This window comes from Chiloscyllium punctatum, chromosome 26 (genome assembly GCF_047496795.1).
Source record: "Chiloscyllium punctatum isolate Juve2018m chromosome 26, sChiPun1.3, whole genome shotgun sequence".
Lineage (NCBI taxonomy): Eukaryota > Metazoa > Chordata > Chondrichthyes > Orectolobiformes > Hemiscylliidae > Chiloscyllium > Chiloscyllium punctatum.
In genome coordinates this window covers 51,778,106-51,850,194 of record NC_092764.1, presented here as the reverse complement: position 1 = coordinate 51,850,194, position 72,089 = coordinate 51,778,106, and the positions used below count along the sequence as shown (strand labels likewise).

The following is a 72,089-nucleotide window of genomic DNA, read 5'->3' as shown; positions in this document are numbered from 1 at the left end:
CAAAATGAGATGATGAGAGTCCAGGGACAGCATGATCCTCCTAGCATGAAGGGTCAGGCTGGTATGTGCAGGAACATGCTGGATGACTGGAGAAATTGAGGTAGACAGCAGGGATCAAGTGAATCCCTACAAAAGTATAAAGGCAGTAGAAGTAGAGTGAAGAGGAAAGACAAGAGGGCAAAGAAGGGGACATGAGATTCTTTGGCAAATAGTGTTTAGGAGAATGCAAAGGGATTCGACAAGTACTTTAAAGACAAAAGGGTAACTAGGGAGAGAATAGGGCTACTTAAAGATCAGCAAGGCTGCATATGTGTGGAACCACAGGAAATGGGGGAGTATTTTGCATTAGTGTTTACTGTGGAGAAAGATATGGGAGCTAGAGGACTTGAGGAAATAAATAGTGAAATCTTTAAAAATGTTCATATTACAGAGGAGGAAGTGCTGGACGTCTTAAAACAAATTAAGGTGGATAACCCCAGGACTTGGTCAAGTGTACCCTAGAACTTTGTGGGAAGCTAGGATAGCCACAGGTGAGATGTCGGAAGACTGGATGTTGGCTAACATGGTGCCGCTATTTAAGAAAGGTGATAAGGAAAAGTCAGGGCTCTCCTGGTAAACCTGACACTGGTGGTGGGCAAGTTGTTGGAGGGAATCCTGAGGGACAGGATTTACAGGAAGGGCAAGGACTGATTAGGGGTAGTCAACATGACTTTGAGTGTGAGAAATCGTGTCTCACTAATCTAATTGGGGTTTTTTTTAAGAAATAACAGAGGATTGATGAAGGCAGAGCAAGATATGATCTATATGGACTTCAGTAAGACATTCAACAAGATTCCTCATGGTAGACTGGTGAGCAAGGTAAGATCACATGGGATGCAGGGAGAACAAGCCATTTGGACACAGAATTGGCTTGAAGGTAGGAGACAGAGGGTAGAGGTTGAGGGTTGCTTTTCAGACTGGAGGCCTGTGACACAAGGATCAGTGCTGGGTCCACTGCTTTTTGTCATTTATATGAATGATTTGGATATGAACATAGGAGATATATTTAGTAAGTTTGTAGATGATATCAAAATTGGTATTGTAGTGGACAGCGAAGAAGGTTACCTCAGATTACAATAAACCTTGATCAGAGGGGCAGGTGGGCTGAGGAGTGGCAGATGGAGTTTAATTTCGATAAATATGAGGTGCTGCATTTTGGAAAGGCAAATCAGGGCAGGACTTATATACTTATTGATAAGGTCCTGAGGAGTGTTGCTGAACAAAGAGACCTTTGAATATGGGTTAATAGTTCCTTGAAAGTAGAGTTGGAGGTAGATAGGTTAGTGGAGAAGGCAGTTGGTATGCTTGCCTTTATTGGTAAGTGGATTGAGTATAGGAGTTGGGTGGTCATGTTGCGGCTGTACAGGACAATGATTAGACCATTTTTGGAATTCTGCATTCAATTCTGGTCTCCCTGCTATAGGACGAATGTTGTGAAACTTGAAAGGGTTCAGAAAAGATATACAAGACATTGCCAGGATTGGAGGGTTTGAGTTATAAGGAGAGGCTGAAAAGGCTGGAGTTATTTTCCCTGGAGCATCAGAGGCTGAGGGGTGAACTTATAGAAGTTTTAAAAATAGTCAACATCTTTTACCCAGGGTAGCAGATTCCAAAACTAGAGGGCATAGGTTTAAGGTGAGAGGGGAAAGAATTAAAAGCGATCTATGGGCAACTTTTTCACACAGAGGGTAGTGTGTGTATGGAATGAGCTGCCAGAGGAAGTGGTGGAGGCTGTTATAATTAAAACATTTAAAAGGTATCTGGATGGGTATATGTATCACAAGGGTTTAGAGGGATGTGGGCAAAATGCTGGTGAATTGGACTAGATCAATTTAGGATATCTGTTTGACATGGGTGAGTTGGACCGAAGGGTCTGTTTCTGTGCTGTACATCTTTATGACTCTATGCTGCCAGAATTGCTGAGTTTCTCCAGCACTGACTGCTTATTTTTCTGATTTTCAGCATTCTCTAAACTTTGTTTTAATTCCTCAGAAGTAATCTTTCACTGTAGTTATAGTATTATTATAGTACTTCAACACTGAGAATTAGTTTTACACTTCCTGTTGTTTCTCATCATGATGATCCGATTTCCCTGTGCAGCTGTCACATCTTCCTTTACTTTTAGTATATTAATTGTATTCTTCTCAAAGAACAATTGAAAAGATATTTGTTATTTCTCCCCTTAAAAGTGACAAAGCATTATCTTTGTTCTGGGAAATTAGATTAGATTAGATTAGATTACTTACAGTGCGGAAACAGGCCCTTCGGCCCAACAAGTCCACACCGCCCCACCGAAGCGTAACTCACCCATACCCCTACATCTACACCTACCCCTTACCTAACACTACGGGCAATTTAGCATGGCCAATTCACCTGACCTGCACATCTTTGGACTGTGGGAGGAAACCGGAGCACCCGGAGGAAACCCACGCAGACACGGGGAGAACGTGCAAACTCCACACAGTCAGTTGCCTGAGGCGGGAATTGAACCCAGGTCTCTGGCGCTGTGAGGCAGTTAGGAGTTAGATGTTTGATCGATTATTTATGGATGAGTGGTGAAATAGTCCTAGTTTGTTAGGCTAGAAGGTGCTTGCAGTCAAGTATAAATAAGCGTGTTATTGTTTACTTTTAGGAATTTCTGGTCAGAATGAGCGAAGCAGCCAAATGATATGTTAACTTCGGTTGTATTAGAGTTGAGATTTGTTCAAAATGATTATTTAATTTGATCAGCCACACCAGGGAGTTATAAGGCATTTCAGTGTTAGTTTAATAATTATTCTCAAAAGCTTATGCACATTTTGGTAATCTGCAACTATTTTGGATCTTATTGATTTATAGTTACTCAATTTCTGATTTTTTTTCTTTATAAGCAATGTGTGAATTAGTCTTTTTCTATCTACTGCGTAGTTTGCATCTTGTGAGGGTCTCTCAAGTGCAGCAGTCCTATTTTTAGCTGTGTACCAATTTTCTGGGATATTCAAAATGTGTGCACTTTTGATGTACTAGACCTCAATACAGAGCAAGAAAGTCTTACCTTAATCAATGAAAATTAAAACAACACTTTCTTGCCTTGTAGTTGAGACTGTTTTCCAAACATGCTATTATTGGTGGCCCATAGCATTCTCAGGGTAAATATGAACATTACGTTTTGCTGGTGGCTTCAGTTGAGTGTCCTCAACTATGTCACTCTGAGCCAACCGTCTAAGGATGACTGAATTTTGGATTATTTAGCAGCATGTAATGATTTTACAATAATGCCTCTGATCAGTTCATGCAAATATACAAATATTGCAGCAGGAGGAGGCTGTCAAGCTTACTTCGTCATCAATAAGATCATTGCTGACCTGATTGTAAAGTCAAATTCACATTCCCATTTAAACCTGACTACCTTTCACCCCCTTGTTAACAAGAATCTATTCACCCCTGTCTTAACAAAATACTAAAAGACTCTGCTTCCACCACCTTTTCAAGAAGAGAGTTCCGACAAACCATGACCCTCTGGGAGAAAATGTTTTGCCTCCATTCTGTTTGAAATGGGAAGTCCCTGAGATTTAAACAGTGATTGCTAATTCTGTATTCCCACATAAGAGGAAACATCCTCTCCATGTTTACCTTGTTAAATCCCCCTCAAGATCTTATCAATTAGACAAGTGAAACAATGTTTCGAGATGTTTATAATGCACTATGTTGTCACTCAGAAAAAGTGTCACTGTGATTGTATTCACTTCTCAACTGCAGGTTGCATCAGAGAAAAATGCATTGTTACGTTTTTATGCAGCATCTTGTACAATTAAGACTGTCACAAAGAAAAACAACAAGTGCTGGAGAAACCTGGCAGGCCTGGCAACATCTCTAGAGAGAAACAGTTATTTTCCAAGCCTAATGAGCCTTCTTAAAAACATTTCTCTCACATCACCAATCTTGCCAGACCTGCTAAGTTCTTCGAGAATTTATTTGAGATTTCCAACAAGCACATTATTTTGCTTTTATAAGAATATCACAATGTGGTTGAAAGCAAATGAAACAGTTTCATACAGCAGCAAAGGCTATAATATGGAAGTGCAGCAGCTCATTTGAGTTTCTCTATATGTTACTAGTTTAGGTATGTATTTCTTTAGGCTGTATAGATCCGATTTCCTGGTGTATGATCAAACAAGCACCAATATATTCGAAGACGACCCTTTGTCTGTGAGAAGCAATTCCTCATATCCAGCTTTGAACATAAATGAATCATGTTTGTTTCAACACTGACCTATCTGATCCTGTTTAACTGGCTATCTGCACCCTGGTTTTAGACATAATGGAACTCATAAAGAATTATGAATCCTTTAACATCTCACTTCGAAACCTGAGTAAGTGCTTTTAGCATTCAATATATATTTTGGGAATTCTGAAAATGTTGAGTTGTACGGGTGAAGATGTTTTGCCTGACGATAAAAGCTTCTGGTTGAATCTGTGCACACTTGATTGAAAGAGATTGCAAATATGTTCTCTGCAGGACCCTGGAAGGACAGTTGGGGTTGATTGCAATTTTACTGCAGTTCCCTTTGCTTTGACGTTTTGCACGTCTGTTTGGTGAATCATAACCTACAAGAACTATTTTTTTTTGCTCAAACATTACTTTGCGAGTAATAGCTGGAAGAGCATTTCTTGCTTTTGTGGTGATTTCCCTGTTGACCTTTCATCGTCAGCATGCAATAGGTTCAAGAACTGAAGGACACTGAATGTTTTACGCCTCATTCTATAATCAACATTCCCAGTGAGAAGCAGCTCTCACAGGACCAGCAAGTCTGAAACGTTTGCCCTTTGATTATTCCATCAATGTTAACAGGCCAAATACACTCTGCATCAATTCTGACCCACACTCATAGGGAAGATTGTGGAAGGCAAGGAATAAGTTACACTCATTATTATCTGGCATATAAATAATTGCATTAATTTTATGCTATTTTGAGAGTGTTAATAAATTTATATGTAGTTAATGAAAAAGTAGAGAATCACAAACATTGACAACTGTGATGCAGTAGATGGGGCTCACTGCATTGTATTTCTTTGCTTCTTGCAATTTTGTCATTTGTTTCTGTGAGTGGAGATTGTTAGAACATTTTATGAATGACCCCATTGGGAGAAGCACCTTTGTTAAGACTTATCTCTGTACAAAATCCTCAGAGCAGCACATTCTTTGTGGAATAGAGGTGCTAGAGTTTGAACAATAAATGTTTTGTACATACTGTGGAGTTGTTCTGCCACCTTGTGGGCATAAACAGTTTAATCACAGAAACTGTTTGATTTTATTTTCTCCCCCTGTTGGAGCAATATTATATTTGCAGTATGCCCTGGTTATTATTGTTATTGCAGTGTTTTAAATAGAACATGTGCAATTTAATGGTGGACTTAGAAAATGAATCTTAAAATAGTCAATGGAATATTGCCAGTTGGAAACTTTAGGTCACTGTCTTGCAAAAAGACTTCATAATCCAGAATGTCCCAGTTTTAAGACTAAAAGATTGGCTATTCGGCTAATCAAGTCTGCTGCGCCATTCAATCATGGCGGATAAGTTTCTCAACTCCATTCTCCTGCCTTCTCCTGAACCCTCCAACCCCTTACTAATCAAGAACCTATCTGTCTCTGTCTTAAATACAGTCAATGACTTTGGTCTCCACAGCCGTCTGTGTCAGGTGTTCCACAGAGTGACTACACTCTAGTTGAAGAAATTCCTCCTCATCTCAATTCTAAAGGGTCATTCCATCACCCTGAGGCTGTGCCCCAGGCCCTTGTCTCTTCTACTGGTTGAAACATCTTCTCCACATCCTCTCTATGCAGGCCTGTCAGTATTCTGTTAGTTTAAATCAGATTCCTCCTTATAGAGTCATTGAATCGTACAGCATGGAAACAGACCCTTTGGTCCAGCCAGTCCATGCTCAACATAATCCCAAGCTAAACTAGTCCCACCTGCCTTCTCCTGGTCCATACCCCTCCAAACCGTTCTTATCTATGTATCAATCCAAATGTCTCTTAAATGTTGTAATTGTACTCACATCCACCACTTCCTCAGGAAGTTCATTCCACACATGAACCATCCTCTGTGTAAATATTTGCTTATCATGTTTTTTAAATCTGTCTCCTCTCATCTTAAAAATATGCCCTCTAGTGTTGAAATTTCCCATCCTAGGGAAAAGACAACTACCATTAACTCTGTCTCTACCTCTCATTATTTCATAAACTTCTATCATGTTGCCTTGCAGCCTCCCACGCTCCAATGAAAAAAGTCCTAGCCTATCCAGTCTTTCTTTATACTCAAACCTTATATACCCAGCAACATGCTGATAAATCTCTTCTGAATACTCTCCAGCTTGATAATATCCTTCCTATCACTGGGCGACCAGAACTAGGCACAGGACTGCAAAAGAGGCCTCACCAATGTTCTGTACAACCTCAACATGACTTCCCAACTCCTGTCCACAAAGGGCTGAACAATGAAGGCAAGTGTGCCAAATGCCTTTTAAACTACCATGTCAACAAGTAGTGCAAACTTCAAAGAATCATGTACCTGCACCCCTCAGTGCCTCTGTTCTACAATACTACCCAAGGCCCTACCATTAGTTGTATAAGCCCTACGCTTGTTATCCTTCTAAACTCCATAGAGTACAGACCCAGAGTCCTCAACCACTTTTCCTATGACAAGCTCTTTATCCCCAGGATTATTCTTGTAAACCTCCTCTGGAATCCCTCCAATGCCTAAGAAAGCATATCCTTTCATAGTTAAAAATCACACAACACCAGGTTATAGTCCAACAGGTTTAATTGGAAGCACACTAGCTTTCAGAGCGACACTCCTTTTGTAGAAATTGAAATCACAACATTCCAAATTCGGTCTGAAAAGATTTACAAGTGTTGTGGTAGTGCAAACAATGAACTTATTTTCAGCTTCTATTTCTTGAGCAACTGGAGTTCAAAGAGTTAATTTTTCTGTAATTATTATGTTTAGAGTTAATGATGTGTTAGCCTTTAACTTCAATTTAACAGAAGTTTCAGTGGAGCAATGTATAAAAGCTTGTCAGTTTTATTAACAAACTTATCATGATGCAATACCTCATAATTATGGAGTAAACATCAATATTGTCTAACTGTAAGGTAAAAAAGTCAGAGTAGTCATCTTATTGTGATTGCCAGGATCTATGGATTCCTATTGAGTACAGCACTCAAGAAGATTCATAAAACCATTTCAATGCAAATTTTGAGATTTTTATTCAGAAAATAAGTGTTTGCAATTGTCAAGAGTTTTCATGTTACTCGAATAGTAGTATCTGAGCAATTCAAGGAGAGAACATTACATGCTAAATTTCTATTTAGGTTCATTTTGAGAACACTGCAATTGTTTCCACATACCATTGGGTGGAATTGTTAAAGGTATAAAAGATTTGCTCACTACCTTGTACTGTCCAAAGTGTGAAAGTGACTCTACTGTGATGAATAAGTTATCTGTCTTCCTTTGAGATATTAAATGAAAACCCATCTACGTCAACATGGCTTTGTGCGTGGGAAATCATGTCTCATAAACCTGATTGAGTTTTTTTGAAGAAGTAACAAAGAAGATTGATAAGGGCAGAGTGGTAGATGTGATCTATATGGACTTCAGTAAGGTGTTCGACAAGGTTCCCCATGAGAGACTGGTAAGCAAGGTTAGATCTCACGGAATACAGGGAGAACTAGCCATTTGGATACAGAACTGGCTCAAAGGTAGAAGACAGAGGGTGGTGGTGGAGGGTTGTTTTTCAGACTGGAGGCCTGTGACCAGTGGAGTGCCACAAGGATCGGTACTGGGTCCTCTACTTTTTGTCATTTATATAAATGATTTGGATGCGAGTATAAGAGGTACAGTTAGTAAGTTTGCAGATGACACTAAAATTGGATGTGTAGTGGACAGCAAAGAAGGTTAGGCAAACGTGAGGACTGCAGATGTTGGAAATCAGAGTCTAGATTAGAGTGATGCTGGAAAAGCTTAGCAGGCCAGGCAACATCCAAGGAGCAGGAAAATCGACGTTTTGGGCAAAAGCCCTTTATCAGGACTGAAGGCAGGGTGCTTCCAGGTTGGAGGGACAAATGGGAGGGATTGGGGGTGGGAGAAGGTAGCAGCGAGAAAGGTTACCTCAGATTACAACAGGATCTTCATCAGATGGGCCAATGGGCTGAGATGAAGTGGCAGATGGAGTTTAATTCAGATAAGTGCAAGGTACTGCATTTTGCACTTAATGTTAAGGTCCTAGGGAGTGTTGCCAAACAAAGAGACCTTAGAGTGCGGGTTCATAGTTCCTTGGAAGTGGAGTCGCAGATAGATAGGATAGTGAAGAAGGCGTTTGGTATGCTTTCCTTTATTGGTCAGAGTATTGAATACAGGAGTTGGAAGGTCATGTTGCGGCTGTACAGGACATTAGTTAGGCCACTGTTGGAATATTGTGTGCATTTCTGGTCTCCTTCCTTTTGGAAAAATGTTGTGAAACTTGAAAGGGTTCAGAAAAGATTTACAAGGATGTTGCCAGGGTAGAAGGATTTGAGTTATAGGGAGAGGCTGAATAGGCTGGGATGTTTTATCTGGAGCATTGAGGCTGAGGGGTGACATTATAGAGGTTTACAAAATCATGAAGGGCATGGATAGGGTAAATAGACAAGGTCTTTTCCCTGGGGTGGTGGAGTCCAGAACTAGAGGGCATAGCTTTAGAGTGAGAGAGGAAAGATACCAAACAGACCTAAGGGGTAACGTTTTCACACAGAGAGTGGTGTGTATATGGAATGAGCTGCCAGAGGAAGCAGTGGAGGCTGGTACAATTACAACATTTAGAAGGCATCTGGATGGGAATATCAATAGGAAGGGTTTAGAGTGATATGGGCCAAGTGCCAGCAAATGGGACCAAATTAGGTTAGGATATCTGGTTGGCATGGATGAGTTGGACTGAAGGGTTTGTTTCTGTGCTGTATATCTCTATGACTCTAATATGACAGAGACTGTTTTAAATGCAAGGTTTCTCTTTTGCATTACCAAGGTATCGCTTGCAAACTCCGAAAAATTGTCAATGCTCTTTGATTTTAATAAGATAACAGTTAAACTGTGGTGTCAGCTGTAACTAAAAATAATCTCTCTTGAACTTTGTTGTATAACATTTGGAGAGAACTAAGAAAAGTTCTGAAGCAGACATCAGGAAAGATGATCATGTTGATAGCACTGTCCTGGTAATAGAATAATGTACAAATCATTCTTCTACCATTTGTTATATTTTAACAATTAATCTATGAATCAAATCTGCTTTCCAAAATAATGGCTAGAAAATAAAACAAACAAATATTGGATTAAAAAGAGACAAAATTGCGTCAAACTTATCTATCTATCTAATCTATCGTATCTAATTCATCTATCTATTCTATCTGTATAATCTGTCTCCTACTAACTATTCAGCCTGGCTGCTTTTCCTGCTTAGGTTGTGGCTGGGCCCAGGGAGGAGAACTTCCTTTAAGGTCTCCCTCTGCCCATAGCAAGTCTTCCCAAAAACTTCCCACTTCTGTGATTCACCTCCCACATCATTCATCCTCATCCTCCACTTTCTTCATCCTGCTTCTCGCCTGACCCCAGGAAAACCTCCTGGCTTCTCCCACCCACTTACTTTCACATCCAACTCCTGTAGAATGCCTTCTTCAGGACTGAATGCAGTCCCAGAAGTGGCCACTGTTCTGGGTGGTGCCACTAAGACAGAGAGCTGCTAAACTATTTAGATTAGATTACTTACAGTGTGGATACAGGCCCTTCGGCCCAACAAATCCACACCGACCCTCCGAAGAGCAACCCACCCAGACCCGTTCCCTACATTTACCCCTTCACCAAACACTACAGGCAATTTAGCATGGCCAATTCACCTAATCTGCACATCTTTGGACTGTGGGAGGAAACTGGAGCACCACGCAGACACAGGGTGAATGTGCAAACTTCACACAGACAGTTGCCCGAGACGGGAATTGAACCTGGGTCTCTGGCGCTGTGAGGCATCAGTACTAACCACTGTGCCACCGTGGTAGGTTTTGGACTCCTTCAGAGTAGAGTTGAAAGGCCTGGCTGAAGCCAATAATGAATTAACAGGTTCTGTGATAAATCCCAATTGAAATTTTCTAATTTTAGCTTTATACATTCTTATGATCACATTTGTAATGGCTGGGATTTTCTGATTGGTGACAAATCAAAGGTGCAGCCTGCAGTGAGAGTGAGAATGAAACTGAGGTATCTGTATAGGAAATTGAGATTTGAGTAGCACTTTATATGGCTCACTTTTACCTGAAATTTTCAGGTTGCAAAATAAGTATATTGCCTTATTAAAGTTGACGTGAAAATAAAGATAATATATCAACTTGTCCAAGTATTTTTACATTGAAGCTTGACTTACTGGCAAAAATATTCTGGATTTCTGCAGTAACCTGAGCATTTTTGAGCTCCTGAAATTTCTGTCAGTTTTGATTGAATAATGAAAGTGAACGCTAACAGTTTTGCCATCACCAAAAAACAAACAAAAGATTTCCACTCATCAAAACTAGTCCTATGTAATTATGCAACTATGCCACCAGGTGGCAGACAGAACAATATTTTTTTTGCCCACTGATAATATTGCCACCTCTTCCTCAGTGGTTTCTCATAACATTTGTGGTCTTTGACCTTATGGTCCTGTTTAAATACAGTGCTATTTTCAATTTATTTGAGTTGAAAATATCTTCTCGGTCTGTCACCCAGTATTAAGGATATACAATCTGCAGGCACTACCATGTGGGCAGCTGGTGCTTGAATTGGAAAAAAGTTTTGTACTTCCTCCAGCTGCATATTTCCAGTGAAGCTTTTTGATGCATTTTGTGTACTCTTGAATGATACTTGTCCATTTTGGTCAGTCCCGAGTCACCCATGAGCAGCAGAGTATGTTTGACCTTATCAGGGATGCATTGATTTGATTTTTGGTTTGATTTATTATTGTAAAGTGTACCTAGGTACAATGAAAAGTTTTTGTTTTGCGAGCAGTACAAGCAGGTCAAGCAGGAGGTTGTTGATGCTTTAGAGAGGGTACAGAAAAGGTTTACCAGGCTGGGGGATTTTAGCATTCAAGAAAGGTTGGCTAGACTGGGTTTGTTTTCACTGGAACACTGGAGGTTGAGGGGCAACCCAGTAGCAGTTTGTGAGATTGTGAATGGCATGGATAGAGTGGGAAGTATGTGGCCTTTTCCCAGAGTAGAGGGGTCAATTACTAGCGGACTCAAGTTCAAGGTGTGAGGAGGGGAAATTTAAAAGAGATGTGACAGGCAAGTTTTTCACACAAAGGGTGTTGAGTGCCTGGAGGAGGTGATGGAAGCAGACACAATAGCAGCATTACACTACACCTGAACAAATACCTGAGTAGGATGGGAATAGAGGGATACGAATCCTGTAAGTGAAGATAGTTTTAGTATGGAAGGGCAAAATGTGGCAGCACAGACTTGGAGGGCCGGAGGGCATGTTCCTGTGCTGCACTCTTCTTTGTTCCTCAAGGGCTGTCAGTGGTTGCTGCAATGAACGCTTCGAAGAACTCTTCAACTGAGACTTCACCTTCAATATCTTCAGTGCCATTCTTCAGTATTCCATTTGGTCAGCCTCAATACTGTCCCCATCAGGAGCAAAATGGAAAAAAAAAGCCCATCTCCAGCTAAGAAACCAAAAAGTCTCTGGAGCAGGTTGAATCCCAGATGAGATTTTGAAACACAGCAGAGATACAATTCCAGCAAGGCAGTACAGCCATACATCGTTCATCTTGGAAGAACAGCAAATGTCTGCACATCTCAGGAATTCTCCAATTGTAATTACATTCAAAAAGCAAACAAATCCTATTGCAATAACTCCAAAGGTGTCTTCTTGCTTTCTGCCACAGGGAAGGCCATTGCAACATTCATTCTGAACTGCCTCCTTCATGTATCTGAGTAACTTTCTCCAGAGTAGCAATGTTGTTTTTATTCATTGAGAGGCACCACAAACATTATCTTCATGGTGCAGAAAATACACGAAAGGGCGAGAAAGTCACCGATTGCTGTACATGGCCTTTTTTGACCTCACAAAAGCCATTAACTCTGCCAACCATAAAGGATTATGGAGTACTGTCCTCAAATATTGCTGCCTTCGGAGCTTTGATCATCAGCATGATGAGTCAGTGGTTAGCACTGTTGCCTCACAGTGCCAGGGACCAGGATTCAATTCCACCACAGCTGACTGCCTTTGGAGTTTGCACGTTCTCCTTTGTCTGCATGGGTTTCGTCTGGGTGCTCAGGTTTCCTCCCACAGTCAAAAGATGTGCAAGTTAAATGGATTCGCCATGTTAACTTGCCATAGAGTCCAGGAATGTATAGGTTAGGTGGATTAACCATGGAAAATGCAGGGTCAGGGATAGCATAGGGGGATGAGTCTGGGTGGGCTGCTGTTCAGAGAATTGGTGTGGACTCAATGAGCCAAAAGGCTTGCTTCCACACTCTCGGGGTTCTATGAACTCTATGATGACTTGCAGATGGTCGTCCTCACTAAGAAAATCACTGAAAAAAATTATGTCAGTGAAAGCTGGAGTCAACCAATCCTCTTCACCGTTCTTCTTTATGTAAAATTGCACCTTACCTCCAGCAAATTGCCCTTAGGATCTGCAGAACAGACACTAAACTGTTCAATCAACAAAGCCTTCAAACAAAATCCAAAATCAGTCCAGTCTCAGTCATAGACCTTCAGTATGTAGTAGATACTTGTGTTGAAAATGTATTTTGAATTCAGTTTTAGAGTTTGCCACTAACTGTTCTAAGAGCACAAATGACACAGACGTGTACATAAGTATAAGAATTTTAGTCATAGAGTCAGACAGCACAGAAATAGACCCTTGGGTCCAACCAGTCCATGCTGACCAGGTTTCCCAAACTAAACTTGTCCCACTTGCCTGCATTTGGCCCATATCCCTCTTAACCTTTCAAATTCCTACTATTCCAAATTTCTTTTAAATGTTGTAACTACAACTGCATCTACCACTTCCTCCAGCAATTCATTCCATATATGCACAACTTTGTGTGTGAAAACGTTGCACCTCAGATCCATTTTAAATCTTTCCCATTTCACCTTAAACCCGTGCCCTCTAATTTTGATAGATTCAAATTAATAATATCAGCAAAATTTTAAACAAATGTATGGAAAGCATGTATGACGTTAAAATGGGAAATGAACTATTTCTGGTTCCTGCTGCAATGTCCCTATTTTTTTATACCTGCTTTACCATAAAGTTATATCTGATCTGGATTTTCCACTTGTAATGTGAACACTGATGAGCAGTATTGTTTTAAAAAATTACATATTTCTTTTGTATCACAGTTCTTCTTCACTTCTCCTTCATGTCAAATTCAAAGGTCAAGGTTTTTGAATGGACCTCTTCAATGTTAATGTTGGTTGCCCTCTCTGCACCTTCTCTGTGGCTGTAACACTGTACTCTCCACTCTGTTCTGCTACCCTGATGCACTTTGTCTGGTACGAACTGTCTGTATAGCACACAAGACAACAGTTTTCACTGTATCTCAATATCAAAGTTGATCAATCCAAAACTCAAAGAAATCTATAAGGAAACCTATATTTATTTATCTGTTTAAAGTCTCAACAATTTTATCAATTTATGATTCATAAACAAATGCAGTCATTTAAAACAGGATTGATACATTTGTAACCTTTGAATGAATTTACAAGATATGTTCAAAGAAGAGAGCCAGGTTTGTCATCTTAAACTTCGTCACCTGTTGATCTCTGGCCTTATTCAGCCTTATCTCCAATTAGTTCTTATGTTCTCAAAAGCACACAATGCAATCTTCACAGCACATTGTCTGGTGTATCTACAAGTTATTCAATTACAATTCCAAGATCTGTAGATATTTGATAATGTTCGTGTAGCTTATTCAGAAAATTAACAATTTACAACTTGTACCTGGGTATAAAAACAGTAAGGTGTCTATCAGCAAGTCAAGGTAGTGTTCTTCTGGGACAAGGTCAGGTTATCTATGGGAATGCCATATCTTCAGGCCAGCAGTGCAGAAAGACAGGTAAGACCTTCTGTGCTAGATCGCCAAAGTAGCAATCTTCTGTCACACATGCTTCAACTATGTTACTGCACACACTTCCCACCAAGGGTTTCGACCACAATGACTCTCTGACATCTGATAGGGGTTGATGCTGGGCCTGGGCTTGAGTATGCATATGTTTCTCAACCATTCAATTAATAGCCATTAGTGCAGTCACAGGGTTGACCATGTAACTTCTGTGCCTTCGGGTGATTCCATTGAGTGTATGTGGACAATATCAGAAACAAAGCAGTTCCTCAGTAATATGATCAGTCAGCAGTTGCAGCACCACAAATAACCTTCAAACATTGTCATTGAGTCATAGAGGCCTCCTACAAGGTCAGTGGGATGCCTCTATATGGACATGGAACACAATTTCCCTGATTCAAACAAATATTTGCTGCTCAAACATTTAATGTGCGTACCATAGGAGATTGGTCCTCATTATTGCTGCACCTTGTACAATCTCCCACACCCAACAGCATCTATTATAAATGGAGAGGTTGTGAGTGAGTGCGTACTTGTGTTTGTGAGTGAGTGACTCTGTGTGTGTGTGTGTGTGTGTATGTATGTGTGTGTCTTTAGCAATGCCTTATGGCTTGGAAAGATTCCCCATAGTTGCCAAATTAGCAATCAGCTTCCACGTTCCCATAACCTGCACAGGGAGATTGGCAGCATTAATGTGAACCCATTCCCATACAAAACCTATATAGTATCTATATAAATGGATGGGTTCTGAGTGAATATGTGCTTGTTTGTGCATGTGTGGATGGGTGGGTGGCATTTTATTTTTTTGGTGGATCAGCACAACTTGCGTCCAACGTTGCAATTGGCCAACTAGTCCAGGAAAAGCAGCATTGCAGATAGGAGAATGGTGTGGATCTTTTATCATCCAAGGTGTGAAGTGAGCAGCTCCTGTAAGCTATGGGAACTTGGAAGGTGATTATCATTTTAGCAACAAGAGGGCATATTACCAGGCCATAAGATATTACTTAAGACAAACACACATTCTCACTCAAACTCACTTACTTACAACCCATCCATTTATAATAGATACTGTGCAGTTTGGGTATAGCAGATTGGTCCTCATTATTGCTGCCACTTATAAAATCTCCTACTATGTGTGCACCAAAGGGCTTCTGTCTGAATCAGTGTACAATGTCCATGTAGAAACATCCACTGATCCCCCTATAGGAGGCCTCAATGACTCAATGTTTGGATGACAATGTTTAAAGGTTACTGTCCTTTGAAGGACCTCACATCACATAAAAGTGGACACCCCTCCCTCAGAGAAAAAGCACTAACTCCACCCGCTCTGGATTTGTGGTCATCCTCTGCATTTCTATTGTGCATTTGTAATTCAGATTAAGATAAAAAGTCATGATTCGTGGACTGAGTCATATGCTCAGCCTGTTAGTCTCCTCAAACCTTCATATTTTTGTCTTCTTTGCCTATTGGCTTCATTTTCACCACATTTCCATCCAACCCATTTAGTAAACTGCTTATCTCCCCACTTTATTCCCTGAACCCTAGGCATCCAATGTAATCAGTCACGTACTGCCTTCCTGTCGAAGCCTGAGCAGTAGTGAATTTGATGAATTTGATGACATCTCCCATAATAACCCCTTGTTCTCCCATGCCCCATTGTCTTCAACAGACAACTGCTGCCCTATCAGAAATTAGGGACATGCTTTCAGAATTGCACCTATTTACCCAACAAAAACGATATGCCCTCGATTACATACTTGCAAAGGAAGGTGGCATTTGTGCCATAGCTAAGGGTAAATGCATCATGGGGGTCACTGACCTCATGGAAAACATTACTAGGCATATAGATAACTTCCGTACCTTTGCCATTCAAATGAATGAAGGTGCAGGATGGGGAGACTGGGGTTTTGGCTCATGGTACAACTGGTTAATCAACATGACTATATATGCTGCTATTATTTTAGTTGGTATTTTTGTTGGTATTGTATTTGTTAAGTGTATTATTGCTAAGATATTAGCTTCTATTGACAACATTGACTCAACCCAGAAAATGCTTGCTTAATACAGACCACATTCCGTTGATTCTGTTGACCGATCGTGAAACCGAGAGGTCCCTCATGGAATCTTAATCTTCATGTTGACCTACTTCCCTTTATAATTAGTATCCCCTCTGCATCCCAGCATATTGTCTCCAATCCCCACAATGGTTTCCTCAACCTCCCTACCACAACATTGGTCACTGATAGTCTCCCTTGACCTTCAATGAACACACTGACTGGAATGACAGTGGTTCAACCAACAGACCAACTGGGAGAAACAGCCCAACTGTTGTGTGACCAGACCCCTGACTGATCTCTGTGCAGCTCCCCCACTGATCTACTGTGAAACCCAGAATGGTTCAGTTGAACCTGCAGGACCAATCATAGCAATCTTCATTTCTCAAACAACATCAACATGTATTGACTGGTTATATATCTCATTACTGTTTGTTGGTGCTAGCTTTGCATTGAGTTGGCTGTCACATTTACTTGAATTCAAGACCTTAAGAATTGTTTAATTAACTGAACTGCTTTTGAATATCCTGGGCATTTGAAAAACCCTAAATGAACCATGTTGTGCTGTACTGTTCTATGTTCTATTTCTTTACAGAATTGTTACAGTGCAGAAGGACACTCTGTAAAGATCCCTCATCATTTTGAATATCTGTATTAAATGTCCTCTCAACCTTTGTTTTTCCACTGAAAACAATCTTAACTTATTCTATCTGTCCCCATAACTGAGGTTCCTCACCCCTAGAACTGTTCTTGTGAATATTTTATGTAACTTTGCCAATGTCTTCACAGCCTTCCTAAAGTGTGGCTTCCAGAACTGGGCACAAACTTCCACCTCAGTCTGAATTAGTGTACTGTATGGGTTTAAAATAACCTCCTTGTTCTTGTACCCTGTGTCCTTACTAGTAAACTAGAGAAATTGAGTGTCAGTCACCCTGCCACCTCTAATAACAAAAACACCTATGTACATAGGTCCCTCTACTCCTGCAGCCCCTGTAGAATTTTGCCGTGTACTTGAAAATGTTTCTTAATTTTCTTCCTACCAAAACGAAACACTTCACACTGAAGTCTATCTGCCACTTGTTCACTCATTCTACCAACTTATCTATGTCCTTTTGAAGTTTCAATCTTGTAATTTGCACTTTTTTATTCATTCATGAGAAGTGGGCATTGATGTCAAGGCCAGTATTTATTGCCCTCAAAATGAGTGGTTCGTTGGGCCATTTTGGAGAGTAATTAAGAGTCAACCACACTGCTGCGGGTCTTGAGTCACATATTATCCAGGAAAGGAGGCAAATGTCCTTATCTATAGGGTATCAGTGAACCAGATGGGGTTTCTTTCAGCAATTGACGATGGTTTCATGGTCACCATTATCAAGAATAGCTTTTAATTCCTTTTTTTTATGTTAACATTTGAATTTAAACTAGCTGCTGTGTTGGGATTTGATCGTTTCCCCAGAGAAGTAGTTTCAATCTCTCACCGACCAGATCAGAGACATTACAATGAGACTACCATCTCCTTCCTTTTCCTCCATCCTCCAGATGGCAAGACCAAATTTAGATGAGATGATCCACTTTGCTGAAATCTTCATTCCATCTCCATGAGTAAAAGCCTGATTTTGACTCGCTCGCCACTTTAATTCTCTGTCTTACTTCTACTTTGTCCTTGGCCTTCTACGTTACTCTTCAGTGATGTTAAACCACCAAACCAAGATGCCTTCCAAGTGCTGGAGCTGTTACAGATTTTAAACCCATAATAATGTAATTCTATTATCTGATCGGTATCATTTTTTTGTACTTCTATGTTACCGTTTTACTTACATTGCTTAGTTCAGTGGTTGAATAATTCATGGATTTCAAACACAAAAGGGCTTAATTATTTTGGTCCTGCTAAACTGGTATAAATTTCAATCTTGGCTCAGCACTTTCACTGAATCATGGGGTTGTGGGTTCAAGCTTCATTCCAGAGGCCTGAGCACATCTACTGGCACTCCATTGCAGTGCAAAGGAAGTGCTGAACTCTTGAAGGTTACAGCTTTTCAGTTAAAACTGAGGCTCTTTTTGCCTTCTCGGTTTGGAGGTAAAAGATTCCATCGCATTATTTGATGAATAGGAGGGAAATTCTTGGTGTTCTGGCTGACATTTATTCATCTACCAATGCTACTAAAACAGATAATCTGGTGTTTAAACCCTCGCAAAAAACTGGGGTCAAGGCAATATAATCTACTCCACATTTCTTTGATTGGCACCATGTTAATTATCAGTGTAACTTGGAGGCAATACTGAATGACAAGCCACATCCACTGCAGTTCTGAGGGTCATCTTGTGAGAGAGTCGACTAACAAACATGGCACAGGAATGTTCCAGAATAAGCCAGTGCATGGATTGCCTTAAATTTTGACAAATGCTCAAAGGCACTTTTCAGTGAAAAGTGGCACCAAGTCAAATACAAACAAGAATGAGTGTGACAATAGTAAATTAGCTAGAAAGAAACTAACATTTGAACCTTAAGGCAAAGCCTACTGCAGTCTTTTAAGAGATTCTAAAATCAATGAACCATACACTGCTGCAGCTGTTTTTAATAGGTCAAAAGGAAAATGCTGACAGAGCTACAAGATCCAATAACTGACCCATTTTCATTGGATTCTAAACTGGTCAGGAATCTTATACTATCATAGTGGGATGGAGGGAGGCCTAACTCTTTCTTTCACCTCAAAATATTGTCCACTGTGAATCAAGAGGGAAAAAATTCAGGAAAAGATTCCTGAAAGTCTTATACCCGAACCGTCAATTCTCCTGTTCCTTTGATGCTGCTTGACCTGCTGCGCTTTTCCAGCAACACATTTTTAAGCTGTGAATCAAGAGGACCAATTTACAAGTCTAAATGTGCAATTGATTGTCTTGACTGTTGGAGTGCTGAATTTCCTAAGAAATAAACATAAATGCCATTGGTAGAATTAAATAACTTATTATTTTTTCCTTAACAATTGGATAAGGAGGGCACCATTAGTTTATCAACCAACAACCATAAGAAAATCAAATTTTTGTTATGATTCAGTTACAAATAAGCAATTGAATCACTTTTTCTTTGTCCTACCTGTATGCTGTATTGTACAGAAGCAATTTTAACTTTCGTTTAAGCAGGAATATTGAAGCCACATTTTGCTTATTGAAATTAGAACAGACTCTTTATAAATGGAATGAGCTTAGCATTCCTAAATGCTGGTGTTCCTGCTCTTGGTACAAGCCATTATTGATTATAATACAAGAATCTTCAGACAGGTGACATTGCAGACAGTGTAAATATTGGTAGACAAGGTGAATGGGCAAAACTGGGACAGATAGAGCTCAATGTAAGCAAGTGACAGGTTCTCCAGTTTGGACCGGAATAGATTAGGGTACTTTCTGGATGGTGTGAAGTTAAATAGAGTGGATATCCAGAGAGATTTGTTGGGTGAGGTTGGGGATGGGGGGGGCGGGGGGGTTGTTCAGGTGCATAGAGCTTTAAAAATGACACAAACAGGGAGAATATAATCAAGAATGGAATGCAATGCTTTATATCTAGAGGAAAAAAAGTACAAGGATGCAGAAGTTCTGCTGCAGTTATACAATACTCTTGTTAAACCCCATTTGGAGTACTGTGAGCAGATCTGGACATGACACCTTAGGAAGGATATATTGGCCTTGGAGGCGTACAAGACTGATACTTGGACTTCAGGAGTTAAGAGGAGACATTATACAAATTAGGCCTGCTTTCTGTAGAATTTAGAAGGTTTGGGGTGATCTGATTAAATCCTTCAGGATATTAACAAGAAAAGACAGGCCAGACAAAGACAAATTTTTTCACTGGTTTGAGGTTATCAAACTGGTGTGGGGTGCACACTTAGTCTGAGAATTAGGTCCAGACTGCTCAGAAGAGATAAAGTCATTGGGTCATAGAGATGCACAGCACGGAAACAGACCCTTCAGTCTGATTCGTCCATGCTGACCAGATATCCCAAACCAATCTAGTCCAAACTACCAGCACCCAGCCCATATCCCTCCAAACCCTTCCTATTTATATACCCATCCAGATGCCTTTTAAATGTTGCAATTGTACCAGCCTCCATCACTTCCTCGGGCAGCTCATTCCATACACGTACCATGCGTGGAAAAGTTACCCTTAGGTCTCTTTTATATCTTTGCCTTCTCACCCTAAACCCATGCCCTCTAGTTCTGGACTCCTCCACCACAGGGAAGAGACTTTGTCTATTTATCCTATCCATGCCCCTCATGATTTTATAAACCTCTATAAGGTCACCCTTCAGACTCTGACGCTCCAGGGAAAACAGCCCCAGCATATTCAACCTCTCCCTATAGCTCAAATCCTCCAACATCCTTCTAAATCTTTTCTGAACCCTTTCAAGTTTCACATCTTTCCGATAGGAAGAACAGAATTGCATGCAACATTCCAAAAGTGGCCTAACTAATGTCCTACACAGCTGCAACATGACCAGCCATGACCTCATTGAATGGTGGAACAAACTTGAGGGGATGAATGGCCTACACATGGTCCTACGTTTCACATCCATGCCCCTTGTGAAGTCAAACTTGAATAATCTACACAGTGGAGAAAGTGAGGACTGCAAATGCTGGAGAGTCAGAGTCAAAAGGTGTGGCACTGGAAAAGCACAGCAAGTCAGGCAGCATCCGAGGAGCAGGAAAGTCGACATTGAAGGGCTTATGTTGCCTGACCTGCTGTGCTTTTCCAGCGCCACACCTTTCAACTCAATCTACACTATGTTCAGTAAACATGGTTTAGGAAATCGGAGATTGGCATGTTGAAGATTTTATTGTACTTCAGTAAAAGCCAGAGTTTTGAAAGGTCAAATCCATTTTACTGCAATGTCTCAGAATTAAACTTTGGCTGTGTAGATTTTGATTCACTTAGTGGTGGAACATTCTCATTCATTCTCCAGGAATTGTTTGGCATAAATTCAGCACTGGAGGACCAGAGTTCATACTGGCCTAATTTATGGCATTCATAACAAATATTGGAAGTTCATGGCTATGCAATTAAATTTAGTATGCCTCCTTGAATTGCTATTAAATGTTATTAAAGAGAGAATTTTCAAAGTGTCTTGCTCCAGGCAAGGATTATCCATATTGTTATTTATTTTGTTGTAGGAGTGTAAATAGTTTCTGGACGAAGTGAATCGTAAGATGACTTTATCTGCTCTTATTGCCCTTTCACTGATATCTAAATAATCACAAAAATGAACTCCAAGCTCATTAAGACAAATTTATTGAATATCAAATTTAAGAAAAAAACTAAAATTAGTACAAGATTGCTTCAAAATATCACAAACTGTGTTGCTTTGTAGTTAACACTGTAAAATTTGAAAATCTGAAGTTGAAACACCAGTGCTTCTTGAAAGTTGTCAATGTTTTAATAATATTTTGTAATACAGAAACTGCTGTATTGCTAAGTATTCTCCTCCACAATGGTACTGTTGAGAAATATCAGTTAGCACCAGTATTCTGATTGATTATTTTCAGCAATCCATGACATTTGTTTTTCCTAACAAGTACTAACCATGACCTATTTTTGATAGCTGACTATTTCACTTTATTGGTTATGATAATGTTGTTTCGATACTGTCAGTGTGGAGAAAGCAGATTTACTGATAATGACACACAAGTGATTAACAATATCACTGCATAGAACACAAAACTGCAAAACTAATCGAGATTTGTTTAAGCATTTCCTGTATTTTAAAAGAAATAAATGTGGCCCATGTTTAAAAATTATACCAGTCAAGTTCAGAAAGCATTTTCAAATATTTAAATAATTGGTTTTCATTATAATTCCATCGCACTACACAAATCAATACTTCAGGCAACCTGTGCCTTCACCACTTTTTCTTTAGTTCTCACAGAATAATGAAAAGACTGACCTAAAAATATTGTTTCAATAGCAAAGCTGGATATAATACTGTTGTATTTGGTCTTGGTATAAAATTCCAAGCTTAATGGTACAATCATGAGACAATGTTATATTTGTCACTTTAACAATAACTTACAGGTAAGACACATGACTATTTGGCAAAAAAAAATAAGTGATAAAAACATGTTTATTCTAACAACCGAGCCAGTCAGTTTTCACATTTCCTACTTTAATAATCTTCAAGCTCTGGTCTTCCATTTGGAGGTAGTACCAATCCTTGAAAAAGAAGGTATGTCCTGTACAAAATGAGAAACAACGTTGCATATTTGATACACATTCGCAAATAAGCATTTTATAAAGTTTCTTTCCAGTTAATGATTTCTATCTAAAGCTTATGTTGTGAACAAAGCAGGGGTTGTAGTTGGAGGGGTGAAGAAGGGGGCTTACTTTTGGGATATCCTCAACATCTTAAAATTAGTTAGGCAGAGTTATTGAGTATGATAAAGGCAGGCATAGGATAGCAGATAGAAGAGGTGGCTCAAAAATGCCTCATCTCTCAGTGTCAAAGGTTAAGAGCTTGTACAGGAATTGCTGACCTAGATAATGATTCCTCTAATTTATGGTATGGCATATTAACTTGGAACACTGTCGCTACTCTTCATATTCACAATTTGTCAAAACAAACCACTGCCATTACAATGATTCCTGTATAACTTATATATCTATAAAAGAGAGAGAGAGAGAGAGAAACTAAGAAATATGCATGTCAGATCACAAATCCCATTATGGTAGAAGTAGGATTATTTGGCTTCCTGTTTCTTAACCAGTGACATTTCATGCTTTCAGTCTATTTCAAGGACATTAGGATTACCATTCTCAAGAGACTCAAGGGCACCATCCAAATTATCTGGAATGCCATTCCAGGCATCTGCAATTAGCTTAGGGAATCCAGGATCCATCTTTTTCTTCACTTCATTGTATCTGTTAGGATGAAACATTTTGTCACAGTTGATGAGTGTATAAGTTCATCATATTAAGTTATGAAGGAACATCTTTTTTCAGAAGCTTCATGACATTGTCAATATAAGAACATACGTCATCTGCATGCAGTTTGGGAAATCTAAAGCATCAACATTGACACATTTATAAAAGCAAAGCATAATTTCACTACTCGAAGTATGAACTGAAATAAATAAAACCCAATTAATATGTGGAGTATTAGCCTACCTCCAAAACTTGTCACCTGCAAAGATGTAAGTCTTCTTGTTTTTCTTCCAGTTAAAAACTGCATCAATACGTGGCAAATCATCTGGTAGCCCAAGTGTGGAGATTTTCTTGGGATATCCACTCTCCAGGTCACTGGCAGTGTAAAGCCAGTGCTGATCTCCTAAATAAGCACAGCCATTGAATACTAGTAAGTGCTGTAATTAACTATTCTTGATCTTAATATACATGTGCTCTGCAAAACAAATAATTCATCAGACTCATGTAAATTTGAGTAAGGTGACATTTTTGTCTTGTAAGAGCTGGATCCAAGTTCTGAATAAAAAGATTGATAAATAGATTTATCCAACTTTGGTTTCAGGCTATTTCTTCATGCAGTGCAAGTGTTGAATTCTCTTTCACATTTTACGTAATTCTTGATCATTATTTATTCTATTTGTGACCTTGTGACAGTGAAAGGTCAAAGCATGAAAAATGTTTATTTTTGAAATTTCCTTTAATCTATTCCACTACGCGCATGTAGAGTGTATGGCAGAATTTAGAAGTAGTTTTACAAAAGTAATGTCAAATGTTTGCTATGTATGTGGGCATATTTTGATATCACAACCAGGATGTACTAATGAGATGAGTGGTCTTAAAAGGAAAATGATGTGATCGATCAAATCATTTTGACCAAGTTTGAATATGTATTCACAAGTTTTTTTTGACAAAAGAAAGTTTTTTTAACTGAATCAAAGTATTTAATATTGAAATTAATACCTGCAAAGAATACAGCTTTGTCAGTTAAAGGCTCCTGATAGGCAGCATCAATTTTTTCAGGCAGATCAGTCCAGTAAGTAGCAACTAGCATTGGTCCCAGGGGTTTTGACCGGGGATTTCTGGTTCTCCACAAGAATCTAAGCAGCACAAAAGACTTTAGGAAATGTACAATAGACCTATTCATCAGTACATCTGTTTCTAATTATCATCAGCAAAGTGAATACCAGCTGCAGAAGTTCCTTATTTCAGCATCTGCAAGAGGATGCTCATTAAAAGATTATTTTTTAAAAATCTAAATAACAAGATGCTTCTATAAATTTAATAAAAGGAAAGTGCAAAAAGTCTACTTGACAACTTTAGTAAACAAGAGAATACCTTGGCCATCTGTAAACGGCTGATTCTATTAATGAAAATAAGCTAATGTGGAAGATCATAAAAAGTTAACCAAACTTCTCCAATGCAGTGATAAAGAAATTAAATAACAATGAATTTGTAATGAAACCTTGGTGTCACCTAATCATCTATCTTTGGTCCTTATTATTTCTCATCTCCATGCTGTTCCTTGGCAGAATTATCCAAAGGTACAGCATTAGCTTTCACACATACACACGACACCTCACTCAAACACGTCACTATTGCAAAACTGTCAATAGTATATTTGTCCAGCAACCAGCACATGTATTATTTATTGGGTAGATTATCTCACTCATTGGTAGCTGAAACCCTGAGTCATACCTTTGTTATCTCTATTCCACAGCACTTCATTGCTGATCTTCCACATGTTGCCCTCTCTAAATGTGAGGTCATCAAAACCTCTGCTGTCTGTGTCTTAACACATAGCATGTCCTACCCCACCACCTCTGTGCTCACTCATTGACTGACTCCTGGTCAAGCAACATCTTGATTTAAATATCATCCTTATTTCGAATGTGTCCATAGTTTTAAAGCTCTGTATCCCTTTAATCTCCACCAGCTTCACAACCTTGTGAGATTATTCTATGAGCATGTCTAACAAATAGACATACTATACAAGGTTTATTCCCAAGAGTGAAATCTTAGAAGTCTCGACAGCAGAAAATCTGGCTGGTGTTATAAAGCATTAGCATAACTGCACTGTTTCAATCTGCATTACAGCATGGTTGTTACAATTTCATATTTGTAGTTGCTTCTGCTATAACGTGATAATTCTGTTCTTGTGCAATCCCACGTTATAAGAAAATCACTTAATTGCAACATCATTTAAACGAATGGGGCCAGAATTGTGTTATAACCAATACACAATTTAAAAGTTTGCACTTTAGAAACTGTTTACCCAATTCATCAATCACATTATAGTGAATTCAAATTAACAAAATGCATGTTATAGCAGAATGACCTGCAATTCATCTTTGAACTCTGCTTTAAACTCTGTTTTGTCTTTGCTAAACCACAGAACAAGTGGGACCTACTGTGTTTCACGTTAAGTGCGAGCCAGTGTTGAGTAAGAAGGTCAAAATTTTTATTTTGTGCAAATCTAATTTCGTCTGGAGGTGGTAGTTTAATTAAAATGAAGAATACAATTTGAATTCTGAGGATGCCAGCCTTAAAAAAGGTTTTAACAAGGTTTCCAGTAAAAGCATAGCTTAGTTAAAAATCAACTGAACCTGGATCCTCATTGATTGAGTCAGTCAGGCCCTTTGTCTTTGAAGCATATAAAACTAGCCAACGTTGTGTGACTTGGCAGTTCAGGGTGACTTATAAACTGTCAGAGTTAAGTGAATAAGGGAGTTAAGGAGAGGAAGGGAAGGAGGTATTCTGTTGCTTTTGCTATTCCTGAACTTTTTCAGGACAAAGAATTGTTTCTTAGTCTACTACAGGAGAAGAAGATTGTAGTTTGGCATCTGGTAAGTGACTAAGATCTATTCTACTCCTAAGGTTCACAGAGTACTGCAACTGATAGTATGGTTATTAAGATATATTTAAAAAGTTGAACGGAATAATTAAACCATTGCTTGGAAGGAATTACCAATGGAAGGAGAGGTGATGTATTATAGGTGTAGCAGGTGGGAATTCCTGATTGCTAGTTTGGTCCACAATAAGTGTGTCGAGCAGCTTTGGCTCAGAGTTGATCAGCTGGAGACTGAAATACAGACACTGCGATACCTCAGGTGGGTGATAAAGTTAGCAGGATTCTTTGTACCAGGAGGCAGTCACACTGGCACAGTGGCTCAGTGGTGAGCACTGTTGCCTCATAGCACCAGTGACCTGGGTTTGATTCCAGCCTCGGGTGATTGTCTGTATGGAGTTTGCACCTTTCTCCCCCTGTCTGTATGGGTTTCCTCCAGGTGCTCCAGTTTCCACCCACAGTCCAAAGATGTGCAGGTTAAGTAGATTGGCCATGCTAAATTGTCCCATTGTGTGTGTCTAGGTGGAGTTATGCAGTCAGGTGGAGTTATGCAGTCAGGGTAGGAGGCTAAGTCTGAGTAGACTGCTCTTTGGAAGGTCAGTGCAGACTCTCAGGGCTGAATGGTCTCTTTCCACACTGTGGGGATTCTATAATTCGTAGGGTCAATTTGTCTGATTTGGTCAATATTCAGAGACAGAATGTTTTAATTGCAAGTGAGGGGATCCAGCGCTCATGAGCATAGGAATATGAGCCTTTGCAATTGTCCATCAAATGCGAGGTTCTTTCAGGTAGTCTGGAAAAACTTAAGGGCTGCAGGATAAACTATGGATGGACACAGGAAATTATTTGTTAGAGAAGAATAAGAAAGAATACAGTGGTAGTGTAGAACAGTATAATGAAGAGGATTGCTACTACACTCTGCAACAAGGAGGTTAAGTTCAGATATCTGCGCTGCCTGCCTGGTACCAGAGTTTAGGAGATCTCCTCAGAGATAGAAGACCTTGCAATGGGAGGGGGAGGATCCAATCATTATGGTCCATGTAGGTACTACTGACAAAGCAAGACAAAAGGAAGAGGTTCTGCATAGTCAGTATGAAGAGTTAGGCACCAAATTAAGAACCAAAAACCCAAAGGTCATTTCTCTATATGTCATGAGTCTATTGCAAAATGGGCAAATCAGATTAGAGAGATGAATGTGTGGCTCAAGACTGATGTGGATGAAGTGGGTTCTGGTTTATGGGATATTGGTACCAGTACTGGGGAAAGAAATATTTGTACAGTTGGGATGGTCTCAATCTCCAAGTACTTAGAATCATAGAATTGCTACATGGCAGATAGAGGCCATTCGGCCCCCTGCGTCTGCATCAACCTTCCAAAGAGCATTCGACCCAGACATTACTGGATGTTATTTACATGGACTTTACTGAAGTGTTTGACAAGGTCTCTCATGGTAGGCTGATTCAAAAGATTAAGTCACATGGGATTCATGATGAGTTGGTAAATTGATTTGGTCATAGAAGTCAGAGGGTAGTTGTTGAGGGGTGTATATCTGACTGGAAATCTGTGACCAGTGGTGTTGCACAAGGATCAGTGCTGGGACCTTTGTTGCTTCTAATTTAGATAAATAATTTGGATGAAAATATACATGGTCTGATTAGTAAATTTGCAGACAACACATAAATTGGTGGAATGAACAAGTTTGTCAAAGAATATAACAGGATATAGATCAGTTGGAAAGCTGGGCTGAGAAAATGGCAGATAGAGTTTAATCTGGACAAATGTGAGGTGATGCATTTCACGAGGTGAAAGACAAGAGTGAAGTGTACAGCAGGACAGTTCTGGTTGCTATGTTATAGAAAGGATATTATTAAATTGGAGAGGGTTAAGAAAAGATTTACCAGGATGTTGCCAGGAATGGAAGGTTCGAGTTATAAAAGGTAGGCTGGATAGACTGGAACTTCTTTCATGGGAGCATAGAATGTCGAAGAGTGACCTTATAGAAAAAAATCATGGTGGGCATAGATAAGGGGGGACATCAAAACTAGGAGCTATATTTTTAAGGTGAGAGGAGAAAGTTTTAAAAAGGAACATGAGGGGCAACTTTTTTTTTTTTACAAAGAGTGGTTCATATGTGGAATGAACTGTCAGAGGAAGTGGTGGATGCTGGTACAGTTATACCATTTAAAAATACATTTACAGCATTCGAATAAGTACATGAATAGGTTTGGAGTGTTATGGCCAAATGCAGGCCAATGGGACTTGGTCAATGTGGACTATTTGGACCGAAGGATCTGTTTCCATGTTGTATGACTCTATGCTCCTTAGAAGCATAACAAAATAAACAAGTTGGTCCTGTAGAGAGCGAGACAGGAGAATTAATAACAGAAAATAAGGAGATGACAGATGAATCAAACAAATGTTTTATTCCAGTTTTCACTATAAAAGGATAGAAGTAACATTTCAGAAACAGTAACAAGTAAGGAAATGGAAGGAAGGGAGTAACTCAAGAAAGTCACAATCAAGACAGAAGTGCTACTGAGTGAACTATCGAAGGTGCAGGCTGAGAATTGCTCAGGTGCTGATGGACTTCATCCCAGGGTTCTCAAAGAAATGGCTAGTGAGAAGATTGATGGATTGTTTTAATTTTCTAAAATCCTCTTGATTTGAAACATTCCTATTAGATTGTATGATAACAATTGCAACTATTTATTCAGCAAGGTTAGATAGAAAGCAAGAAATTACAGGACTGTTACCCTAACATTTGCCATAGGGAAATTATTAGAAGCCATTATTAAAGAAGGTATAGCAGGGCGCTTGGAAAAATTCAAAAAAATCAGGCAGAATGAACATGATTTTGTGAAAGGAAAATCCTGTTTAACTAATCAGTTGAAGTTGTTTCAGGAGATAATACATGCTATGGATAAATAGGAAATTGGTGGAATTCCAGAAGGCATTTGGTAATGTGCCACATGAAGCATGACTGCAGAAAATAAAAGCTTATGGTATGGGTGGTAGCTTATTGACAAGGATAGAGGATTACTTAGTTAGGTTGAAGAGGAGATTAGGCAAAAGGAGTCTTTTTCATGTTGGAAAGATGTAACGAGTGGTGTTCCACAGGGATCAGTCTTGGGATTTCAACCAATTACAATTTATATAAATGACTGAGTTGAAGGGACACGCCGTATGGTTGCCAAATGTACTAATGACACAAAGACAGACTAGAACTGGAAGAGGACATAAGGAGGCTACACAAAAAAAAATGAGTAGCTTCATTGAGTGTGCAAAGATGTGGCAAATGGAGTATCCTGTGGGAAAATGTGAAATTGTCTATTTTAGCAGAAATAATTTAAAAATCATTTTATTTAAATGGCGAGAGATTGCAGAGCTCAGAAATGCAGATGAATCCTGGTGTCCTCATGCATGGATAGCAAAAGTTAGTATGCAGGTACAGCAATTAATTTGGAAAACTAGTACAATATTATTATTTACCAGGAGGGTAACTAACTACAAACGTAGAGAAGTTTTACTCAGTTATTGGTGCAACTACTTCTAGATTATGCACAGAACTGGTCACCTTATTTCAGGAATGATGTAACTGCGTTGGATATAGTTCAGAGAGGGCTTACTAGATTAATACCTGGAAAGACCAGGTTGTCTTATGAGGAGAGGCTGGATAGAATAGGTCTAGTATCCACTGGAGTTTAGAAGAGTAAGGAATAGCTTGATTGAAATATCCAAGGTCCTGAAGGATCATGACAGGGTAGATTTGGAGATGATGTATTTGCTTATGGGACAATCTAGCAGATACTGTTTAAAACTTGTGGCAGAGATTAGGCAAAAACATTCTCTCAGAGGGTTGACAGTCTTTTGAACTCTTCCTAAAATAGGTGAAAACATTGGAAACACTGTCCTTGAACATTCTTTTATACCGATGTAGATAGATTCTTCTTAAGTAAGAGGGGACATGTTATCAGGGGTTGTTTGAATACAATCCAATCAGCCCCACGATCTTAATAAATGGCACATCAGGTCCGAGGGGCTGAATGGCCTTTTCATGCCCTTAATTTGTATGTTGTTGCATATTGGATCCCAATCAGTTGGCTGCAGGTGGAGACCTTTTGATAAGGATGATGTAGTAAACCACATCCAAAACTAAAGGCAGGGCTAGTTTACCACTGTCACAGAAGATGCATTTGTGATTTTAAGAACCTTTTGTGGGAGAAGCAGCTATTTCTAGCTTGATCGCTAGTAATCTTTTGAAGCGATCTTAACTTCATAAAGGGCTGATGGTTCGGCTACGATTCATTACTGTACTAGTTCAATGCTAGTTTGGAATGTCCCATCAGCCCACTGACCTGTTTAACTTTATGCTGTGTTTATCCCCAGAACAAGAAGTCTGGTTTCTTAGCAGCTTGCCAAAGATTCCCGCTTTGCAGCATCCCGTTACTACGCAGGCTACACAGATGTTGAAACAGCCACGGATAATAAATGCAGCCAATTTTTCTCTTGAGGTCTCACACTCTTCTAGAAGTCTCAGAGGTATATTTAACACCTTGACAGCTGACTGCAGGTACAATGTCACAAACCCTTGGGTCAGTCTGAGGCAGATTTTGGATCTTGCCGGTTTTTACAGAACACAGAAGCTTAATGCAATTAATTAGTAACATCGGAAATCAAATATATAAACTTCTTTCAATCAACATTTGCAAAATAAAGCATAACAGTGGAGAAAGAATGTTTAAAAACAAATAGATAATACAGTAATTAAATCTGTTCAGGTTAGGCAGATCGATGTGAATTGGTCTAAGCTGGGTTAGTGGGGTTATTACCCATTTGGAACAAAATGCAAGACCCGAGGAGAGAACTGGTAACTAGTTTAGCATGTCATCATGCCATGCCATGCCCAGCCAAAATGATACTTGGCTCCTTTAAAGACAATTTAAATTGATATATGGTAACTTTTAAAGATTTCCAATTTTAGACAACTCCAGCTTTCCAATAGCCAGATTTGAAACACTGTACCCACACCATAAAAATGAAACGTTAATAAAGTATAACGTAGTCAGGTTCTGAGCAGCTCACTGTCCATCTAATTCCAAATTATTTTTTTGACGTTTCAACAATCTCAAAGATAACATGGTATACCTCAAATGTTCCACTATCTCTGCCAGAAACAACAGACAGGAGAAACACTGACAATAATCCAGTTGTAGTTTGTGAAGTCAGTTTAAAGAGAAAACTTGAACAAACTCAAGAGGAAAGCTCGCCTTTTATGGTCATGAAAATCATTGACAGAAAAACGAACAGCCCTTTTCACATCTTGATCAATTTTTATTTCTGTTGACTTATTTAACTGCGGGTTTAAAATGGGAAATTTTCTTACCGATCTTTAAAGAAGAAAATTTCTCCTCTGATATGTGTAATTCCATCAAAAATCAAGGTCTCCTCACAAAGGTTCATAGGAGTGACAGGACCCTGTGTTGGTGGCAAGGGTTTATCAGTTGGTGCACCTGAATGGAACCCAGAATAGACAAGATTTGTTTTCAGTTGACAGGAAACACACAATTCAATTCATTTTGTGGATGCCTGTTCAACTCTTTTGACTAGACATCAACAACTGAGTCAATAGTATGACATGCCAATGAATCAGTTAAGTACTATATCCTGGCCATGTTTATCTGGAATTTTTCCAGACTTTCTAGCCGCTTGTTCCATCTGAGCAGCCTTCGGTTTGATAACCACATTAATCCCTAATAAATAATTCAGTATTTATCATTCCCTGACGATGCTGGTAACTGAGAATTGGAATAGAATTCCAACCTCTTCCACAATAAAGGAAAATTTATTGACACTGCGCATTTTGTATTATAGAAATGGTGGTGGAGAATATCAAAACTATATTTAGATGACTGCTCTCATGATTCTTCTCCTTGAAGTAGCACAATCAGGGCAGTCACGTTAATTACTATTGTCTTAAGGGGATTTTAAGCACAATCGAGATTTGCAACATACAAATCAAATGTGAAAATTTCTATTATTATTATTTCGGTTCACTGTCGCTTTACCATAAAGTTTTTGAATGCCGAGAATGTCATCGTTTGAAAGCCTGAAGTTTTTGGTGTAGGTGTAGATTGGGGCCATTAACGCTCCAGGATCTTGGGAATGCTCCAAACCAAGCGCATGACCAAATTCATGAGCAGCAACAAGGAAAAGACTGTAGCCTGCAAAAGTAACAAGGAGAGATGATGTTTATTGTTAAAGAAAATGGCAGACACATCATTTTGGATATTGCATTCTTTCTTGCAGTAGGGTGAGGGGTGTTCTTGTAAAATAGATCCAGTGGCTAGACCACCAGTTCCCCCAACAACTTTCAAGGTCATTCCCATAATACATCATCAAACTCAACAGCTCATCCTTATGTTCAGTGAATAATTAAGAGTTTGTTTAAAGCTCAATTGACACAAATATTATGCTGTTAACTCCATTATACAGTTACTGTGGAGGCAGGCGGGTGAGGAATCCCCTTTGTTTTCAAAAGTGTTTAAGATTGTGGGCAAGATGCGTGTGCTATCTTTGCAGGTATGGCCCTTTGCCCTCTTCCTTGCTACCCGTGGATATTTTGAAACCCACCTCCTCCACACCTTATGAGCCACCATAACTCCTGCCCAAAACCATCTAATTCACCTTACTCCCAAATCTATTGTTGTAAATACCCATCTGGTTCACTAATGTCCTTCAGGGAAGGAAACTGCCATCCTTATTCTGTCTGGTCTACATGGGACTCCTGACCCACAACAATGAGGTTGACTTTTTCTGGGTAATTAGGAATGGGCAATAAATACTGTCTAGCCAGCGATGCCCTCATTCCATAAATGAATAAAAAGAAATCTGCTCAAACATTCAAAAAAAGGAAAACCCATTTATCCTAGGAATCTACTGGACCGTCTCTGAACAGTCTCCAATGCAAGTATACTCATCCTTAAATACTAAAACTGTACACAGTGATCTTGTTATAGTCTCATCAATGTTCTGCACAGTTGTAGCAGGACTTTCCTACTTTTATACTCCATCCCTCTGACAATAAAGACCAAAGTTCCTTGCCTTTCTGATTATTTGCCTAATTACTATGCTGGACCTCTGGTGGACCACATTTATTTTATTGGTGAGAGCAGTGTCTCTCATTTGCCCCTTTGCTGTCAGCCATAACACAGATCCAACAGTTCCAACTCTGTCGTTACCTACCTCTGTGTATACGAAAGTAACAGCTACCTAACATCGTGTAATGTCATTCAATTGACTGGTGATTCATCATAATAGAAAGAGCAAGGAATAAGAGGGACCTTTGAATGTTGTCATATTGAAAAATGAATTATATGCTATCTTAATCCTATCATCATTCAAAATTTAAGCAGTGCACCTTAGGCAAGGGTTACTGGATAGTGATCATAGAGTCATAGAGATGTACAGCATGGAAACAGACCCTTCAGTCCAACCCGTCCATGCAAACCAAATATCCCAACCCAATCTAGTCCCACCTGCCAGCACCCGGCCCATATCCCTCCAACCCTTCCTATTCGTATACCCATCCAAATGCCTCTTAAATGTTGCAATTGTGAAGAAGGCGTTTGGTATGCTTTCCTTTATTGGTCAGAGTATTGAGTACAGGAGTTGGGAGGTCATGTTGCGGCTGTACAGGACATTGTTTAGGCCACTGTTGGAATATTGCGTGCAATTCTAGTCTCCTTCCTATCAGAAAGATGTTGTGAAACTCGAAAGGGCTTAGACAAGATTTACAAGGATGTTGCCAGGGTTGGAGGATTTGAGCTAGAGGGAGAGGCTGAATAGGCTGGGGCTGTTTCCCTGGAGCGTCAGAGGCTGAGGGGTGACGTTATAGAGGTTTACAAAATTATGAGGGGCGTGGATAGGATAAATAGACAAAGTCTTTTCCCTGGGGTCGGAGAGTCCAGAACTAGAGGGCATAGGTTTAGGATGAGAGGGGAAAGATATAAAAGAGACCTAAGGGGCAACGTTTTCATGCAGAGGATGGTACGTGTTGTATCAGGAATAGATATTCTGCAAAATCCAGGCTGTGGAGACCAAATGCTGCTGCAGGTATAATTAGTAAATTCACAAGCACTCTCTAAATGATTTGAACAAGTGCATTACCTTTCAGGATGTCTCGTAGTGCCTCTGAGCCAGGAGCTCTTGGTTCATCTCTCGGTCTTGATGACCAAGGAAGTTATATTAATAATGTGGCCAATGCATTGAATATGAACCTATAAATTCTACCAAAGGCAGGTGATAGGTGGTGAAAAGACTCCTGGTCAGCAATGTCATCACAAGAATGTAGGAGCCTTCACCATCTCTTTCCATTTCTCCCAAACTACAATAGGCATGTTATAGAGCATATTGTGAGATAATGCTGTGGATTTAAGGGGTGTATTTTTTCCTGCTTTTTGTTTTGAAGACAGGTTGTAAGACAGAGGTGCTGAGTAGTCTATCAAAACCCGGAGAATAAACAACTTGTGAGGCTTTGGGCTATTTTTTTAAAACATTAGAACAATGGAGGCAGCCTGGATGGGTATGACCAGGATTTCTGGTTTTCTTTTTCGTTTTAGATTTAGCTTTAAGCAGCTGCTGTTGTGGGCTTGATGATGTAGAAGCTATCTTTTCCCGCTCCTCGGTTACAGCTAGAAGCCGTAATGACATTAAGGTAGGCAGAATTGTCAATAGTGCTGAATGATGTTGAGGGTTACAGAGGGATATAGATAAGATGCAGAGCTGGGCTGAGAAGTGGCGAACGGAGTTTAATGTGGAAAAGTGAGAGGTAGTTCACTTCGGAAGAAGTAACAGGAATGCAGAGTACTGGGCTAATGGTAAACTTCTTGGCAGTGTAGATGAACAGAGAGATCTCAGTGTCCAGCTGCATAAATCCCTGAAAGTTGCCACCCAGGTTAATAGGGTTGTTAAGAAGGCATATGATGTGTTAGTGTTTATTGGTAGGGGGATTGAGTTCCAGAGCCAAGACACTGATAAGGCCGCACCTGGAGTATTGCGTGCATTTCTGGTCACTGTATTATAGGAAGGATATGGAAGCTTTGGAAAGGGTTCAGCAGAGATTTACTAAGATGTTGCCTGGTATGGAAGGAAGGTATTACTAGGAAAGGCTGAGAGAACGAAGGCTGTTTTCATTGGAGAGAAAATGTTTGAGAGGTGACTTAATTGAGATGTATAAGATAATCAGAGAGTTAGGTAGGATGGACAGCGAGAGCCTTTTTCCTCAGATGATGAAGGTTAACATGAAGGGACATAGCTTTAAACTGAGGAGTGATAGATTTAGGACAGATATCAGGGGTAGTTTCTTTACTCAAATAGTCGGGAGTGGAATGGCCTGCTTGCAACAGTAGTAGACCCGCTGACATTAAGGGCATTTAAATGGGCATTGGACATACATGTGGAAAATAATGGAATGATGCAGGATAGATAGGCATCAGATTAATTTCACACGTTGTTGCAACATCAAGGGCCGAAGGGCCTGTACTGTGCTGTATAATTCTATGTTCTAGAAACTGGGGTTGCTGTGTGCTGCTGTGTGACCTTTGAGACAAATCTATTTTTCTGAATTTGCCTTTTTGCCAAGGAGTAGCTTAATGAGATGCTACAATATTGGAACAGTTAATTAGTAATAGTTAGTGGATCTACTAGTCTGTTGAACTTTCCAAAAGTGTTAAGTTATTCTAAGTTCTCCTTTGTTTTGTTGTATTTAAACTATGGTGTTTGAATAAATTGTGTTTTGCTTAACATCAAGCAGTTTGACCTGTTGCACTGCATCAGGAACACGGCACTTCACATTATCGTTTAAAATATGAAAAAATTAGGGTCTATGTTACTTTCTCAAAATATTTTGAGGAGGTTGGTCTGGTCCATAACAATTGTCACCATGGACTGAGCTCCAAGTGATCTGCGACACACCACCAGCATTCAAAATACCCACATTGTTAAGACCAAGACTCTCTCTCACTTGGTATTTATTGCAAGTAACAATCAAGAAGAGCCTTCTACGCTCGAAACGTTAAATTTGCTTCTCTCCTCACAATTGTTGCTAGATCTGCTGAAATTCTCCAGCATTCTCTGTTTTCCAGCACCTGCAGTATTTTGCTTTTATGTGAGGGGCAATTAACCTATTTGCTGCATTTTGTCTGCACCTTCCCTGGCATCAGCTCTTGGGGTAGGAGAAACCCGGAGCTTCAAACTCGAGACTTCCAAAGTGTTAGGAGTCCTCTGTGTGAAAAGTGCTCCACTCCCTTCTCAATACTGTCCGAATGCCATCTATAACTTACCACTGTCAGGGCAGAAGCCCCACTTGCTGTCCTCATCATAGTTTCCAGTGGTTGAACACCACAATAGGCCATCATTACGCCCACTGCTTGTGCAGGAATCATATGTTTTCCGAAGGAAAGTGAAAGGAAATACACAAGGTGAACCATCTGAGTTTCCTCCAATTGTTGACATAGCTGAAATGCGGGAAATCAGGTATATGAGCAACACAGTAGACATTTGAAAAAGTTTTCAAATAAAGAAATTACTATACGATATTGACTTAAAAAGTTATATTTGTCAAACTCTATTTATTCACTGGAGAAATTACTTGAATCAGTTCTGAAAAACAGGATGAACCGACCTTAAAAAGAGATGGAGTAATCAAGGACAGTAAGTATGGATTTATTATGGAAGGATTTTCCAATGGGCATCAAGGATATAATGATAGGTCCCCATATGGGACGCCGAGGCCATCCATATTGTCAATGTACCCGTAGTGCAACGTTTCAAGAGTCAGCCTGGTAATCGGCTGCCTCCGTGCTCCCTACTCTACTGTGAACTGTCTGCAGAATTTAAGGATAGAGTTCCAGTCAGAGGGCCCATAGCAATGCAAGGCTGGTAGCCTCCCTCAAGGAGAGGTGGATGCTGCCAAAGCAGGAAGATGAATATGAGGGCACCTCAAAATGGAACATCCTCACTTGGTGGGAGATGATGAGACAGGCTGTGACAAATACGCTCAAACAATAGAAAAATACTGCTTCCATGAAAACGTGATTTCTAAGTTCATCCATTTGCTGGCCCCCTCTTTAGATCAGGCAGGCAATCCTTGGAGAAGCCCTTGGGAAATAGGAATACATCAGTGAGCTGTCCTGATGTGCTTTCCCTAATTTATGAGCCTTTCTATCTCCATGCTGTTCCCCTTTGGTGACAGAAATTCAGATTTGGTCATTTGAATGGTTAACTTGATTCAGAATCATCATAGCACAATACAGAAATGTTCATTGTGCACATGTTGCTGACAAAAGTTTTGACACATCATTTTACATAATTGCCGACTTCTGTCATTACATTCTGAAACACTACAGATAATGTAGTTCTTGATAGCAATGAGTTTTCTAGAGTGTTGGAAGATCCTTTTCTGAATGGGATGCATATTTGGTTGTTTTACAGTAATATTGAAGTCATATGGCACTACCTGGAATGCTCAAATCCCTTTAAAACGAAGCACATTTTGCCAAGTGTAAATGCAACTGAAGGACCAAACTTTGCTACATGACAAACAGAACTGCCTTGACGACAGAAATGAACCATTGCAGTGACCAACCTTCAAGTTTTACTCCCTGTTGCTTTTGTACTAGGAGGATGAATAGAAACTTGCTGGTTGATTAGTGGGATTGTTCTTACAGTCAATAAAACACCAAATGTTCCAAATGTTCCACCCATTCTTGAATGTAATGACCAGCACTGCTGGCCTGGCATTTCATCAACTTTTTTAGCATTCCTGGCACTCAGCTTTGCAACTTGGGAAAACTTAAGGTCAAGTGTGTTTTCAAGGAATTACATTGTTGATTAATATATGAAGAATATCTCACAAACCGTGGAGCCCGCCTTCTGTTCATGCATCACGCACAAACTGTTAATACCTTGGTCTGGACAGAATCCATATTTTCTGTCTGTGTCATAATTGCTAGTCGTGCTACACCACCGGTAGCCATCCGATCTTCCTTCTGTTGTGCAGCTATCGTACTGCCTGTTTTCAAAGGTGAAAGGAAACGAGCATGGCTCTCCACCAGCATTTCCTCCCATTGTAAAAAGCACTGTAAGGACCCAAAACAATCACATAGGGTATCAGAGTTTGCGTTTTGGAGGAAACAAAATCAGACTGATAACAATTTAGTTCCAAAATTGATCAAACAGAAATGAAGAAGAATATTCCTGACTTGTTTTTTTTTTGTTTAAAGTGAGGAACTTAAAAAAAATTATTTCAATGTTGTTGCTGTTAAAGAACATGAACATCTGTTTCAATGACTCATATTCAACATTAGCCTTCTCCAGCTGCAGTAAATTGGTTGAACCATAGATTATTACAGATACAAGCTGCTGGTTAAACATGGAGCACAAGATCAATTATGGTTATAATAGATTTCAGCATGCTGCTGACTCATGTAAATATGCAGCAACATGAAGTACAAAAACACTTCTTTTGGGCCTGAGTGAAATCACATGTCTACAGTGCTAGACAAAAGCACAAAAACAACAACACCATAAATGGAAATGTTCGGGTTGATAAAAGTGCTGCTCTCAGCCAGAAAAGCTTGCAACATTTCTTCCAGTAAAAAAGTCAGAATATCTTTACGCAGCATTCAAACACTGATGCCCATCAGAACAATTAAACATCTGTGCTATCTAATGTTATATTACATACACCATAAATAATGCATTGATCTGTTATGTTGGTAACAATATGTCATGGGGTACACTCACTTTGGCAGTCAGCAGGACTGATAAGGTTGGATCTTGTCAACAGTGACCATAAAAAGTGTCTCCTGCTGGGTTCACTGTCACTACTTAGGATGGTGGCCCAAGACCTTAAGAATGATTGAGCATTGATAGCTATGTGTTCCAAAAACTCTGGGGAATGGGATGTGGGAGCACTGGGAACAGTCAGGCAGGAACTGACGAGGAGGCGGGGTGGTTTTGCTAAGGGTAGACAGTGCCATGTTCTCCAAGACAATCATTATTACCAAAGGTTACCTTTATTGTACTAAAGAGCACCTGAAAAGAAGGTTCTGCCCTTCCCCAGTGCCCACCAAATAGCCCCAAGAGTTTACCTCACAACCTTCTCATGTGATGGAAAAATCAAGTGATGGTCAAATGTCAGCAGAGGTTAAAAAGAGGTCTTAACTGGCTACATAGGTGGCTCAATAGGGCTCGAGGTGGACAGGCACCTGCCATCTTCCAAACTGCATGGTTTGGGAAGATGATGGGGACATCATCTTTACTTACTGTACTTCAGTGGATAGAAGTCTCATCTAATATGGTTATGAGCCACAACGACCAGGAAAAGTCTGGTTTTCAGTCAAGAGGCAATGCTGAGTTGGATTATCCCAGTAGGTTGTTAAACATGCCTCAATAATTAGGGACTTGGTTATGAAGAAATTCAGCTTATTTGAATTATTGAATTATGGGTCTGTTGCACTGTGCTTCAGCATGAGTCCCTGATTTTCGAGACAGGAGCTTGCAAACATTAACCCTGATTTTCTCTCCACACGTGGTGTTGGACCTGCTGAGTATTTTCAGCATTTTTTGTTGTTTATGGCCTTGCTCATCCACAATTCATGTCTTCAGGGGCCAAAACTTCTCCAATGTCAAATTTTCATTCCATGAATAAATTCTTACATGGCCTCTACCCTCTCAAATATTCTCCAAGCTGACAACTCCCATATTAAATTCTATTACTCTAAATTTGGCTTTTTGGGCATCTATCTTTTATCTACACCCACCCCTCTGGCAGTAATAACATGAACTCCCTAGATCCCAAGCTGAGAAGGTCCCTTCCTAAATTTTACATCTCTCCATCTCAGTTAAAGTCTCTTTGATCAAGCTTTGATTACTCATCGGCATCTATTTTTGTTCAAACATGGTTTGATGAAACTGGCATTTACTTTCTTATGTCACAAAATACAATAGCTTGTCTTGATGAATAGAAAACACAGGTTAAGACTGAAAACTTACATTCATGAGGACAGAATCCATATTTTGCGTCTGCATCAAAATTATAAGTTGTGGAACACCATGGGAAGCCATCGCTACGGCCTTCTGTGGTGCAGCTATGGTATTCCTTACCATTAAACAGAAAAGGAAATTTGCAAAATTCCCCTTCTGCATTCCCAAACTTTGTCTTAACAACTGTGAAATACAAACGTTGAAAGACTCCAAATTAGTAATTACAATCTATTTACATTAATATTTCACAATTACGATTACAAACTCTAATAAAATTAGTATCATTTGACTAATGTTAGCTAGTATTGTATTGGTCAAAGAGTAGATAATAATATTAATTGTAATAGAAGTTTTTGTGTAGATTAAATATGTGGACACGATCACAGCTTGGGATTTGAGGACACCTCATGAACATGAAACAATATCTAAAACCGAGCAACATTAAAAGTCATCTCTTATTGTGTTATAACAAGTATAGTATATATGGCAACATGTCAAATACTAGATAAGTTTAACATTTAATGACTGGTTTCAAATTACAAATAAAACAATAAATATGCAACTAAAGTTAATCCACTATAGATATGTACCTCGTCCTTCACCCAACGTCCAGAACTCATCATCATCAAAATGAGAATCACCACCAATTCCTGTTGCTGGGGCAAAAGCATGTGCAAGTAGCCCATCTTTCCCATCAAATGGATATCCATCACCATGCTCTTGAAAAAGTTAAAAGAACACTGCCTGGTTAGATTTCATTCACATCACCATCTGAAATTAATTACAGTTACCTTTAACAATCTCAAAAATGCTTTATTATTTTGGTGATATTGTAGTCTGTAATTAGAACACATTACAACCTCACTGATGGTTTGTTCCAGAAGCTAGACAGGTAGACTTAATCTTTTAAATTTCCAGTGCTATTATAATATAGAATTGCATAGAGCAAGAGACAGTATATTCCTGTTAGAGTGCAAAGAAAGGCTGATAGATGTAGAGAATGCAGGAGGACTAGAGAAATTGAGGTTTTGCTTAAAAAAAAAGGCATATGGAGAGATTGACAGAATCTTTAGAAGAGCATAATGGTAGTAGGAGTATACTTAATCAGGAGAGCAAAAAGGGGTAAATGAGATAATTTGGGCAAATAGGGTGAAGGAGAATCCAAAGGGTTTTTATAAATACACAAAGGACAAATGGGTAGTCAGGGAGAGATTAGAGCCCCTCAAAGATCAGCAAAGCAGCCTGTGTGTGGAGCCACAGGAGGTGGAGGAGATATGAAACGAGTATTTTGCATCAGTGTTTACTGTGGAGAAGGGCATGGAAGATAGCGAATGTGGGGAATTAGATGGTGACATCCTGAAAAATGTCCATATTACAGAAGAGGAAGTGCTGGATGTCTTGAAATTCATAAAACTGGATAATTCCTCAGGACTTGATCAGGTGTACCCTAGGTGTACCACAAGGTGTAGCCTTGTGGGAAGCCAGGGAAATGATTGCTGGGCCCCTTATTGAGATATTTGTATCATCAATAGTCACAGGTGAGGTGCCAGAAGACTGGAGGTTGGCGAATGTGGTACCATTATTTAAGAAAGGTGGTAAGGACAAGCCAGGGAACTATAGACTAGTGAGCCTGACGTTCGTGGTGGGCAAGTTGTTGCAGTAAATCCTGTCCCTCAGGATTCCCATGTATTTGGAAAGGCAAGGACTGATTAGGGATAGTCAGCATGGCTTTGTGCCTGGGAAATCTTGTCTCACAAATTTGATGAAGTTTTTTGAACAAATAAAGGATTGATGAGGGCAGAGCAGTAGACGTGTTCTATACGAACTTCAGTAAAGTAGGAGACTGATTAGCAAGGTTAGATCTCATCGAATGCAAGGACAACTAGCCACTTGGATACAGAACTAGCTTAAAGATAGAAGACAGAGGGTGGTGGCGGATGATTGCTTTTCAGACTGGAGGCCCGTGACCAATGGAGTGCCACAACGATCGGTGTTGGGTCCATTACTTTTCGTCATTTATCTAAATTATTTGGATGTGAAGATAGGAGGTATAGTTAGTAAGTTTACAGATGACACCAAAATTGGTGGTGTAGAGGACAGCGAAGAAGGTTACCTCAGAATACAATGGGATCTTGATCAGCTGGGCCAATGGGCTGAGGAGTGGCAGATGAAGTTTAATTTAGATAAATGTGAGGTGAAAAAGCAAATCATTGCAGGACTTATACACTTAATCATAAGGGAGTGTTGGTGAACAAAGAGACCTTGGAGTGCAGGTTCATAGTTCCTTGAAAATAGAGTCGCAGATAGATAGGATAGTGAAGAAGACATTGGCTATGCTTTCCTTTATTGGTCAGTGTATTGAGTATAGGAGTTGGGAGTCATGTTTCTGCTGGACAGGATATTAGTTAGACCACGTTTGAAATATTGCATGCAGTTCTGGTCTCCTTCCTATCGGAAAGATGTTGTGAAACTTGAAAGGGTTCAGAAAAGATTTACAAGGATGTTGCCAGGGTTGGAAGATTTGAGCTATATGGAGAGGCTAAATAGGCTGGGGCTGTTTTCCCTGGAGCGTCGGAGGCTAAGGGGTGACGTTATAGAGGTTTATAAAATGATGAGAGGCATGGATGGGATAAGTAGACAAAGTATTTTCCCTGTGGTGGTTGAGTCCAGAACTAGAGCGCATAGGTTTAGGGTGAGAGGGGAAAGATATAAAAGAAATCTAAGGGGCAACGTTTTCATACAGAGGGTGGTACGTGTGTGAAATGAGCTGCCAGAGGAAGCGGTGAAGGCTGCTACAATTACAACATTTAAAAGGCACCTGGATATGTATACCAATAGGAAAGGTTTACAGGGATACAGCTCTAGTGCTGGCATATGGAATCAAATTAGGTTAGGATATCTGGTCAGCATGGACAAGTTGGACCAAAGGATCTGTTTCCGTGCTGTACATTTCCATGACTCTGTGACCTAAGGAAGTTGCATAAGAAATTACAATAGTAAACTTAGAATGGGAATGTAATATGCAAACAATTGAACTTCATTCTGTATTTGTCCATGTTAGATTGAATGATTGTATCCCTTACAATGTTGTGTTGTGTAAGTGTTCAGGATATCACAGAATCTTAGAATCCCTACAGTGTTGAAACAGGTCATTTGGCCCAACAAATCTATGCCGACCCTCTGAAAAGTATCCCTACCCCCAAAATCCATTCCCCTACCCTACCTCTACATATACCCCTCCTAATACACCTAACCTGCACATTTCTGAACACTGTGGGCAATTTAGCATGGTGTGCAAATTTGTGGATGACATAAAGCTATGTGTGAATGTTAGATTTCTAAAGGATCTTAGCAGCTTCAAGATTTCAATCTCATTGAAATAGGTCCACATTTGGCAAACGATGTTCAACTGAAAAAAATAAAATATTATGCATGAGAGGCTTCATTACAGGAAACAACATTCTAGCCAATGGTAATTGAAAAAGAGCAAGATATTGTACACACTTTTGAAAGGTTCAAGATCAGTTTTGTGAAACTATAGCTGAAGCAAACGAGGTTCTAGGTTGTATCATGGTACAATTTGCACCAAGCATACAATTTTGTCTTTATTTGGAGGTGCCAGTGTTGGACTGGGATTTACAAAGTTAAAAATCACACCAGGTTATAGTCCAACAAGTTTATTTGGAAGCACGATCTTTCGGAGCGCTGCTTCCTAATAAACCTGTTGGACTATAACCTGGCGTTTTGTGATTTTTAATTTTGTCCTGTGTGTATGACCTGGTTAGAGTTTAAGAAGACAGTGCTCCATTTTGGCCTCTTCATAAAATGAGAATATTGCAGCTTTGGAAAGTGTGCAGAGAAAGTGTCAGATTAATTCCAAGATAAAAGAGTTGAGTTGGCTAGATACGCTTTGCTTTAGAATATTATAGACTCAGAGGTGATTTGATTGATAAAATAACGTGAGGAATAGTTTGTGTTTCCCTGGGTCATTGTTTTTAGTTGGATAGATAGGAAGGCCAGTTGTATTTTGCATAAGTACAAAGCTAGGTTAGATGTTAATTAACCTTGCTTTTCCAGAAGAATAGTGAATTAGTGGAACAGTTTGCCAACTCATACAAACAGGAAGTGTTGGAGGAACTCAGCATTTCTGGCAGCATCTGTAGAGAAAGAAACAGAGATGACATTTCGAGTTCTTTATATCTCTTCCTCAGAACTTAACAGTGAGTGGAAAAGGATAGGTTTTGTGCTGCAGAAAATGCCAGTCAGTCTTACATTGGTGGTAGGCAAATTCTTGCAGAAGACTCTGAGAGACAAGATTTATGATTAATTGAAAAAAGCATAGATTGGATAGAGATAGTCAGCATGGCTTTGTGAGGGTGCAGAGCCTTGTTGAATTCATTGAGGATGTGACAAAACACATTGATGAAGGTCGAACAGTGGATATGGTGTATCTGGATTTTAGCAAGGTGATTGATTATGTTCCCCATGGTAGGCTAATTCAGAAAGTATGGAGGCATGGGATACAGGGAAATTTGGCTGTTTGGATACAGAATTGACTTGCCCATCGAAGACAGAGATTGGTAGTAGATGGAAGGTATTCAGCCTGGAGATTGGTGGCCAGTGATGTTCCACAGGGATTTGTTCTGGGACCTCTGCTCTTTGTGATTTTTATAAATGACTTGGATGAGGAAGTGGAATGGTGATAGTAAGTTTACAGATGACACAAAGGTTGATGGAGTTATGGATAGTGTGGAATACTGTTGTTGGTTGCAACGGGATATTGACAGGATGCAGAGCTGTGCTGAGAAGTGGCAAATGGAGTTCAATCTGGAAAAGTTTGAAATGATTCATTTTGGAAGGTCAAATTTGAATGTAAATTACAGGGTTAAAGGCAGGACTCTTGGCAGTTTGGAGGAACAGAGGGATTTACGGGTCTTTGTCCCTAGACCCCTCAAAGTTGCCACCTGAGTTGATAGGGTTGTAAAGAAAGCGTGTGGTATGATGGCTTTCATTAGCAGGGAGGTTGAGTTTAGGAGCCACGAGGCCATGCTGCAGCTGTGTACAGCCCTGGTTAAACTACATTTGGAATATTGTGTTCAGTTCTGGTTACCTCATTATAGGAAGGATGTGGAAGCTTTAAAGAGGGTGCACAGCAGATTACCACGATGCTGCTTGGACTGGAGGGCTTGTCATAGAGGTGTATAGCATGGAAACAGACCCTTCAGTCCAACCTGTCCATGCCAACCAGATATCCCAACCCAATCTAGTCCCACTTGCCAGCACCCGGCCCATATACCTCCAAACCCTTCCTATACCCATCCAAATGCCTCTTAAATGCTGCAATTGTACCAGCCTCCACCACTTCCTCTTGCAGCTCATTCCATACATGTACCACCCTCTGTGTGAAAACGTTGCCCCGTAGGTCTCTTTTACATCTTTCCCCTCTCATCCTAAACCTATGACCTATAGTTCTGGACTCTCTGACCCCAGGAAAGAGATTTTGCCTATTTACCCTATCTACGCCCTTCAATTTTGTAAACTTCTATAAGGTCACCCCTCAGCCTCTGACGCTCCAGGGAAAACAGTCCAGCCTGTTCAGCCTCTCCCTATAGCTAAAATCCTCTAACCCTGGCAACAATCCTTGTAGATCCTTTCTGAACCCTTCCAAGTTTCACAATATCTATCTGATAGGAAGGAGACCAGATTTGCATGCAATATTCCAACAGTGGCCGAACTAATGTCCTGTACAGCCGCAACATGACCTCCCAACTCCTGTACTCAATACTCTGACCAATAAAGGAAAGCATACTAAATGCCTTCTTCACTATCCTATCTACCTGCAACTCCACTTTCAAAGAGCTATGAACCTACACTCCAAGGTCTCTTTGTTCAGCAACACTCCCTCAGACCTTACCATTATAAGACCTGCTAAGATTTGCTTTCCCAAAATGCAGCACCTCGCATTTATCTGAATTAAACTCCATCTACCACTTCTCAGCCCATTGGCCCATCTGTTCAAGATCCTGATGTAATCTGAGGTAACCCTCTTCACTGTCCACTACACCTCCAATTTTGGTGTCATCTGCAAATTACTAACTATACTTCTTATGCTCGCATCCAAATAAATTTAAGTAAATGACAAAAAGTAGAGGGCCCAGCACTGAGCCTTGTGGCATTCCACTGGTCACAGGCCTCCAGTTTGAAAAACAACCTTCCTCCACCACCCTTTGTGTTCTACCTTTGAGCCAGTTCTGTAACCAAATAGCTAGTTCTCCCTGTATTCCATGAGATCTAACCTTGCTAATCAGTCTCCCATGGGGAACCTTGTCAAACACCTTACTGAAGTCCATATAGATCACATCTACCGCTCTGCCCTCATCAATCCTCTTTGTTACTTCCTCAAAAAACTCAATCAAGTGGGTGAGACATGATTTCCCACTCACAAAGCCATGTTGACTATCCCAAATCAGTCCTTGCCTTTCCAAATACATGTACATCCTGTCCATCGGGATTCCCTCCAACAACTTGCCCACCACCAACGTCAGGCTCACCGGTCTATAGTTCCCTGGCTTGTCCTTATCACCCTTCTTAAACAGTGGCACCCACGTTTGCCAACCTCCAGTCTTCCAGCACTTCACCTGTGACTATCAATGATACAAATATCTCAGCAAGAGGCCCAGCAATCATTTCTCTAGCTTCACAGAGTTCTAGGTACACCTGATCAGGTCCTGGGGATTTATCCACCTTTACCCGTTTCAAGACATCCAGCACTTCCTCCTCTGTAATCTGGATATTTTGCAAGATGTCACCATCTATTTCCCTACATTTATATCTTCCATATCCTTTTCCACAATAAATACTGATGCAAAATACTCATTTAGTATCTCCCCGATTTTCTGTGGCTGCACACAAAGGCCGTCTTGCTGATCTTTGAGGGGCCCTTTTGTCCTTAATATATTTGTAAAAACTCTTTGGATTCTCCTGAATTTTATTTGCCAAAAGTATCTCATATCCCCTTTTTGCCCTCCTGATTTCCCTCTTAAGTATACTCCTACTTCCTTTATACCAAGGATTCACTCGATCTATCCTGTCTATACCTTACATATGCTTCCTTCTTTTTCTTAACCAAACCCTCAATTTCTTTAGTCATCCAGCATTCCTTATATCTACCAGCTTTTCCTTTCACCCCAATAGGAATACACCTTCTCTGGATTCTCATTATCTCATTTCTGAAGGCTTCCCATTTTCCAGCCGTCCCTTTACCTGCAAACATCTGCCCCAAATCAGCTTTTGAAAGTTCTTGCCTAATACCATCAAAATTGGCCTTTCTCCAATTTAGAACTTCAACTTTTAGATCTGGTTTATCCTTTTCCATCATTATTTTAAATCTAATAGAATTATAGTCGCTGGCCCCAAAGTGCTCCCCCACTGACACCTCGGTCACCTGCCCTACCTTATTTCTGAAGAGTAGGTCAAGTTTTGCACCTTCTCTCGTAGGTACATCCACATACTGAATCAGAAAATTGTCTTGTACACACTTAACAAATTCCTCGCCATCTAAACCTTTAACACTATGGCAGTCCCAGTCTGTGTTTGGCAAGTTAAAAGCCCCTCCCATAACCACCCTGTTATTCTTACAGATAGCTGAGGTCTCCTTACAAAATAGTTTGTCAATTTCCCTCTGACTGTTAGTGGGTCTATAACACATTCCCAATAAGGTTATCATCCTCTTCTTATTTCTCAGTTCCACCCAAATAACTTCCTTGGATGTATTTCCAGGAATGTCCTCCCACAGCACAGCTGTAATGCTATCCCTTATCAAAAAAGCCACTCCCCCTCCTCTCTTGGCTCCCTTTCTATTCTTCCTGTAGCGTTTGTATCCTGGAACATTTAGCTGCCAGTCCTGCCCATCCCTGAGCCACATTTCTGTAATGAATAGAGGTTGAGAGAGTTTGGGCTTTTGTAATAGGAGGGAAGAAGGATGAGAGGAGACTTGAAAGAGGTGTACAAGATGATGAGAGGCATAGATAGAGTGGATAACCAGATATTTTTCACCAGGGTGAAAATGGCTATCATGAGGGGACATAATTTTAAAGTGATTGAAGGAGATTTAGAGGAGATGTCAGAGGCAGGTTCTTTGCACAGAGAATGGTGGGTGTGTAGAATGCACTGCTAGCAGTGCTAGTAGAGTCAGATGCATTAGGGACATTTTAATCGACTCTTGGATAGGCACATGGATGATAGCAAAATGAAGGATATGTAGATTAGTTTGATCTTTAAGTGAGATAAGAGGTTGTCACAATATTGAGGACTGAAGGGCCTGTGCTGCACTGTTCTATGTTCTAAGTGAACACGTTGGCACTAGTGGACCAGTTACCAACAGCAGCGGGAGGAGGTATTTGCTCCTGCTGGTTCAATCACGCTGCTTCAACCATGACACAAAGCAACCAAATTGTTGGGAAAAGAAGTAAAGTCCAAGCAAATTCAATAAACTGAATGAAAAATATTTGGAAAGGTTGGCATAGATTGGGTAACTGGTAATCATTTGAATCTGGTGGTCTGAGGAACAAGCAATTGTAAATGAATTAGAATCGGTGGCTAGTTTATTCAGCCAGTACAGGCACAATTGGCTAAGTGGACTCTTCGTGTTATAATTTTTCTGTTGTTCTATAGATGAATATGAATATCTGAAATTCTTTGTGCCCCAGCTTGTCTATCACCAAAATTCAACATGGCAATCGAGAGATGTCTAAATAGTTGGCAAAGACTCTGGTGTAACTAATTTTTGGCATTTCCATTTTGGACAAAACCTACATCAACCCCACACGAACAAAATCAGTTTGAAGTAGTGTTTATTCTTCGAGATATAGTACAACTGATGATATCAATGAAAACCCATGGGAAGGTCAGGCATACTGGCCTCCACCTCTGGAATCCAAGCCAGCAGGTTTGTCACCCTCTGTATACACCCCACCTCCCTTCCCAAACAGACACACACAGGCATCCATCTAAAAACTCCTTATCATGGGGACCAGGGAAAATTTGGCTGGACCTGAAAATTAACACTCTTTCTCTTTCCACAATGCAGCTTGACCTGCTGCACATTCCCAGCATTTTCTGTTTTTATTTCAGATTTCCAGCAACTCCAGAATTGTACTTTTGAACTTGACTGAGATTGGATGTGGGCAGCACTTTCTAATGGAAAATGGAAACTAAAGCTTCCAGATACATTTGCAGAGGCACCCAGAATAGTGTTTGCACCCATATTGTGTAGATCATCTCCTGCTGATACTGAAAACTGCAGTGCTGGTGGACATTGGCAGTCACAATTCCACTGGTCATGCAAGGATTATACTCTAAAAGGTTTGGCTTCAAAACATCCGCTAAATACAAAGTGTTTGACAAATGCTTGTATCAAGTTTTCCTATATGGAAGCATCTTGTAAAACTCCCATTTAGACACCACTGGCATAAACCCATATTGAATATAATACAACATGGATTTGTCATCTATGTTACATTTCAAGTAAGACAATTATTACCCCAACGACCAAAGTTGATCATAATGTCCGCTTCTCCATCGAAGATCCTTGAAAATTTCAGTGGTGTCACGGTAGCCCATACCTGAAAGGCCCGAGCGAAAGCATCATCCACTGTCTCAGAGTCCAGATCGTAGGTGTAGCCCAAAATCCTGTGAGCAAAAAGCAGCAGAAGCTCAGCTGACATGCCTAAGCCTCAATGTAAGGGAGTAATGGCAGAAACCTTTCTCATAACTCCTATTGGAGGCATGCTTACAGTGATACAATGATCTATTTTAAGAAAATAAAATCCTTTTTGGCACATTGCTCATTACAATTTTTTTTTGCCTTAACGGTAGATATTTTTCATGAGTTCATCTTGCTACTTCTGCTCTTGGCCACTGTTGCCAGGAGAGCTCCAGTTGTGGTCCATCATGTTTGTTTGTCATGCACCATCCTCACAAATTTACTGTTACCTGTCTGTAACTGCTCTGTGGCATCCATCATTGAAATACCACATTGACTTCTCTTTCCGCTGTCTTATCTTTTGCCCTCTAAGACAATCCCTGCAGCTTTTTACCTTGACCAAAAGGCTGCAACAGCAACATTTTGTTTTTTGGATATCACTTTTTTAAAAGAGTTTTTTCAGCTGTTTTAACTTCAAGTTCCTCTTCATTTGTCTTATGGTCTTTACATTTCAAACTCTCCATTTTCCACCATAGGTCTTTATGTGGAGCTTTATCCAGCTTTCTTAGGCATACAGGAAACAGGATAGAATGTAACATTTTGAGAGTTCCTTTCTTGGTACAAACTAAAGTTTTCATGACGTGAACAAAGCCTTCACCTTTAAAAAATTACTGTCTTCCTATTCGTATTGTCACTTCTGCATCACATCTGTCATACGGTGTTACCATTTAGCAAATACAGACAAGTATCTACTTATTCTAGTGACACCATCAACTTCGATCTTCACTCTGGTATGTTTGTACTCCATCTAAGTAACATTGTTTCTTTTATCTTTTTGGTGCTCATACACAATCCATAGCCTAAATTTCAATTTTACTGCCTTCCTGATACTTTGTGGGACCTCTTTCAATTCTGCAATAAGTGTTGTGTAATCAGCAGACCACAGTATGTTATATTTTTGCCAGATTTATTATCCATGGAAGGATATTTAATTCTCTATTTAAGAACTAAGAGCAGAAGTAGGCAAATCAGTCCCTTGAGCTGTTCTGCCTTTTAGCATGGTCATGGCTGATCTCATCACAGCCTCAACTCCACACTGCTGCTTGCTCCTTATAACCCCTTTTTAATTTAAATTTATTCAGTGCCTTGGCCTTCACTGTACTCTGGAGTAGAGAATTCAACAGATTCATAACCTTGTCTGAGAAGTATATTTATTCAATGTGTACAGAGTGAATAATATTGGTGACAGTGCACAGACTCATCGTACTCCTCTTTTCACTCAAAAAATGTCTGATTATCTCCCTTCTAGCTGGAATGCTCACGTTGGCTCAGTGGTTAGCACTGCTGCCTCAAAGCACCAGGGACCCAGATTCAATTCCACCCACGGATGACTATTTGTTTGGAGTTTGCATATTCTCCCAGTGTCTGCATGGGTTTCCTCTGGGTGCTCCTGCTGTTTCCCCCCACAATCCAAAGATGTGTAGGTTAGGTGGATTGGCCATACAAAACTGCCCATATTGTCCAGAGATGTACAGGTTGGGTGGATTAACCTTGGGAAAATTAGGGTTACAGGGATGGGGTGAGTCTGAGTGAGTCTGATTTGGACTCAGTGGGCTGAATGATCTGCTTCCACTCTGTAGGGATTCTATTTACTTGCAATATAGTCTCTGGATAAGTATTATATTTCTGCAAAATTTCAAATTAACATTCTTTCACAGTCTGGTTTACTTCAGATATTTACTGAAAATTGTTCTTGTTCTTACTTCAAGAAGAAATCCAGATAATATTTTATCATTTCTTGCTTTAAACATGTTATTATTGTTTTCTGTTATAATTTTCATGACACCTTTCATAAAATAATTAGCACCTAACTTAATAAAAACAATTTTGGAATAACATGGAGTAATACAACAATCAGAAACCATTTTTGATTCCCTGCAGCATATTAAAATAATTCCAACAGAAATCCTTACCAATACTTTGATAAAAAAAAACACATTGAACAAAACTCCACACGTTAATACACACCTACCTGTAAGTTATTTGCTTATTCTCCCATTTGGGCATCTGTGGGAAGAAGTTGTAATTGGCTACGTCAGGAACTCCACATCGCGGTTTCTTCATCACATTTACTGTCTCACTGTCCAGTTCTCCAGTCTGTGGCAATCCAAAAAATTTCTGCATCTTCTTCAGTGTGTCTGACAGCACCACAAGATCACACCTTTCTTTCGGGCAGCCATAGAATTTATTCAAGTATAACTGGTATAAAACATAAAGAAATACATTTGTATGGGTAAAACATTAAAGAATTTGATTCAGACATTAGTTGAAAATGCTCTGATTCTCTGGTTTGTTGTACTTATAGCAAACTTTGTTGTCATTTGTTAAGAAATGCAGCATATGGATTCAGAAGGTTGACTGTTTTATCCCATATATCATGGAGTCCCACTACAGTCTGGATTATAATTCTCATTTACAATGCAAATTTCATTTTGCACTAATTTTGTGTTAGGAGGAATTAATAAGTCAAACAGGTGTCCTGATTTTCTTGAGTTAATTTCTTGAAACTTGTTTTGTAATCGAAACTAATGTTTTCAAAAACGTATTCATAACTTGATACTCCAAAAGCCAATTTCATTGGCTAATAATCTGCAGAAAGCCATAATGTGTTTCTGTAGTCCTAGAGGCACTTGGACTTCTGCCATCGTTTTCTCAGCACGAACACCGTTAGAATACCCACAAACTTTCAGGGTCTTCAGCTCATTGATTTATGGCAATAGATTGGACTTCAAAGTACAATGTTAATTTAACGACAATACATGTTTTGAAACATATGCTTAGACACAATACACATATGGAAACATAGCATTTGTTCTATTTGTTTTGTGTCAAATTACACATTTTTAAAAACTTTTGATGCCCCCATGTATTTATTTAAATACAAGATTAATCCTCTTACGAAGCTATTAGATAGCTCTTACATAAACAATGTATGAGGTTCCGCTTATCTATAAATTGTTTTGTTTTGTCTACTTGCAAGGACCCTGCCTTGCCAAAACCAACAGATGTTATCAAGCTCCATTGTGATCTCGCCTCTAGAGTTTCAAGAAACTTTTGATTCCCCTGAAGACACTGAGGGGGGAAAAAAACAACCGCTTCCTTCGTTTCGGCAGCTGTAGTGAAAGCTTCAGAAAATGACCAATTAACATAAAACGCCATTTGCAAGGCGTTATAAAGTTAACGGCTCCCCACACTTACAGCGGCTATTTCCTTGTCTGTCTTCGTGCTGTTATCACCTGGAAACTTGACTATGCCAGTCGGTGCTTCTAAAGTCTGCTGGACCCAGATGATTTGGAGCAAGGTTACTTTTAAGACTAAGCGATACAAGTTGCTGGTTGTTTTCATAGTCATTTTGTTCCAGTGAGAAGGCACCTACTGACCAAAAGAAATATCGCTCCAGTGGTGTCTGTGATATCCTTCACTGTACAAACATAATACGGCGTTTCTCTGCTTTGCCAGTACAGGTAGGTATCAGTCTCAGGCAACTATGTACCACTCTTACTGGCCCCTATCGACTCAAATCCTTTGTACTTCCAGATGCGCAGTCGCGATCGGTCTACTGGAGCAGAGGATTGGCGGAAGTTGAAAAAAAACCCACCGAAGGAAATACATTCTCTGGCAACTGGAGCAGAGGCTGCTTGTTACAAGCTTATGTTTGGAAAGAGGACTCTAGAAAATGAACGACTTTGTTTTTAAGGCAAGATCACTTGGGTCAAATGCACCGTACCCAGAATGTCAGAAAGCAACACCGTTTCCACCATATTTACGAAAACATTACACGTGAAATAAACTGCAGTGGTTTTGAGTTCATTTTATTGTTCAGACGTTAGAATTCTATCGTTTGCAAACGGGAGTTTGACCCCAAAACACGTCACTGATATTTTTCCTTTTTTCTTGAGTCGATTTTTTTTTTACAGTGATTGCATTTCATTGCATTTTTGGGCATCCAGTCGTGCTGAAAGGAGCTACATCAATGCATCTTTCAAACGAAAATGAAGACCGGCAGAAATAAAGCAGCACGTTATGACTGCACAGTTCACAGAAAATGATTAGTAACTAATTCAAGGCACGGATAATACTAGCCCTTTAATTGTGTTGACACTCACACCATTAAGGGTATGTTAAAATCCTATGAAAAATATTCCCACATTTTTAATACCCTTTTTAAGAAAATCTCGAGAGCAGTGATAAAGAAAAACTGGCCTATTTTTAAATTGAAGGGCGTGTTGTAAACTTATTGCATGACTGGAACAATTGCAAAACCGGAGGCGCCAGATAGTCTTCGAGTGTTTTTGTGTGCCAGACGAGACATCCTTTCCCGTGTTTCAGCAGCCAGATGCTGCAGCAGTGAATCGCTCGCTCGCCATACAACCCCCCCCCCCGTGGGGGCCGCTCTCTGCAACAGAGCGGGATGCAATTCTCACGCGACGTTTTCAATTGGGGTTCTTTCAAAGTATGCTACTTTTACTGTGTCTTCGAGGAACGTTCATTCGTGGCCGTTTTGGGGTTAAGTTGTGCTACAACCTTCGAGCGTTTTACGCAGAAGTGACCGTAAACAAGTCATCCAGTCACTGAATTTTGCCCGAATCGTCCGATTTTCCTGCTCCTCGGATGCTGCCTGACCTGCTGTGCTTTTCCAGCACCACTCTAATCATCGAGTCACTTCAGTGCGGGAGTAGGCCATTCGGCCCATCGCGCCCACACAGAGCGTCCCACCCAGATCCACGCCACCCTGTAACCCTCCATTTCCCGTGGCTCACCCACCTAGTTTACACATCCCTCAACGCAGTGGGCAATCCACGTAAACTGCACATCTTTGGACTGTGGGAGGAAATCCACACAGGCATAGGGAGAATGTACAAAGTCTGTGAAGCCACCTTCCTACCGAAGAGCTCTCTTTACCAGGAAAATTTAAGTGAAAACTAAAAACAAAGCTGAGAAAAGAAGGGGAAAAAGAGTAAAGATAAAGCAAATGAAGAGGACGAGCCAGGGCACAGGAACCCACAGGAACTCTGCCACCGCCATCCTGGTTGTGATCATCTTGATGGTCATAGCCCGGCATTTGTATGGCATGAACAGCACTTGTCACTTGTCAGCCCAAGCCAGGATATTATCCAGATATTGTTGCAATTGAACATGGACTGCTTCAGTATCTGAGGAGTCGCAAATGGTGCTGAATATTGTGCTATCATCGGTGAGCATCCCCGCTTCTAACCTTATGTTGGAGGGAAGATCATTGATGAAGCAGCTGAAGATAGTTGGGCTGAGGTCACTACTTTGAGGAAGTCCTGCACAGATTATCAGCTGAACTCTAGAAATTTAGGAACTAACAGCAAAAACATTTTTTTAACAAATGAAATTTAGCCAAGAAAGAGAACAAACTCCACTAAGGAGTCAGTCCTGTCAGTAAAGAATTGTTGTTAGAGATGACTGAAATTGAAAATTTATTTTCTTTCTTCTGGTTCCTTTTTGTCTTTTTTTACTCTCTTAATCAGTCTCTTTTTCCTTTGCTGTATTACAATTGAACCACAGATGACACTCCTACAACTGATTTGTTGCTTATTTTGTGATATGCTCATAGTGATAATGGCCTATCAATACTCAACATTCATCATTTGATTTCAAAACCTGAAACTTTAATGGATTAAACTGGTTTTAAAAAGGATTCAAAATGGCTGCTGTGATTCCTTAACGAGCCTAGGTAACTCAATGGAATATATATTAAATGGATTGTGTGAGAATTGCCATTTTTAACCAGAGGTATTGAAACTTAATGAAGTGTCAAGAATTTTGCATGCCTTGCTTTGCTCACATTTGGAATGTGATAATATCACAGTTGGAGATGAAAAGCTACCTGCAGAGTTTGAAAACAAAATGAGCAGACATAAGAATATACAAGTGGACCTTTATCAGCAGCTGGTAAAGGAAAGATTAGGAAACTGGATTTGTGAACAAGAACTGGAAGACTCTGTCTCTCAATCTCAAATTCAGATGAACTAGTTGATGAACAGCAACTTGGAAGAACGGCAGCAGTTAACTGAGAATTTTGGGATATCTGCAGCATTGTCATTATCGAGGGAACAAGATAGCAGTTAAACAGTTGGATTCAGCTGTCAGTCATTCAACACGACAGCTCTTGAAAAAACTATAAAATGCAACTGCTTTTACCTTGCTATCCACACCAGATATCTCTCCCAACAGTTTCTTTGAATTGTGTGTTTTGTGCAGGTGTTTATTGTCACTTATGTTTGGTAACAAATCACCACTCTCATTCAGTCAACTGGCTCTTGTTTATTTTTGACTGGGTTAGCTAAGTTTAATTAATGTGTGATGGTTAAGTGTTTAAAAGATGTGGATCCCAGACTCTGAAAAACTATATGAAATCTGGTGGTGAAGAATCTCGAAGTTTGCTGACTGTAGCAATTGACAAGATGCTGTGGATTCAAGTGATAAGCAACATGACAGGCTTTGCACAGTGGGCTAATTAGTAGCAGCTCACATGGGCAGTCAGCAGTGAAGACATCAGGGACACAGGAGAGATAATATGCAATGCTTCAAGGTTTACAGAGTATTCAAAAGAAAGGAAGTAAACAACCACCCTATAAAGATGTCTGTGTCAATATGCGCAATCTTCTTGGAGATCCTCTCCACTTTGAGGTGGCAGTTAGTTGATGGTGTTGATTGAAACCCTACAAAAGAAGGGAACAAAGTGAGCATAGGCAGTAACCACTCCTGAGAACAATCATTGTAAAAGTGACCAGCCCTTGTCTCCAGGACCCAGTGATTAGAAACTCCTCTGGCTGGGTTCACCATTCCTGGGTGATACTGAAGCTAGGCTGTGAGCCCTGTGCTTTACTTTGTTTGATTTGTATTAGTAGCCAAAGTTCTGTTTTGTTAATCAATTGTAGCCAGAATAATGAATAAGTGAGTAAACCAACAGACCTGACTGAACAGTCTCGATGTGTATGGAAGTATAGCAAAGGAAAAGAAAATATGGTTTACCACATATGCACATGGAGTAACAAATAACTTTTCTCACTTTATTGTAACATTCAGTATAAAGTGTTGAATAATCAGGATTAATGTTACTTGTTCTGTTGATGTAAAAGCGTATTAATGACTCAGAAAGTAATTTAGAACTTTTATGGACCAATACTGACCATTTAGTCATCCTGGCACTCTATGTGCAAGCACCTTGTATATAATTCTCAGTTAAATATATATCTGAAGTATCTGTCCACCTGCTTCAAGCAGTTGCCATGTGCAGCAGGCATATTTGGGTTGTATGATGTACGTAGGTCTCAAATAGTAATTTAGAGTTACAAATAGATGGTAGAGTTACAAATAGATGGTATATGTGCTATGCACTCTTCACTATTGGGTACCAGGCATACCCTTAAAGAGCCTGCAGGAGGCTGATCCCAGGATTTGTTTAGGTTTATAACTTGACCACATTGTAGACCACCACTTGGTAGACTAATAAGTAAAGTTAGATCAAATGGAATTCAAGATGAGCTTGCCAATTGGATACAAAATGGGCTTAGTGGCAGGAGACAGAGTGGTGGTGGAAGGTTGTTTTTCGGACTGGAGGCCTGTGACCAACGATGTTCTACAAATTGGTGTTGGGTCCACTTTTGTTTGCCATTTGTATAAGTTATTTAGATGAAAATGATTAGTAAGTTTATGGATGACACCTAAATTGAAGACATAGTACACAGGAAAGAAGGATGTCTGAGATTACAAAAAGATCTTGACCAATTGGGTCTACGGGCTTAGGAGTGGCAGATGCAGTTTAATTTGCATAAATATGAGGTATTGCATTTTGGTAAAACAAACAAAAGCAGGACTTATACAATTAAAACCAGGGCCTTGGGAAATGCTGTTAAACAAAGAGATCGAGGAGTTTAAGTGCATAATTCTTTGAAATTTGCATCATCTGTAGACATGTGGTTAAGAAGGCATTTAGTATGCGTGCCTTCATTGCTCACATCTTTGAGTATAGGAATTGAGCTACCATGTACAGTTTGTTGATGATGCCTGCTCTAGAATACTGTGCCCAGTTGCGGTCATTCTGTTAAAGGAAGGACATTATTAAGCTAGTGAAGGCTCAGAAAAGATATACCAAGATGTTCCAGATATGGAGCGTTTGAGTTATAAGGAGAGGCCGGAGAGGTTGGGACCTTTTTAACTGGAGTACAGGAGGTTGGGGCTTGATCTTATAGAGGATTATAAAATCATGAGGGGTATAGATAGGATGAATAGCAGCCGTCTTTTCCCTGGAGTTGGTGATTTCAAAACTAGGCAGCATATTTAAGGTGAGAAGAGAAATATTTAAAAGATTTGAGGGGCATCATTTTTGTACAGAAAGTAGTTCTTATGTGGAATGAATTTCCAGAGGAAGTGGTGGATGCAGATACAGTTACATCCACCACTTAGAGTTACATTTAAAAGATATTTGGATAAGTATATGAATGAGAAATGTTTGGAGTGATATGCGCCAACAGCAGGCAGGTGGGATGAGTTTAGTTTGGAATTATGGTCGGCATGGACTGGTTGGGTTGAACGGTTCATTTCTATGCTCTATAACTCCTACTGTTTCCCTCACTACAAAGTACACACAACAACAAAATCATTCATTCAACATTCTAAATACTCCAATGTGTTATTTTCAAATAAAACTTTAAAATCTAAGTGACAGTAACATTTTGTTGGATGCCCTTTTGGTCCCTAAGCTCCACTAATGACTTGCTGCCTGTCCTCTAATTTTGAAATACTGTTCAGAAAGTTAATGACATGACACTTCATGATTTTCTTAAGAAAAACAATTTAATCAACTCATTACCAGATGTCACACAATGTAAAAATTGACAGTTAAATTTTGTTGCAAAAACATACGCAATTATAAATTTGCTAACTATGGCATTCGTTCTTATAATATATGGACAAAGTGACACAATCACCAGTGTTGAATAGCCAACAGTAAAAGTGACATCCAACTGCTCCATGAAGTAGTAAAGCATATGATTAGACTTGCTATTTTTGACTTGCTAGTCTAAGGGTGGCTATTCAGAGAATACAGAGACAGGAAGTCACATTTACATTTTTACCAACGAAAGAATTTTCAAAGCTATAACTTCATGTAACTTCTCACATTGTGTACAGAGTAGAATTGACAAAAAACACTCATTTACCCCCTGTCATTTAGATTCTCTACAGTGTGGAAAGAGGCCCTTTGGCCCAACAGGTCCAAACCAACCCTCTGAAGAGTAACTCACCCAGACCCATTTCCCTCTGACTAATGCACCTAACACTATGGGCAATTTAGCGTGGCCAATTCACCTGACCTGCACATCTTTGGACTGTGGGAGGAAATCGGAGCACCTGGAGGAAACCCACACAGCCACAGGGAGAATGTGCAAACTCCACACAGACATTTGCCCAAGGCTGGAATCAAACGTGGGACCCTGGTGCTGTGAGGCAGCAGTGCTAACCACTGAGCCACCGTGCGACCCCAATAGTGAGATAAAACTTTAAGAAGGAAGCATCAACATTTGTGGAATCCTCTATTCTTCCAACACAAACTCACTTTAACTTTTGAATAAAAAGAATGGTGATGGTAGAAACTACCAGGAGGAAGACATTAGAATGTGAGAGGAAGCAATCTCGGAATGTGTATATATACACAGAGAGCTTCTACGGGTATTATAAGGAAGAAGAGGGAGGAAGTTGAGTCTTGGTCCTCCAGAGAGTGAGAACAGAGTGTAAATAAAATAGAATGAGAAAATAGCTGGTGAAATAAACATGTATCTTTCTCCTGTCCTAATTACAGAGGATACAAAAGCATTCCAATAATGATTATAGTTCAGGACATGGTAAGGAAAGAGAAATTTGAAGCAATTACAATAATCAGGGACGTAATACAAAGCAAACTGATAGGGCAGCAGTCTGGCAAGTCTTTGGGTCCAGATGGAATTCAGCCTAGAGTTGTGAAAGAGGTTGCTAACAAAGTTATAGACGCATCAGTGTTAAGTTTCCAAAATACTCTAGATTCAGGAGACATTATACCTGCAGTTGTTCTGGGTATGTTTGCTGAGCTGGTAATTTGGTTTGCAGACATTTCGTCCCCTTTCTAGCTGACATCCTCAGTGCTATGGAGCCTCCTCTGAAGTGCTGCTGTACAGTGATGGTTGGAATTTATTTGGTTTCATTCCCACTGCTTCTAGTTGCTGGTTCCAGTTGTTTATTGCTGCGGTCAGTATATTGGGTCTCGGTCAACATGTTTATTGATGGAGTCCTTGGACGAACACCAAGCTTCTAGGAATTCTCCGGCTGTCCTCTGTTTGGTTTGTCCTGTTATTGTTATGTTGTCCAAGTTGAGTTTGTGGCCCTTGTCGCCCGTGTATATAGATACTAGGGACAGCTGGTTGTGGTGTTTAGTGGCTAGTTAATGTTTATGAATCTGTCTGTTTGTCCTGTATAGTGTTTCGTGCTGTCTCTAGATGAAATCTTGTACACAACGTTTGTCTTGCACATGGTGGGTAGTGGGTCCAAAAGAGAAAATGCTGGAAAATCTCAGCAGGTCTGGCAGCATCTGTAAGGAGAGAAAAGAGCTGACGTTTTGAGTCTAACTGACTCCCAGTGGGTAGTAGGTCATTTGTTCTGGTGAATTGTTGTCTGAGCGTGGTTGTCGGTTTATGTGCTCTCATAAATCCAAGTGGTCGGAGCAGTCTAGCTGTTAGGTCGGAGACTTTTTTTATGCAAGGTAGAGTGATTAGTCTGTTGGATCATGGCATGTTCTCGTCACATTGTTCGTCTGCCAGGCATCTGCGGATAAAGTTGTGTGGATATTCATTCCGAGCAAAGACTTTGTAGAGGTGTTCCTCTTCGCAAGTCGGGTGTGCTGAGTGTGCGGTAGCCTTTTTGAACAAGTTTCTAATGCAGCTTCTCTTGTGTGTGTTTGGGGGGATTGCTGTTGGAATTCAGGATCTGGTCCGTGTGTGGCTTTTGTTATGTATTCCCCGTTCTGTGTTCTTTCTACCATCGCGTCTAGGAATGGGAATTGGTTGTTAATTTTCTCCCCTCTTGCAAATTTGATCCCTGTGAGTGTGGTGTTGATAATCTGGTGTGTGCTCTCAATCTCTGTTCTGTTAATTATTACAAAAGTGTCATCCACATATCTGATCCAATGATTGGGTCGGATTTGTGGGAGGGCTGTTTGTTCTACTCTATGTATCGCTGCTTCTGCTATGAGCCCATAGATGTCCCATTGATCTGTTCATATGTCTGGCTGCTGAATATGAAGTGTGACAACAAACACAGGTCCAATAGTTTCAGTATGCAGTCCTTGTTGGTTAGTTCCTCATTGAGTCATCTGCTCTGTTTGTCCAGGTGGTTGTGTATTGTCTCTTTGACCAAGATTATAGCTGACTGGAAGGTAGCAAACATAATCTCTGTACTCATGAAGGGAAGGGGGCAGAAAATTGGCAACTGTAGGCCAGTTATCTAGTTATTTGTCATGGGGAAGGTATTCAAATTGATCATTAAAGAGATTATAGCTGTGTGTAAGAAAAACCTGAGGTAATCATGAAGTGTCAGAATGGGTTTCATCGAAAGGAAATCAAATTTAACCAATTTATCGGAGTTCTTTGAAGGAGTAATATGTGCTGTGGATAAAGAGAGAACCTATAGATGTACAGTACTTGGATTACCAGAAGGCATTTCATAAAGCAACACAACAATGTTTTAGTAAAAATTAAAAATGTTTGGTATGAGGGTAACAAACTAACATGGAAGTTTGGCTAGTTGTCAGAAAACAGTATGGGTGTGTGTCTGATTGGCAGGATGTGATGAGTGTGGTCCCACAGGTGTCTGTGCTGAGGCCTCAACCTTTTACAATTTATATCAATGACTTAGATGAGGAGAGTGATGACACCAAGGCAGGTATGTTGTCAAGCAGATGTTACAGATGGATATAGATAAGTTGAGTGAGTGGGCAAAAATCTGGCAGATAGAACATCATGTTGTAAAATGCAACTTTTTCACTTTGGCAGGAAGAATGAAAAATTGAAGTATTACTTAAATGGAGAATGACTGCAGAATTCTGAGGTACAGAGAGATCAAGGTATTCAGGTGCTTGAGTCACAGTAAATTAGCATGCAGGCTATGTTGCCTCTAATTTCCCCAGGGAGAAAGTGAGGACTGCAGATGCTGGAGATCAAAGTCAAAAAATATGGTGCTAGAAAAGCAAAGCGGGGAGAGGCAGCATCTGTGGATCAGGAGAGTTGACGTTTTGAGCATAAGCACTTTATTCCTGACGAAGGCCCTATGCTCAAAACGTTGACTCTCCTGCTCCTTGGATGCTGCCTGATCCGCTGCGCCTTTCCAGTACCACACATTTTGACTCTAATTTCCCAAGCCACTGTACAGGCATCCAAGTCTGATCGGTGTGCACGGACCCTAAGACTGCATGCAGGTACAACACAGAGTCAAGAAGCTAATATGGTCCTTTACTATGAGTTATTATGCTTCAGTTATACAGGACATTGGTGAGACTGCATCACAAATATTGTGAATAGAAGCAAAATATTGCAGATGCTGAAAATCTGAAACAAACACACTCGAAGAAATTCGGCAGGTTTGGCAGCATCTGGACAGAGAAGCAGAGTTAATGTTTGGAGTCCGGTAAGAAGTTCTGAAGAAGAGTCTTACTGGACACGACATATTAGCTCTTTTCCAATCTCCATAGATGCTGCCAGACCTACTGAGTTTCTTGAACATATTCTGTGCTTGGCTGAATTACTGTGTCCAGTTTTGGCCTTCTTATTTAAGGGCAAATGTAAATGTTTTGGAAATGGTTCAGAGGATGTTTGCTAGAATGATACCTGGAATGAGTATCTGATAAGTTGGACAGTTGGGCTTAATTTCCCTGGAGTTTAGAATAGTGAGAAATGGCATGATTGAAGTATATAAGAACTCAATGATCTTAACAGGGTGGACATGGATGGTAGGTTCCTCTTGTAGTGAATCCAGATCTGGGGGGCACTGCTTTAAAGTTAAGAATCACCCTTTTAGGACAGAGAGCGTTATTTCTCTTGAGGGTAGTGCAACTTTTGAAATCTGCCTCAGAAGGCAGTAGAGGCCTGTTAAATAGAGGATTGTTAAATAATCTTAAGGCCAAGGTGAATAGATTCTTGGTAGGCAAGGAAATCAAGAGTTGTTGGTGCGTAGATGGGCATGTGGAAATTGGAATACACACAGATCAATCACAACCTTATTCAAAGGCAGAGCAGACTCATGGGGTCACACGGGCTCTACTTCTGTTCTCACTTTGCATGCTTGTATGTTCATGCAATGGAGCCCTTGAAAATACTGTTGAGGTAAACTGTGTTGTGAGGGCCTTGATTGAATCATCATCACTCAGTTGTAAATGAATGGAGATATTTTTATGTTACTTCTGAAGCTTATTAGATGGAGATGTGAACAGTAAGCCTACGTGTGTAGCAGTTAATTTTGAAGGCTTGCTTTGCTGACTTGCATGGTCTACTTAAGATGTAACAGGATAAGAATGCAAAGTAGCAGTTTTCAAAGAGCAACCTGCATTCACACAATGCTTTTCATGTGAACAAAATCCCAAAGTGTTTCACAGAGATACAATCAGTAAAAAAGATATGTGGAATAGAAGTTTTTAGGATGAGTAGCCAAAAGAAACAGTGGCTGTCAGGAGGCAAAGAGAAGGATGTGCAAAAGTTCAGTTCACTGGTAAACAATCCTCAAGTCTTGGAACACTACAGAGTGACATTTGAGTGTCTGAGAGTAGTTGGGCTATTTTACACCAGGAATTACAGATTTTTTTTAAACTGGGTTTAATTTTAATTTACATTTTACCAACTTCTACTGTTCTGATTTGCTGCAATTTTGTACAATGGTAAAAATTATGATTTTGAAATTGTCTATAGTTTTCTATGAAAAATAACAGTCAGGCTAATGATGCACTGTATTATTTATATGCACACGATATTGTACATTTTAGTTGAGGGCAGATGTATGATGAAACTCAAAAGTCCAAACTGTTCGTGTACAAGTTGTACTGCTCTACTCTTTGCAAGAGTTGATCTTTTTGCTGCATCATCATTGAAATTGAATTGTGTAAAGTTGCTATATTCGCATGGTAGGCACAAGTTGGAACTACCACAGAAAGTTAACTCTTGTCCATTTCAGTATTAATCCTCTGTTAACAATGTGATAAAAATTGATTACTACCAGTCTGCCACTAAAAATTAACTATTAAAAACATTCATTCAGACTTTACTCAGTTCTGGAGATTTAAAAAAATTATAAGATAAAATTTTAAAAATTATTGTCACTTTTACTTATTGCTTAATTTTATTTATCAATCCAATGCTTCTTTTCTTCCATATATTTCTCTTTACTACCTGATTCAAAATTGCTCTCACTCATTTCCTTCTCAGAATGGGCATGATCATTTGATATAATTATTGAAGGAGGTATGTTTACCCTTTTTACTGAGTTCCCGGATGCTCTCTTTCTATTTCTTGGGGCAGGTGCCATTGGATGGCCTGGCACAGAACATTATGACCCAGTATTTATGGAAGTTGCAAATATTACACAATAATATGTGATGCCAAATGACAGTATTTTAATTGGTAAGTGGACACTTTGAGATTGTGTGGAAACTTACTATCCATGTTCAAACTTTTAATTGATCCTGTTGAGAAATAATACACTGGTGATTAACCTGCTTTAAAGAAAACTACACTGGAAGAAAAAAACATGATGGTATCAGTTAATATTGAGCCTTCTCATATATACTTAAGACATGCTTCAAGACTGCAATTATCAGAGAAAATATATCTTAGTTTGTTATCAAAATGTTCTAAATTCATTTATAATTAATCAATTAAAGACAATGATTAACAATAAGCATAGCCATATTCCAAGGTATAAATGGTTATGCAACACAACCTTCAAGCTGAATTATTTTGGGGACTTCAGTTTTGATGAGATATTTTGTTATTTCATTAAATCTCCACCAACACTTCAAGTATGTCAGCTTCAAAACTTGACACTGATTTTCTTCTTTATGACAGATTGCTCATCTGACCAAACTCAGAGGCTGAGCACATCGTGAAGAACAAGGAACCCCCTACACTAGACTTAGATCTTTAACTAATTGATGTGATGCTATACCCAAGTATACAATAACTACTGTGGGAACAAGGACTCAGAAGAGTGACTTTAGGGTGAACCATTAAGGAAATCCACTCAATTTTCCTCCATTTAAATTGATAGATAATAAAATCAGCAGGGTAACTTATACATTGGTGCTTCACCCGAGACCAGTTTCTTCCTGTTCCTCTGCCCAAATGATCCAATATTCTAGGACATAGTAACAGGAAAATACATCTCCCTGTGTTAAATGGTCAGCATGCTGGTTGAGAATGAATTCTAGGTATTACAGTAAGTATATCTATGAAACTGATTGCTAGAGCTTAGCTGCAGGAAAATAAAATATCAACTGAATTAATGGACTACAGATTTGGACATAATGCTTCCAAAAATTTAATGTATTTTTGTAGGTTTAACATAACTTTCTGGTTTTTCTACCTATACTCCATATGTCTATTTATGAAACCTCTTATGACAACAATTCTGAACCCCCGAAGTACTGTGGAGATTGTTAACTTTTATTTTTAAAAAGATATCTGCCTCAGACAAGAAATGACTACAGATATAGTGGGCGGCATGGTGGCATAGTGGTTAGCACAGCTGCCTCACAGCGCCAGAGACCCAGGTCAATTCCCGCCTCAGGTGACTGACTGTGTGGAGTTTGCACATTCTCCCCATGTCAGCGTGGGTTTCCTCCGGGTGCTCCGGTTTCCTCCCACAGTCCACAAATGTGCAGGTTAGGTGAATTGGCCATGCTAAATTGCCGATAGTGTGAGGTGTAGGACAATGGGTCTGGGTGGGTGCGCTTCAGCGGGTCGGTGTGGACTTGTTGGGCCAAAGGGCCTGTTTCCACACTGTAAGTAATCTAATCTAATCTAATATAAATTCAGCCACTGTCTGGCAAAACCCCATGTTGCATCCATAGAATGTCACACCTGTAGAGTGTCAGGGAAAGTTCAACAAGAGAGAGAAAGATAAAAAAAGAGATAATGAGGGGCTTCATCATCCTACTGTCACAGAACACCACTTCGAACAGAACCTTTGTGTTTCACTTCCAAAAATTCACATAAAAGAGGTTAAAAATATTCTGCAATACTAGTCTATATGTGTTCATGGCCTGACACCCTAGTATGTGCACCAGTGTGCTGTGAGGGTACAGCTCCGAGCACAGTCATTTAAACAGTCCGGCACACATGTAAAATGAAAAAGACTCTGTCTCACTCATCATGCTTCCAATCAGTCACAACCAAAAATATTAGGGACAAAAAAAGTACCAATCAATCTACAAAGCCAAGAGTCTCCAGATCAACTATTTAACTGCCAACACCAATACTTCCAGTAACATCCATTGCAATGTCCACAATGTTCAACTCTCCACTATTTAAAAACAGTTCAGAGATTGATCTGTACATATTTTTGTAATTATTAACTTTTTGGTATACCTTTTATTTCTAATCCAGCATTTATGTGTGTTGTGATACTATTTTTCTTGGCTTTAGTAATTAATAATCTCATTCTTCTTATTAATTCAAGCAAGCTGGCTTAATGACTCCTTTTGAAATATGAATTCAGTCAGTCCTGAGAGAAAAGGGTCCTGAAGAGAAGGGAGCTTCTTAAAACTGACTTTTTTGCAACCAGCTGAGGGTCTGGATAAATGACCAAGAGAAGCCAGTTTATTGCTTCTCATTGAAGAGTTTAATGGTTTGAGGTACAATGCCTGATCTGTACAAAGTTGGAGTATTTGCCCTGTTGGAGTATTTGCCCTGGAACTGATCCTAACAATGTGTAATATTACAGCCTCTTAAATTTTACTCACAAGGTAATGTACAGTGATCATCACTTTATCCTGCACCTCAATCCCTAGGAGACTAACAGTCGCTATGATGTCAGGGAGAAGGAAATTGATACAGTAGAGTAACACTACAATTGCTATTATCAAGGGGGACAATGTAGGAATTGTCAAATCTGTTTAGTTATTGAGACAAATCTGGTGAAGCTCTGTAATACAGCCCAATAAGTGTGTCTGCAATCATTGTAGCTTGCGATGAAGGAAAGTCTGTCAGGACTGAAGATAACAGGGATGACAAGTTTTGAAAGATCTTTCCTTTCCTCAAATTGAGAGAACTACATTATAAAGAAAGAACATAGGGTAGGAAAATGAAAAGTCAGACTGGAGGATGTAACTAACAGTTTTGTCATCAATAACTGATCACCACTTCAGAGACCAGTTAGCTTCTTGCTGCTGGTTCCATTTGTACACAGTCTTCTGCTTCCAAAGTATCTGAAACTAGGTTTTTCCCACTGATTAAACCAACAGCTGTGTAAATAACACTTACAATGAGTGTCAGATAACTTGCTTTTAAAGTGCGCAGTAATCCTTCAACAATCCTTTGCTTTTAAAACAGATCTTTCCCTATTTGAGTCTACAATCAAAAATACAGAAAAATGAAAAGATAATGTCTTTATATTCCTTAACACTTGTCATTTCAAGAAATGTGTTTCATTACGAACTATTTCGTACACATTATTAAAATACCATGCTGGAACTCCTTCATCCTCAGCTTCAGTCTGAGCTGTCTCTGCTAACTTCCAGAGCCTCAATTGACGAAGACATGTGAAACACTTCTTTTGGATTAGTCTCATTCTTAAGCAGAGTTTCAGTTACCTAACTTCTGCCTATGGTATTAATATGGGCTCTGCTGCTTCGTACTGGAAGAGTGAATTACTGTGAATTGTTATCAATTTTTATCAGTGTTGAGAAAGGAAAGAGAAGATAGGAAAGGTGCCAATAAACCCTGCTATCACAGCTCTACAGATTTAATTTCCAATCTGATTGCTGTGCATCTTTACAGTGTGTCAAAAGGAGTCACATCTGTTGGGATCAGTTTGATGGAGCTCTTCCAGGGCTGTTTGACTCTTTCTGAGATAAGTTTCTTCCACAGCATACATCTTATCCACTTTATTTATTTTAGGCTTGATACAATCTCTTCCAGGATTAAAATTCTGAGATGGAGAAGATTAATGTGAAGATTGATCTCTAAACATGTGGAGTATCTGAAATGATCATGACTTATACAGAAAATCTTTTACTAATACACCACTTAGTATTTGTAAGCTAGCCTAAACAGAGTATTAAAAATTCCCATATTGCTTCTCTTAATTGTGAACTTCTAAAACATTAGGTCAAATGCAGTGAACTATACCTATATTCAACTCACTGCAGAATTAGGTAAACAGTATTTTTGTGTTTGTATGCCAGTGTGATATTGGTCTCTGTTACACCATGTTATTATGCCAATGAGTATTCACAAAAAAAAAGAGCTCATGTATGAGAATACTCTGTACTATAATGCAATATGCTTAAGTATAGTATTGCTTTCACAAATTCCCCGTTGAAAGTGTAACCCAAGTGATTAGAAAATATGGCAAAGGATACATTTTTATTTAAAAGTCTGTCCTGATTCGCAGTTCTAGACAGTTTAAATTGGGTGAGTTGATGGGGAGATGAATGACACTTTGCTAATGTGTTCTAACAGGTCTAAAGAAGCCCACAGCATTTCCTTTCAGTCAGATTTTCTTCAGCACTTAGTGATTTGAACTCTGGAGATGCAGTTTCTTTGACAAGTCAGGGTAGGACATTATCTTGGAAAAACACTGCATCAGACTAATGGTTCTGCTTGTCTTGTTGCTATTTTCACTGACAAGCACCATGGACTTAATTACTCATTAAAATTTTAGTTCTGCAGGAATTGAGAGGTTAAATTAATGACACTAGAGGCTGAGCATTTTATACTTCATGACAGAATGTAATTAAACTAGTATACTTATCAAGGGAAAAAAACCCATCAGTAGTTGAAGTATTGAAACTCCAGCAGTCAGATTTTGAAAGTGATTGTAAATCCCAGTAATTTTCTCAGTGTGCAATATTCAGTGTGAGACATTGAATACTGCTGTTACCCAACTCATCTCCAAATGCATCTAGAGATGGAAGGTATTTTACATAGCTACCTATCTTAAAGGCACATTATGGTAAAATATCTTGCAATACAGTGATCACATCTCCAACTCAAGAAAACTTTGTGGTTTTATCAATGAAGCATTTATTTCTTCAGTTCATCAACCTGTAATATTAACTCTATTTCTCCTCAGATGATGCCTTTTCTGAATTTTATATATCATTTCATTGCATATTATACTGGCAACACTAATAAATCTTTATTATTAAACCAAGAAAAATTGTACTGAAATAGTTTCCTCATCCAATCTCCATTCACTAACCCTATTGACTGTGGCATAAGCTTTGTTTATTTTTCCATGGGATTGTAAGCTTCATTTGGCAAGTCCAGCACTTGTCCATCTTAATTGTCCTTCAGAAGATGGTCAGCAATTTGAACCACTGCTGTAGACCTGGTATCATCAGTGCTTCTACAGTGCATTTAGGATGAGTTCCAGGTTTTTGAACCAGTGGCAGGAATGAGTTATAATATATTTCCAAGTCAGAGTGGTGTGTGGCTTGGAGGGAAATTTGCAACTGGTGGTGTTCCCAAGTCCTTCTAAGTGGTAGAGGTTGCGGGTTTGGAAGGTGCAATGGAAGGAGCCTTGGTGTGTTGCTGCAATGCATAATTTGTATTGCTTTGGAAACTTTAAACTGTTCCTGATTATTTCAAGAACTGAATCTCCTTTAGACCTCAACAATTCTGCAAAAACACCTCTTTGCAATAGGCGGTTTGTGTTTCGGGCTTCTTGGATTCTTCTCTATTATCCAGCCCAAAATGTGATTAATTTGCAGGAATTTGGTCATATCAAGCTTTTTGCTACTTGGAGTCTCAATTTGCTTTCTGCTGGGACTGGCACCTGCTCACGGATGCATCAGCATGTTAATTTTGGAGGCCTTGGATCTTGTCGACAATGGAGGCTTCCCAGTCTCCTCCCAAATGGTCTAGTTATAGCTGTTCTCCAGGACTGACAAATGGAGGCTGATGGTAGGCCAGCTAGAACCTGCAGTGACCACAAATTCAGAAAATAAAAGGGAAACAACTTGTGGAAGCCTGCTGTCCTTCCATATGTTCCCTCAGTTACTTATCTGAGTAGGTCTAAAGGTACAAGGCTGCAGATCTCCCAAACTCTGAGGCTCTTCTGCACATTTAAATGCTGCATTACTGTTCCTGCTATAGTATTACCAGGATTCTGTGACTAGGCATTGTCAACCTCTGCTGTGTAATTCCGGGTCATTACCTCTCAGTGTGGAAAAAAGCTCTTCATCACCTGCCCAGCCACTATTTGCCCAACATATTAATCAAGTATCTCATAATCCTTGTACATCAGCTAATGAGAATAGCTTCTCTTTGTCTGGATTTGTTAGGATCATATACACCTCTGTCAAATCTCCCCCAATCTTCTTTTCCAAGAAGAACAGCCAGCCTAACCTTAGAGCTAAAATCTCTTCTCCTTAGAACCTTTATGACAAATCTCCTCTGCACCTTTTCCAGGACTCTCATATCCTCCATAGAATGTAGTGACTTGTGCTGAATGTAATACTCTAGTTGTGTCCTAACTAAAACTTGACAAATTTAAGTCAAAAGAGCTGGGATATAAGGAGCATCTTAGAAGAAGAGAGAGACAGAGAGAGAGACAAAGAGTTGGCAAGTTAATGTGGGGGTACCAGAGCTTAGGGACTAGACAACTAGAGGCATGGGTCCAATGATGGAACAATGAAAATTGGGGATAGACAAGAATCCAGAATCGGAGAAATTGAAAGAAATCAGGGAATTGTAGGGCTGGTGAACTACAGGGATAATGAGGAGTGAGGCCAAGGGAAGATTATCAATGATCACCAGAATTCATACAATGAAATGTGGACCAGTACTAGCAACTATTATGCTCACATGAATGCTCACATTCATTTTAAATACAACACCCAAAGCAAATTCCGAAAGAGATACAGAAAAGACAGAAATGAATCTATAATTCTTTGTTTATTAATCTTATAGGAGATTTGATCTGTGCCTGCCACAAAATTATACATTAGTTTTTCAAAGGATTACATTTTGAGGTGAAGATTTTATTTAAGGAAAAAAGCTTCGAAAACATAACTCCAGATACCACTTTTGATATGTGTGCCAGGTAAATATTTAAAGAACCTGACATTTCTTCAGCCAGTATGCATTGCGTTTTGTGCTCAATGTCATATAGGGAAATTTCATGAAAGACCCTACTGTAACTCAAGAGTTTTTCTGAATGACTTATTATTCAGCAGAGGCTGTTTAATTTGAAGCAGTTATGTTGTCAGATTTTTATACTCAGTGCACTGATGGTATTTCCTAACTGAAGTATCTGAATAGAACTTTGGGTGACTGCATGGATGAGATCACTCTGCTTTTTAGCAAATTGAAATCTTCAACTTGTTTGTACTTTATATTTTTAGCTTGTTTTGCATAGTTTGTTCTTCGCTACTTTTCCAGACTGTACAAAATCTCAGAAATAGCTGGAGAATCTCAGGATGTCTGGCAGCATCTGTGGAGAGAAAACAAAGTTAACATTTTGAGTCTATTGGCTCTTCATCAGAACTGGTGAGTCTCTGGACTTGAAATATTAACTCTGCTCTTTCTTCACAGATGCTTCCAGACCCGCTGAGTTTCGCCAGCAATTTCTATTATTATTTCAAATTTTCAGTATCAGCAGTTTTTGTTTTATTCCACAAAAAATCAATTCCTTTGTTGTTACCTTTGCACGTATTTTATTCAGTTCTTGAAACTTTGTCCGATTTGAACCAAATTCTAAAATACACTGAACATTAAGCATTTTGATAAGGTAACAGAATTTTGCTTGTTAAGTTTAAACTCAAGGATATTATCTTGCTTTTAGTAATATTTAAACCATGAAATATAATTAATTAATTTTTATCATACTTTATGTTATGCTTAATTTTGCCACTATGCAAGGAGAAAGATACAAGAGGAATACGATTACTGTAGGCTTTCACCTCTTTTGTTGATTGTTCAATGGAATTATGCAAAATTTACAAGAAAGAACAATTATCTCTCAACTTTTTATGAGCATGGCAAGAAAATTAAACATAGTGAAGATCCATTCAA

At 39.6% G+C, this 72,089-nt stretch overlaps 1 protein-coding gene across 1 annotated transcript; it reads right to left on the bottom strand.

The window, feature by feature from the left end:
- Positions 1 to 21,474: 21,474 nt before the first annotated feature.
- mmp2 (matrix metallopeptidase 2) lies at positions 21,475 to 53,375 on the bottom strand. The gene is made up of 13 exons (XM_072547390.1): positions 53,008 to 53,375; positions 51,782 to 52,008; positions 49,588 to 49,736; positions 40,637 to 40,765; positions 40,056 to 40,229; positions 37,964 to 38,137; positions 36,341 to 36,514; positions 32,066 to 32,221; positions 31,384 to 31,510; positions 24,116 to 24,252; positions 23,360 to 23,519; positions 23,004 to 23,113; positions 21,475 to 22,428 (listed from the first exon to the last, which is right to left on the bottom strand). The coding sequence occupies exons 1-13, from the start codon at positions 53,158 to 53,160 to the stop codon at positions 22,325 to 22,327; spliced, it is 1,974 nt and encodes a 657-aa protein (XP_072403491.1). The 5' UTR covers positions 53,161 to 53,375; the 3' UTR covers positions 21,475 to 22,324.
- Positions 53,376 to 72,089: the final 18,714 nt, after the last annotated feature.

Excerpts from the sequence above, each read along its gene's own strand:
- mmp2 (XM_072547390.1), bottom strand. The coding sequence starts at position 53,160 with ATGACTATGAAAACAACCAGCAACTTGTATCGCTTAGTCTTAAAAGTA. Across the intron at positions 49,737-51,781 it reads AATAAGCAAATAACTTACAG|GATTTTGGGCTACACCTACG; the intron begins GTAGGTGTGTAT and ends TTTTGCTCACAG. Across the intron at positions 22,429-23,003 it reads CCTTGAGTCTCTTGAGAATG|GACATACCTTCTTTTTCAAG; the intron begins GTAATCCTAATG and ends CATTTTGTACAG.